The sequence below is a fragment of the Nicotiana sylvestris genome, chromosome 1, assembly GCF_000393655.2.
Source record: "Nicotiana sylvestris chromosome 1, ASM39365v2, whole genome shotgun sequence".
Lineage (NCBI taxonomy): Eukaryota > Viridiplantae > Streptophyta > Magnoliopsida > Solanales > Solanaceae > Nicotiana > Nicotiana sylvestris.
Genome location: NC_091057.1, coordinates 20,774,769 through 20,846,857, shown reverse-complemented (window position 1 = coordinate 20,846,857; position 72,089 = coordinate 20,774,769). Strand labels below are relative to the sequence as shown.

Sequence of the window (72,089 nt, the reverse complement as noted above, 5' to 3'; positions counted from 1 at the left end):
GAGATTTTTTTTGGGCCGGCTGTTGGGTTGGTGTGACTTCTAATCGGTCCTGAGGCTCTTTTATGTTGGCGACAGTGGCTCTTACAAATTTGCCCTTAGGCTTTTAGTTAACTGTTTTGGGCTCAATCTTCGAGTCGGATTTCGACTCGAGCTCATTGACTCTTAAGTTTTCAAAATTTAAGATGGCGTCAGTGGCTCTTATGCATCGGGTCGGTACGACCTTTTATATAGGCTAGAGATAGTGTCTCTTATGCATTGGGTTGGTACGACATTTAATTTTAAGCTGGCGATAGTGGCTCTTATGCATTGGGTCGGTACGACCTCTTATGTAGGCTTTATTTTCCTTCACTAAATACTTTTTGAAGTTTTTGTGTTCGTCGACGCTTTGACGGTTCTATAAGAACCTCGATTGTGAGTCGTTAGGTGGCGGTAATTGAGCACCTCGGAAGGTTTTGCTCGATGGCTGAATTGTTTCGAAGCCTATTGTTTGGAGCTGATATGATCGAACCTCTTTTGCTTATGCCGAAGGGTAGCCTGATTAACTGATTCTTTTCAAAGTATTTTCGAAGTAATTGAAGGCCTGTGATTTTATAGTTACGGTCGCGCATCCCCGAGTCGTGTTAGTTTGGCTAGTACAGCCTTGTGACCGTAGTCATTGTGTTTGGCCGGAGCCTTTCAGTCCCTGAGTGAGTAGTTTCAGCGTCTATATCGAGGGTATGCCTTTTTAGGGGTCTTATAATTTCGGATATATAGCCTTAACTTTAAGATCGGGATTATGCCTTTTGTAAGGTCTTACAAATTTTAACATGCCTTACTTGAGGTCTTACAGATGAGTTACTTGGTATAAGTAAGGTTCATGCCTTGCTTGAGGCCTTACAGATGAGTTACTTGGTATAAGTATGGTTCATGTCTTGCTTGAGGTCTTACAGTTTTGGTGTTGCCTCATAGAGATCTTACACTGTCGACAATGCCTCGTAGAGGTCTTACATTTTCTAGTATTGCCACATGGAGTGCTTTCGGGCTCGAGATTGCCCGCTTGGGGTCTTACGGTCTTGAGTTACTGATTGCTCGAAAGGAAGACAGTCGATGATAGTCCCCGAGATGTCGATAGTTTTTTGGATTCTGGAACCGTTCTTTTTGTAAACTTGGTGCCGCCTCGTTGAGGGATTACAAGTTCAAAGTTTCCGACCCGAACGTCATGGGGCCTCGAGTTTTTGGCGTCAGTCCTCGTGTGTTCCGGAAATTTCTGGCTCTAAAGCCATTTTTTCTTAAAATGGTGTACTTCTTTGAAGCGTAGAGCGTTTTGATGGATGAGAAGATATTCTTTGATTACTTGGCACAAGTATACATGTATTTGCTGTCAGGGGCTCAGATATTCTATGCGGACACGGTTCATTCGACCGTTTGGCCTGATACATCATTTTCCTACTGAGACCCTTTTTGGTTCGTCTTAGCTTCTTCGAGAAGGTGATCTTCTAGGGTGATGCCCCCCAATGCTCGAGGTTGATTGAAGAGAAGCCTTGAATACTTGTGAAATTTTCCTTAGGTAGCATATAGATGTTGTCTCATTAAAAACCTTGCCGGTAAAACCCTTCTTGGGACAAAATCCGACCTAAGGAAAAGAGTACAACGCATGCTTTAAAAACCCAATGTCTTCGATCCCGGGGGTGTTTCGGTGTCTTCCATCGGACACCTCAGCGGTAGTAATGTTTGAGCATTGATATGTTCCAATTGCTTGGAAGTTGTTCGCCTTCCATGGTACCAAGCTTTTAGGACCCTTGGTAATACTTCTCTCCATTTTCCTTTAGCACTTTCCAACTTCTTCTTTAAGTTTTGAATGATGGTCTTATTTGTAGATTCGGCCTGACCGTTGGCACACAGGTGGTAGGGTGTCAATAGGATTCTTTTGATTTTATGATCCTCGAGGAAATGTGTTACTTTGCTTTCGATGAACTGCTTTCCATTATCACATATTATCTCGGAAGGGATTCCGAATCGGCATATGAGGTGGTCCCAAATGAAGTTAATAACTTCTTTTTCTCTTATCGTTTCGAAGGCCTGCGCTTCCACCCATTTTGAGAAGTAGTCGATCATAAATAAAATAAATCTAGCTTTACCTGGTGCCATTGGTAGAGACCCGACAATGTCCATCCCTCATTTAATGAATGGCCATGGCGACAAGACCAAATGCAGTTGTTCATCTAGTTGGTGAATCATCGGGGCAAATCTCTGACATTTGTCGCATTTACGGACGAATTCTTTGGTATCCTTTTCCATGTTGTCCCAATAGTAGCCTACTTAGATCACCTTCAGGACTAAGGAATCGGCACCTGAGTGATTTCCGTAGGTGCCCTCATGGATTTATCAGAGCACATAATCAGTGTCCCCCGATCCTAGACATACTGCTAGGGGCCCATCAAAGGTTCTTCTATACAGTGTTCTGTTTTCAACGAGCGAGAATCTGGCTGCTTTAGTTCGCATGGCCCTCGACTCTTTCGGATTAACGGGTAGTTTCCCACTTTCCAAATAATTGATGTATTTATTTCTCCAATCCCATGTCAGGCTAGTAGAGTTGATCTCGGCATGACCTTCCTCGATCACTGATTTGGATAGCTAAACAACGGCCCCGGGTAGTAGGTCATCTTCTTCGACAGATGATCCCAGATTTGCAAGGGAATCGGCCTTGCTATTCTGCTCTCGAGGTATGTGGACCAGAGTCTATTCCTTGAAGCGGTGCAATATGACTTGAATTTTGTCTAAGTATCTTTGCATCCTGTCTTCTCGAACCTCAAAGCTCTCGTTTACCTGATTTACTACCAGGAAGGAATCACATCTTTCTTTGATGACTTCAGCTCCTAGGCCTTTGGACAATTCCAGACCTGCAATCCTGGCCTCATATTCGGCTTCGTTGTTAGTCAACCTTGTAGTTTTTATAGATTGCCTGATTATACCGCCCATAGGCGGCGTCAAAACTATGCTGAGCCTGAATCCTCTTACGTTCGAGGCGCCATCAGTGGATAGGATCCACACCACGGAAGATGTGCCTGTTTTTAATAAGAGTTCTTTCTCTACTGCGGGCACGAGGGAGGGCAAAAATTTGACCACGAAATCCGCCAGAATTTGGGACTTGATAGCCGTTCGGGGGTGATACTCGATATCATATCCCCGAGTTCGATGGCCCATTTGGCCAATCGGCCCGATAATTCGGGCTTATGCAATATGCTTCGAAGAGGATATGTCGTTAAAACACAAATACGGTGGCATTGAAAGTAATGTTTCAACTTTCGTGATGCGCTTATTAATGCAAGAGCTAATTTTTTTAGGTACGGATACCTGGTTTCAGCATCTTCCAAGGTCCGACTTACATAATAAACAAGGAATTGCATACCTTGATCTTCTCGAACTAGCACACCACTTACCGCTATCTTGGATATGGCCAGGTATAAATACAGTGTTTCATCCTCTTTTGGTGTTTAGAGCAAAGGCAGGCTAGTGATCGAGGCCAACCCTGCACTACTATGGAGTAGCGGGAGAGGCCAAAGCAGCTTTTACCCGAATTAACCCGATATAACCATTGCACGATTCTACTCACTCTATACCTCTCGGTAGTTCGAGTGATTTTGCCAGAATTAACTTTCTCAAAACCAATTGGGTATGCAAATTTGCACAAGTAATCAAGGTTCAAGTCGGGTATTACTATCTCTAGGTTTAACCCTTTAATTGGGGCTATAAATCTCTTGAGTACGCCCCAATTCCTTGTTGGACTAATTTCATGGACTTAGACTCTCTTTCTCAAGAAGAGACAAAGTTTACTAGGCATAAACTAGTGTTTGCAGCCACTAATTCATAATTAAAATCCTAAATTAGCCCAAATATCAAATACCCATAGACAATCAAGCATCAAAATAAAAGACCCATCAATTACTCACACTAAGGTTGAGCTACAACCCTAGCTTATGGGTCTAGGTACTCATAATTAGAGAAGAAAACAAAGAAATAGATGAAGAAAAACCCATAATAATTAATTCCAAAATTAAACTTGAAGATTCAATGTTGAAATCAAGCTAAAATTACTCGATATAGCTAAAAGGAACGAAGTCACGAGCGTAGCTCTCAGTACAAACTATCTAATGACCTAAAAATGATAAAAGAATCTACTTATACTAGCTGAAAATCCTGGACAAAAATACCCCTGCGGGGCTAGTGCGGACCGCACAAAATCGAGTGCAGCCTCACTAAGGCTCTGGGCTTGAATAATCAGCTCTCTGAACTTGGCCAATGCGGACCGCACGAAATCGACTACGGCCGCAGTGGCTTCCATTGTGGTTCGCACAAAAAGGACCGCGGACCGCATTGAGCTTCAATCTCCAAAACACCACCTCTCTGAACCTTGGCTCCGCGGACCACACTAAATCGAGTGTGGCCGCAATGAACCCAATGCGGACCGCACAAAACCCCTTGCAGCCACATTACCTATTGGCCTGAAAAGCACCCTCTCTGAACTTCACTTGTGCGGACTGCACAGAATGGTGTGCGGCCGCATTGGCCTTGTTTGATTGAGCTTTGTCTTGTCTAGGTACTTGTGCAAGTTTCACTCCTTTTTGAGCTGGTTTTTGACATCTTGTCACCTTGTTGATCAAATCTGCAATCAAGCACAACTTGTGCGCCTTTGGGAATATTTTGTACACATTTCTAATCAAAACTTGAGCATGAAGGAGTGTAAAATGCATCATAATTCCTAGTTATCAACTCCCCCAAACTTAAGCTTTTGCTTGTCCTCAAGCAAACAAAATAAGACTCACCCTTTAAGAGAAAATCCAAGAAAATTCAGTTGTCCTAAAGTGACCTCATCTAGCATCAATTAGGACTAACAATTGCCCTCAGTATAAATGAATCATTAACAACATTTACTCTTTTAAACACCATGGATTAAGTGCGACACAAGAGCATCAAGAGTTGACTCAACACATCAAAGAACTATTTCTATTACTTTGGTCATTGTGGAACCCAAACTCACACATCCTCAACTCTCTCTAAGCAAACCTCACCTTTAAGATAGTGGCACTCAGAACGAGGTTAATAGAAATACACTCATCTCTCTCAAGGAAAAGTCGCAAGTCCGGCTCTAAGTATCATATGCTTGCCCTTTATGTGAGTCACCACTAATGTAAGCTTCATTCAACTAGAGATCATATAGAGCTTTTGTGGAGACATAGTGAAGGCTTTTGGTTCCGGGTAGGCAATGTTTGGTCTAAGTAGGTTCCATCTTCCCTTAAGCACTTCTTTTGTTTTATTTTCGCACACATTCACTTGAATTTTTAAGTCATATCACTTCTTTCTAAGGAGTTAGAGAGACACACTGTCACTTTTTCTTGTTCATTTCAAAACTTTTATCCTTTCTCAACTTTCCACAACTTTCATTCTTTGTTTTTCTTGAATCCCTTTATTCATTTCTATATTGAACATTCTTTATGTTTTTTTGCTTTTCTTTCTTTTTCATTGCCTTTCCTTTTCATCATTTTGTGCCTTTTTACCACTTTGTTGCAATCCTCGCCCGTCTCTCCCCCCAAACTTATACTCTTGCCATGTGCTAAGGAAAGATCAGGTGCCAAGAGAGGGTATCTTTTAGAACGGGTAAAGGCTTGTATTATGGTTCTTTGAGGCAAAAAAAGGTCTAAAGCTCAAAAGGGTTGACTAGGGATTTTATAATTGTTAGACTATGGAAGTCTTCAAGCTATAATTTGGATCAAGGAGAGCTTATAATCATATCTCATGTCAAATTTCACTTAGGATTTCGCCTCGACAAACATTCAGGGCAAGTTCTAGACCAATGGCTCGGGACTTGGACTTGCAATGCAAATTTCTCACCACACAAGCTATAGGATCGCTAAAGACACGGAGTCGGGGGCCCACAACAACCTTAGATAAGATTTGAGCACACAATGGTCCCAAAAAACCACTTGATGGTTATCGGCCAACACAAGAGTCTCAAGGTCACAACTTTCACCATCCTATATACAACGATTTGTTTTTGACCATAAGATCAAAGGCAAATGTATTAGGCCCAAGTGAAGCTTTGCTTGAGGCACCCTTACCACTAACTACTAGAAAGCAAAAAGAAAGGAAAAACAGACTCAAACCCTTAAGAAAGTAGTCATGTCATCCATCATCGGGAAGAGCCACCTGGTTCACAGAAATTCCACCTTTGAAAAGAACCGTGGAATTAAGAAAACCAAAGGCTTATTGTAAAAATCCAAAACAAGAAGCTACGAACACAAATAAGAAGCTAAGAAAGAAAAATTGCGGAAAGTAAAATGAATATATACAAGAAGGGTTTGATCAAATATACAATAAGGGGGATAAATATATACCATGTAACATAACTTTTATATACAGATCCAAAGTGAAAAGTACGAAAAATGTAATGAAGTGCTAAAATTATATACATACCAAAGATGAAAAAGGAAAGAAAGAAATAATAAAATTGTCATATATATACAGTCATCCAACATATCAAAGTAGGGCCTACCCCCTTAAATGAAAGCTGGCATTGTCCTCAATGCCAACTAAGCAAAATAAGCACCAAAAATAAAGGGAAAGGGGATACAGAAACTCCCTATGCCCCGTCTGTCTGCATGGGATCCTGAGTGGTCCCTGGGTCCTTTATAAGATCGGGAACCTGAGACTGGCTCCCTACGACCTGTGGCTCTACTGGGACCTGTGCTTGGACCTGGACCGAGGCCTGGGCTAACTCTTGGGGCTAGCTAGAGGAATTTCCATGCGGGTCCTCTAACTGTATGACTGCATCATCTGCATGGGGAATTATCCTCTTCCTCTTGGGAGGCCTCTCCAACTGCACTGGCTGGGGATGGGCTACTGGCACCGGGTCATGTAGCAATAAATAAAGGCAGGTGATCTGCCTTCAACTTGTCAACCTCAACCTGCAACTCCTTCACAGACTCCTTGGAAGCCCGCGTCTTCATCATCTTCTTGGCCTCCCTAGCAAGCTCCGTGAGAGCTCTCCCATGAGAATCCACAACCTATGTAAGCACTTTCTGAGTATCAAGGATTTTCTTCTGGTTATCCAGAATATCCTTAAGGGCATCCTCAGTAGACTGTGGGACCTGTGGAGGTGGAGGTGCCGACTGAGCTGTCATAGTAGAAGATAACACAAACAGCTTGGAAGTAGCTATTTGCATCCAGTTGTTGATGCTAGTGAGGGCCTGGCTCAGACGGTGGGCTGTCAATGGATAGGCAGTGGTAGAGGGAATGTCAGGATCTGTGGAGGTGGATGAACCTGGGGGCAAGTCTACTGAAGTAGAGGGAGGTTGCTGAGTAGTCACCACCATTACTGGCTCTTTAGACTGGCTAGCTGAAGTAGTGGATTTTCCTTTGGAGCCCTTGCCCTTGGGGCTGTCATCACCCTGCAGTTTATACCATGAGAAGGGTGCTTTTGCCTTCACCTTCACATCAAATCCCCATTTCTCCACTTCGAGGTCCTCGAAGTACATTGTCAAGAAGTTGGGGAATAGGTAGGACATTTCACCCTCACTCACAACCTGTGAAATAACCCGGGACATAACATTCCTGACATTGATCGGGTACCCTGCCATGATTGATGCAACTAAGATCGCCCGGTAAAGTGGGAGTAAGTTGTCATGGGTGGTAGGATCTAGTCTGCTGCACACGAATGTCTCCACCCCTTTGCCTCGAAATTCAGTGTCCTCCTCAATATTTTTACCCCCGCAGTCAGCCAATCGGGAGTGGTACTTGGGATTGCCAGGTACTCTGCCAACTACGGACGGGCTTCGTCACCCAATTTCATCTTGTCAAGGTACAGGGACTCATCCTCCTCTATGAAGCCCAAGTAGTCATTGATGGTCTTGCCATGAAACTTCACTTTCAAGTTCCGGACTTTGGTGACCGTGGTACTTTTTTTTATGTGGGCCACGTTGGTGTAGAATTCTTTCACCAAATGCTCATTGGCGTCATCCACTTTCCCGATAAAGTAGTCCCATCCAGCTCTATCATTGAATTTCTTCAACACATTTAGATTGTGAGGCAAAAGATCCTGGGTAATGATTTTTCTCTCCGATATCAACCTCTTCTCTGGTCACCACTCTCTGAACTTGTGGTAGGCAATTTCACTGATGAACTGGTCCTCCCATGCCTTCGGGTTCCTAGTCTGCTCAACCCTGCCAACTTGGGGCTCACCCCCTTGTGCTTTTTCCTCCTCCTTCGATACTGCATCCTCTCCAGATAATGAAGTTGTGGGAGAGGTGGAGTACTCATCTCCATTGCCTTCAAATGAGCCCTTAGACGACTCAAACGATACATGAACTGAAGCTTGGGCAGTGGGGGATGATGGGGGTGTGTATCTCAGTCTGTTTCTCTCCGACCAGTCAGCAATATACTCTAGAACGGAGTCTGATAATGCCTCCCGGGAGGGCTCGTACTCACTCCCCGACTGATTAATAGCCCTATCAGCAGCTCTGATGAGTTTCCTTGTGTTCTTTATGTTTGGACTGGCCTGGGGAGTCAACTTTATCATCTTTTGTTTTCCACCTCAGGAGGACTCCCCTCTACCAGGTTGTTTACCACTCTTGCCTCTTGATTTCACCATTGTCTGCAAACAAATTTAGTCATGCTTGTTAGTATCCACAAGACATTGTAATTCACAGTTGTAAAAGAAATGTTGCAGAAAGTTTTTTAAACTAGTAGGGTGCGGATCACACAAAATGCAGTGCGGCCGCAAAGAGGCCAATGCGGATCGCACAAAATGGCATAGAGGTCCGCACAAAGGTGGGGTTCAGACTACCCACTCTCTGAATAAATGCACCGCGGACCACACAAAATGCCATTGTGGTCCGCATTGAGGCACCGCGGACCGCACAAAATGCAATGCGGCCGCGGTCCTCAATGATCAGGTTTCAGAACTTTTAGCAATGCGGTTCGCACAAAATACCATTGAGGACCGCACAACGGCACCAAGGACCGCACAATTTCCACCGCGGTCCGCACAGAACACCAAGTAGCAACACCAACCTAGGGTTCATGATATTTTGAATTTAAGTCGAATTTTACACCTAATAAAGAGTCCCTAAGTGTTTGCCAAATGTTTTAACTACCTAGTCTAACTTTAAACATGAATTAACTAACCTAAGCTACATTACTAAAAAAGATACGGAAAGGATACAAAGAAGAACAAAGGAAAATAACAAAAAAGTAAAAGAAAATAGCAAAATTAAGTAATTAAGAAGAAGTTAGATTTACCAGATGTGAGAAGTACTGAAGATAAATGAATCTTAGTAGCTAATAACGAGCAAGAAGGGAGATGACCAGTGTATTTTCTTAGTTGTGAGATTAAAGAATTCGAAAAGTTCAAAAGTAGGGCCTCAGGTCCTATTTATATAAAAAGGTCATGGGGCCCATCTTACCTACCCACCGCGGGCCGCACTAAATGGCACCGCGGTCCGCATTGCTCAAAATCATAGGACTCAGACAAGGTAACCACTGCGGTCCACACAAAATGCACTGCGGCTGTCGTGGACCGCACAAAATGCAATGCGGCCATGGTGGTAAACTTCAGAGAACCTCCAGTTTTGCTCATTCATCAGTGCGGTCCGCATTGATTTCTTGCCCCCCGCACTGAGGTCTTTGCGGCTGCACAAAATGGCAGTGCGGTCCGCATTGACAATCCTCAGAGAGTAGTCATTTTCCAACTTTTTCCTTCACTGCATCAGCACAATCTTACAACATCTCACAACTAGTCAGTCCAAAAATAAATCCTATACTACAATGAAAATCAAAGGAAAACAAAAACAAAAACAAAAACACATGGGTTGCCTCCCAAAAAGCGCCTGATTTAACGTTGCGGCACGACACAGGTTACCATCAAATCATTTGAGATGAAGAAGTGTCACCACGTGGCTGTCATCAATTTTTCCCAAGTAGTGCTTGACCCTATGCCCATTCAGTCTGAAAACTTTCCCATTTTTGTTCTTTAAAGCAAGTGCACCAAACGGGGTCACACACACCACTTCAAAAGGTCCACTCCATTTTGACTTAAGCTTTCCCGGAAATAGACGTAACCGAGAGTTGAACAAGAGAACCAAATCACCCACTTTGAACTCCTTGCTACGAGCATATTTATCATGAAGGTACTTCATCTTGTCCTTATACAAGGACGAACTGGAGTAGGCATGGAATCGGAATTCATCAAGCTCATTGAGCTGCTCCACACGAAGATTGGCTGCAACATCCCATTCAAGATTTAGCTTCCTCAAAGCCCACATGGCCTTGTGCTCTAACTCAACCTGTAGATGGAAAGCTTTCCCAAACACCAACTGATACGGAGACATACCAATCAGAGTCTTGTAAGCAGTCCTATAAGCCCATAGAGCGCCATCCAACTTCTTTGACCAATCGGTACTATTTACATTGACCCTCTTTGACAATATACTCTGGATTTCCCTATTTGAGACTTCAACTTGACCACTTACTTGAGGATGATAGGGAGAAGAAACCTTGTGATTGACACCATACTTTGCAAGCAAAGTGTCAAAAACTCTATTGCAAAAATGAGACCCCCCATCACTTATGATTGCACGAGGAGTACCAAACCTTGTAAAAATACTCTTCTTAAGAAATGCAACAACACTTTGAGCCTCATTGTTGGGCAAAGCCACGGCTTCAACCCACTTTAAAACATAGTCCACCGCCACAAGAATGTATCTGTTCCCACACGAGCTAACAAACAGGCCCATAAAATCAATGCTCCATACATCAAAAATATCAACCTCAAGAATGGTATTGAGAGGCATCTCATCTTTCTTCGAAATTCCACCCGCTCTTTGACATTCGTCACACCTCCTCACAAGTTCACTTGCATATTTGTGCAAAGTTGGCCAATAAAACCCACAACTAAGAACTTTGGAAGCCGTCCTCGCCCCACCATGATGGCCATCATAGGGAGAGGAGTGATAAGCCTCCAAGATACTCAATTGCTCTTCCTCCGGGACACACCTTCGGATCACACCATCCGTGCAAATCTTGAACAAGTACGGCTCATCCTAATATAAATCCAAACTATCCCGTTTGATCTTCTTCCTTTGGTTAGAAGAGAGCTCATACGGGATTATACCAGTCACAAGGAAATTAGCAACATCCGTAAACCATGGCATACCATTCACCGACACCGAAATGAGTTATTCGTCGGGAAATGAATCATTGATCTCTAGGCCATCACGAGGCCTCCCCTCCTCCTCCAAGCGGGACAAATGGTCTGCCACTTGGTTTTCACTACCCTTCCGGTCCACAATCTCTAAATCAAACTCTTGAAGTAACAAGATCCATCGCATCAGTCTAGCTTTGGAATCCTTTTTCGTCATCAAGTACCGGAGTGTGGCATGGTCGGTATGGATTATGACCTTGGCACCCATGAGATACGGCCAAAATTTCTCCATTGCGAACAGAATAGCCAAAAGTTCTTTCTCGGTCACCGTGTAGTTCACTTGAGCATCATTCACTATCTTGCTTGTATAGTACACCGGATGAAACAATTTGCTCACTCTTTGACCCAAAACTGCCCCAACCGCAACATCGCTAGCATCACACGTGGGCTCAAAGGGCAAGCTCCAATTAGGTGTTGTAATGATAGGAGTGGTGGTCAACTTATTCTTGAAAAGTTCAAAGGCTTGCATACATTTTTCATCAAACATGAACTTGGCATCTTTTTCTAATAGCTTGCATAAAGGATTCACTCTCTACGAAAAGTCTTTGATAAATCTCCGGTAGAACCCTGCATGCCCAAGAAAACTTCTAACTCCCTTGACAAAGGTAAGGGTAGGAGCCTTGAAATCACATCAATTTTTGCTTTGTCTACCTCAATACCATGCTTTGAAATTTTATGCCCAAGAACTATGCCCTCTTCCACCATAAAGTGGCATTTCTCCCAATTGAGAACAAGATTAGTTTCTTCACAATAGGCCAAAACTCTATCAAGATTCTTCAACCACTCGTCAAATGAATCTCCCACAAAACTAAAGTCGTCCATGAACACCTCCAAATTGTCTTCCACTATATCAATGAAAATGGCCATCATACACCGCTGGAATGTAGCCGGTGCATTACAGAACCCAAAAGGCATCCAAGAAAAGGCAAAGGTGCCATATAGACAAGTGAATATGGTCTTCTCCTGATCTTCCGGAGCAATCAAGATTTGGTTGTACCCAGAATACCCATCCAAGAAATAGTAGAAGGCACGCCCAGCAAGTCGGTCTAACATCTGATCAAGAAAAGGCAAAGGAAAGTGGTCCTTTCGGGTCACTTTATTCAACTTGTGGTAGTCCATGCATACCCTCCAACCGGTGATGGTGCTAGTAGGAATCAACTCATTTTGTGAATTTGTAACCACGGTCATGCCACCCTTCTTCGGTACACATTACACCGGTGAAGTCCAAGAGCTTTCAAAGATGGGGTACACAACCCCGGCATCCAACCACTTGATCACCTCCTTTTTCACAATTTCTTGCATTGCCTCGTTCAACCTCCTTTGATGCTCCAAGGAGAGCTTTGCATCATCTTCCAGAATAATCTTGTGCATACAGAATGCGGGGATTATTCCCCAAATATCATCTCTAAAGTCCATCTAATTGCCTTTTTCCGCTTTTGAAGCACAGCCAATGTGGCATCAACCTGCATGTTAGTAAGCCAAGAGGAAAGAATAACTAGCAAAGTAGAACTAGGGCTTAAGAACTCATACCTGAGGTGTGGAGGCAACAGTTTCAACTCCAACACCGTAGGCTCCTCAATTGAAGGTTTTGTTGGTGGAGTATTCCTATTCTCGAGATCCAAAGAGAGTTTCCTAGGCTCATAAGAGTAATAGCTCATTCCATGTAAAGCATTCATACACTCCTCTCGACCCTCATCATCATTGAGATCAAGATTCAACAATACGACCTCTAAAGGGTCCTCCACATTGATCATTGCACTGGTATCATCAACTATCACTGTCGTACAAGATCCACAAAAGATCACACCATGGAATTGTTGGGATGCTTTATTGACTTGCATACATGAAAGACCACATTTTCATCACCCACCCGGAAGGTGATTTGCCCTACTTCCACATCAACTAAGGCCTTCCCGTATCAAGTAAAGGTCTCCCCAATTTGATAGGAACTTCATAATCCACCTCACAATTCAATATCACAAAGTCGGCTGGCAAAATAAATTTGTCCACTCGGACGAGCACATCATTAATAATACCTAATGGTCTCTTCATCATTCTATCCACCATTTGTAATCTCATGTAAGTCGTCCTCGGTTACCCAATACCCAAAGTCTTGAAAATAGAGTAGGGCATCAAATTAATACTAGCCCCCAAATTACATAGAGCCTTAGCAAACTCCGCACTCCCGATGGTGCAAGGAATGGTGAAAGCACCAGGATCTTCAAACTTCGGGGCCATTGAATGCACTATTGCACTAATTTGGTGAGTCATCTTTATAGTTTTACAATCCATAGACCGCTTCTTTGTCACCAAGTCCTTCATGAATTTAGCATAGCCCGGCATTTATTCAAGAGCCTCCACCAAAGCCACATTAATGGATAAGCTTTTCATTATGTCAATGAACTTTTTAAACTGATTCTTATTTTTCTGCTTCGGAGCCTTGGCTTTAGGCACAACCGGCTCCGGCATGTCTATTATGCATTTCCTAGACGGGTTCACATCATATTGAGTTTCCATCTCGGTATCTTGAATATCAATCCTCGCTTCTTCATTCACATTTTCATCAATCATATTTTCAACTACCAAAGAAACTTCATCTTCTTGCAACTCAACATCATCACTCAAATTTTGTCTTTGCTTGGAGGAATTCACATCACCACCTCGTCCACTCCTTGTAGTTACCACCATAACATGATTGTTCCCACCCTTCGGGTTCACTACCGTATCACTTGGTAGAGCACCCTTAGGGTGAGTATTCAAGGACTGTGAGATTTAGCCTGACTGAACCTCCAAATTCCAAATTGAAGTATTGTGGGAAGACAACTGAGCATCGTAATCCGCACTCTTTTTCATCATTTGTTCGAACATCATTTCAATTCTCCCCATATCATTGCTAGAAGAACTAGGACCTTGAGATGGAAATGGGGGTGGATTGTTCGGTTGTTGGTACATTGGGGGCCTTTGAAAGCCTTGCCCCCGGTTTCCTTGGTTTCCATTGTTCCATCCACCTTGATTGTTGTTACCACCCCAATTGTTGTTGTTACCATTCCAATTTCCTTGATTGTTTTGATTGTTGTTCTGATTACCCCAGTTGTTGTTTTGATTGTTGTTCCCCCAACTACCAATGCCTTGTTGTTGTTGATTGCCCCAATTGCCTTGAGGTTTCCATTATTGTTGGTTGGAAGAATTGCCCCTTTGGCCTTGATAATTATTTACGTATTGCACCTCCTCATTCTGCCCATCAAAACCATCATCTTAAAATCCACCACAATCATTGTCAAATTGCTCTGAATTCCCTTGATTCTGTTAACCTCTTTGTCTTCTTTTATTGACAAGCATGTTAACACCCTTCATGGCATTCACTTGGCAAGGATTTTGAACTTGTTGCAACTGTTCCTTTGCTAGTTAGTTCATTGTAGTTGTCAACTCAACTATAGCTTGCCCATGATCATGTAACTCCTTGTGCAAATGAGTAACCCTGGGGTCACCCTGGAACACGTTGGCTCTACTTTGCCACGCAGAAGAAGTGTCAGTCATCTCGTCAAGAATGTCATAAGCCTCATCATAAGACAACTTTATAAAGTTTCCCCCAGCAAGTTGGTTCACTATGCATTGGTTAGTTGTATTAATACCCCGATACAAGGTTTGTTGGATCATCGCCTCGGTTATATCATTTTTGGGGCATTCCTTCACCATTGTTCTATAGTGCTCCCATATCTCATGAAAAGGTTCCGTGGGCTCTTGCTTGAACACCAAAATCTCATCTCTCAATGCAGCCATATGCCCCGATGAGAAAATTTTGCAATGAACTTATCTTCCAACTCATCCCAAGTAGTGATGGAATGGTTGGGAAGTCGCTCAAGCCAATCCAATGTCTTCCCTCTAAGTGAAAATGGGAAGAGTCTTAACCGAAGAGCATCCTCGGACACATTAGTTGTTTGCTCCCCCAACAAGTATCCACGAACCCCTTGAGATGTTTGTAAGCATTTTGATTCACAACGCTGGTAAAATACCCACGCTACTCCAGCAAAGTCAGCATCACATTGGTTATTTGAAAATTGGATGCCCGGATCCGGGGTGGGACAATTGCACTTGCATAGCCTTGGTTTGCAAGCACTCTCGGAGCCACTCTTGGAGGTGGCAGAGGAGGGTCTAGAATATTGTCATTAACATTAGCATTGGCCTAGCGGCCTCTACGTTGTCCTTGAGGAACAAGAGGCACCTCATCATCTTTAACATCATCTACCTCCTCCCCCGCAATCACATTTCCAAGAGGGTCATTAACATTCGTTGCCATTTTGTACCTGAAGTTGTGACATAAATAAATTAGTAACAAGAAGGAAAGAAGAACAATACAAAAAACCATTTAGATAGATAGCCAAAACCGTTAGCTCCCCGACAACGGCGCCAAAAAGTGATCGAGACCAACCCTGCACTACTATGGAGTAGAGAGAGTGGTCGAAGCATCTTTTACCCGATTAAGGTCGGGATCGAATTCCATAGGGAGCTAGATATTGGAGTCGGGTGTCTATCTAAAGCGGAGTTGTGTATTTTCTCTTAATTGCCCTTCTACACATTTTTGGTTTGATTTATAATTCTAATTTTATAAAACTACAATGCTCTTAAACTAAATAAAGCTAAGGTTAAACTATTGCGAGTTGTTCAAATGATTAAAAGGCATTAGGGTAGCGACTTTGGCCTAGGTGGTCAATTGACAGATTCTTGAGTCTAAAGCTAGATTGTCACATTTGGGGAGTATGATATAACCATTGCACGATTCTACTCACTCTATACCTCTCGGTAGTTCGAGTGATTTTGCCAGAATTAACTTTCTCAAGACCAATTAGGTATGCAAATTTGCACAAGCAATCAAGGTTCAAGTTGGGTATTACTATCTCTAGGTTTAACCCTTTAATTGGGGCTATCAATCTCTTGAGTATGCCCTGATTGCTTGTTGGACTAATTTCATGGACTTAGTGTCACGACCCAAACTGGAGGGCCATGACTAGCACCCGACCATACTTGCCGAGCACCAACATACATTTCATCTAACCTTCATTATTATATTTTAGGGCTGACGAGATCAATATAAATGGTAGACCTGGATCATGGACAACCAGCAATAAAATATGACGGCATGAACATACATAGCAGGGGATGACCAGACAATCAAGAAACTACATATAAGGTATGAGCTACCACGCTACCATGAAAGACTATACAACAAAAACCAGCCGACAAGGCATACCAAACTATACATGAGTCGACACTTGTCTATGAGCCTCTAAATGAACATAAGTGCTGCAACATAGCCGGAACAGGGCCCCGACATACCCATAATGTCTATAACAAAAATGCATACCAAGACCAAGGCAAGTCCGGAGAAGGGATCTCGCCAATCACCGCTGAACTGGACAGCCTACTGTGGTGGGGGAGCTGCACCTGCCTGTCTATCAGGACCTGCAGCACGACATGCAGCGTCCACAAATAAAAGGACGTCAGTACGAATAAAGTACTGAGTATGTAAGGCAGGGAACCATAAATACGATCAGTAATGTAAGCAAGGATAGAGAATATACAACCTGTAACATCTTAGTACCTTTGAGGGCTACTGACATGAAATGCATGATACATATGTATAAATACATAAACCTTTAAAACATTCGCCTCTGTGGGCATCATCATCATCATCATATCGTACCCGGCCATAATAGGCTCGGTAAAAACGTACCCGGCCATCATAAGGCTCGGTAGAATCATACCCAGCCACGTGGAGCTCGGTAAAACCCAACTGATCAGTGGTTGCACAATAGGTGTCGTACCCGGCCAACTATAGCGTGGCTCGGTAGAGTAAAATAGATACATATATATAATGCATGCTCGACTCATGGAATCACATTCTAAACCTTTCGGAGTGACGTAAGGTCGGTATCCTCTGTACACGTTATTAGGACTAACTCTTCACTATGAACCTTATAAGAATCAGGAAGTACCAACAACATTGATAACATAATAATAAGAGAAGCAACATTAACATCAATCGTTCCATAAGAGGGAAAACAATGTAAGTACTGCTAGCTTCTAAGAGTAGAGTATCTTGGAAGCTCGTTCATTACATTATGTACAATCGGAGTCGTGCAAAAGAAGGAAAGGGATAGCCTCACATACCTTGTATATACTGCCCCAATCTCAAGCTATGCAATTGTCAAAACTCCTTAGTCTACAATAAGAGAAACGATACTATCGTTATCATTTAAGCGTCATAACTATTATGTATCGACCACAACCTATTTTACGATGAAACGGACAGCACCTCCCCTATATATATGACTTCACACCATTCAAAACAGTCACCAAACAGCCCAAACAACATCAATAATAAACATATTGAGCCTCCCAAAATAGTCCACGCACAGCCTAATCACTCCATACATACGACGACCACCGTAGTCGTGTCAAACGACCCGGAAATGTTACGAATAACTATCATCCCACAACCCTACATATAAATGGTGTTTCTACACATCCTTCCTCCTCCAAAACTCCAAAAAATAGTAGTAAAATACGCAGCCCAACAGCAACGCAAAACAGTCCACAAAACAATAACATTACTACCAAGCCTCTCGATATATATTTCACAAGTTCTAGCTTCAATGGCTTAGCCGCAACTTGGATAATCTTAAATACATATAGAGTAAGAGGTTACTTACCTTTATACAGAAAGAACAACTCCAATTTGACCTTAAATTTCCATGAAATATCCCTCCAATGCTGCCACAACAACAAAAAAGCGAAACTAGCGATCAATTAGTGTTTTTCGGCACTAGAATCACTTTAGAAGGCTTGAAATCACCTAGGATTGATATTAAGAACATGAGGGAGTATTTACAGAACATAAACCCTTTAAAAAAACCTCCCACACGAGCTGGAACGACACAAAAATGAGCAACAACAAGAAGAACAAGAGACTTACTAGCGCCACGGAATTCCCGACACTTGATTTGTGTTGTTTGCCCTTTTTTTGGGTCTTGAATCTTGAGAGAACCTTGAGAGGATGTTCCTAGGGTTATAAGGTCTGAAAATAGTGAGAAGAAATGACTTAAAATGGGTTGGAGGCATCCTATATAGGTCCAAATATCTTAAACCGCCTTAGTGGACCCCATAGAGAGGTGCTTGGCGCAGTCTCGCGAAAATGCAAATATCTCTCTACTCCGAGATCGTATTGATGAAAGGTTTAATTTGTTGGAAACTAGACTCATAGATCTTTAATTTGGTTGATATATAACCCCCTAATTCCTTGTAAATTAGGAGAAAAGATTAGAAACATTTGACCTAATATTTAAGTAACATTATGAACCTAAGTTGAGACAACTTTTGTCGACTTTTGTTTCATAACTCGTTTGACTTCAAGACTTATGATACAGATATTATATGATTAAAATACCTTAATACATGACATCTTGAGTGTATTAAGCACCGTTATATTTACCTAAAAATATGAGTTACAACATCCTTGATTCATTTAACTTCTAATATTTGTTAATCACCCTTATACACTCTTGTATCACTTAAGACCAATAGGATTGACTTCTTATCATCTCAAAGATAATTCCTTCTTGGATTTATGTTAACTAATATATGGTATGAACTAACACATGTGGATATGGGTTGTAACACTTAGGCTCTCTTTCTCAAGAAGAGCCAAAGTCTACTAGGCATAAACTAGTGTTTGCAACCACTAATTCACAGTTAAATCCTAAATTAGCCCAAATATCAAACACTCATAGACAATCAAACATCAAAACAAAAGACTCATCAATTACTCACACTAGGGTTGAGCCACAACTCTAGCTTATGGGTCTAGCTACTCATAATTAGAGAAGAAAACAAAGAATGGATGAAGAAAACCCATAATAATTAATTGCTAAATTAAACTTGAAGATTCAATGTTGAAATCAAGCTACAATTACTCGAAATATCTAAAAGGAATGAAGTCACGAGCGCAGCTCTCAGTACAAACTATATGATGACCTAAAAATAGGAAAAGAATATATTTATACTAGGCTGAAAATCCTGGACAAAAATACCCCTGCGGGGCTAGTGCGGACCGCACAACATCGAGTGCGGCGACACTAAGGTCTAGGCTTGAATAATCAGCTCTCTGAACTTGGGCAATGCGGACCACACGAAATCGAGTGCGGCCGTGGTGGCTTCCATTGTGGTTCACACAAAAAAGACCGCGGATCGCATTGAGCTTCAACCTCCAAAACACCACCTCTTTGAACCTTGGCTCCGCAGACCACACTAAATCGAGTGTGGCCGCAATAAACCCAATGTGGACCGCACAAAACCCCTTGCAGCCGCATTGCCTGTTGGCTTGAAAAGTACCCTCTCTGAACTTCACTTGTGCAAACCGCACAGAATGGTGTGCGGCCGCATTGGCCCTGTTTGACTGAGCTTTATCTTGTCTTGGTACTTGTTCAAGTTTCACTTATTTTTGAGCTGGTTTTTGACATCTTGTCACCTTTTTGATCAAACCTGCAATAAAGCACAACTTGTGAGCCTTTGGGACTATTTTGTACACATTTCTAATCAAAACTTGAGCATGAAGGAGTGTAAAATGCATCATAATTCCTAGTTATCAACTCCCCCAAATATCGCTTTAACTCCTCCAAGGCGCGTTGGCATTCCGGAGTCCATTCGAAGTTGTTTTTCTTTTTGAGTAAGAAGAAGAAATGATGACTCATGTATGATGACCTCAATATGAATCGGCCCAAGGCTGCTATCCGCCCCGTCAGTCGTTGTACGGCCTTCACATTGTTTACCACTGTGATTTCTTCGATGGCCTTGATTTTGTCGGGGTTGATCTCGATTCCCCCATTTGACACCATGAAGCCTAGGAATTTGCCCGAACCCACTCCGAAGGCACATTTCTCGGGATTGAATTTCATGTTGTAGCTTCTGAGGATGTCGAATGTCTCCTGCAAATGAGTCAAATGGTCCTCTACGCGTAGGGACATAACTAGCGTGTTATCAATATAAACCTCCATGGATTTTCCTATTTGATGTTCGAACATTTTATTAACTAGGCGCTGGTACGTGGCACCCGCGTTTTTCAGCCCAAAGGGCATGACATTGTAACAGTATGTGCCGTACTTTGTGATGAACGAAGTCTTTTTCCTGTCCCCGAGGTTCATCTGAATTTGATTATACCCCGAGTAGGCATCGAGAAAAGTTAGGGTATGATGACCGGCCGTGGCATCGATCAAACGGTCGATGTTAGGCAATGGGAATGAATCCTTGGGGCACGCTTTATTTAAGTCTTTATAATCTATGCACATTCTTAACTTATTTCCTTTTTTGGGAACTATCACCCCATTGGCCAGCCATTCGGGATACTTTATCTCCCTAATAGACCCTATTTTGAGGAGTTTTGTTACCTCGTCCTTGAAGAATGCATTTTTTACTTCAGACTGGGGTCTTCTTTTTTGCTTCACCGATTTGAATCTGGGTTGACACTTAGTCTATGGGTGGTTATTTCCGATGGGATCCCTGTCATATCTAAGTGAGACCAAGTGAAACAATCGATGTTATTAATAAGAAATTGAATGAGTTTTCTCCTCAATTCGGGGGTTAGCCCCGTTACTAGATATACGTTCCGATCTGGGAGATGTTCGACCAGAACAACTTGCTCTAGTTCTTCAATAGTCGACTTTGTTGCGTCCGACTCTTCAGGGGCAATGAAAGTTCGAGGAGCGAGGAAATCTTCTTCTTTATCTTCGGGGGTATGTTTGTATCCCGGCTCTTCCGATGTAGAGTGTATGGAATCTGACGTTTCCTAGTGGACCGCAAACATTTCTTTCGCTACATATTGTTCTCCATATACTGTTTTTATACTGTCCTTTGTTGGAAACTTCATCATCTGATGCAGAGTTGACGGTACTGCCCCCATGTTGTGTATTTACGGCCTCCCAAGCAATGTGTTGTACCTTATGTCACCATTAATGACATGGAATTTGGCGTCCTGAACTGCCTCGGACACATTGACCGGGAGGGTAATCTCCCCCTTCGTAGCTTCGTCGGCCATGTTGAAGCCGTTGAGGACTCGGGAGGTAGGCACGATCTGATCGAGCAGCCCGAGTTGTTCTACTACCTTTGACCTGATCACGTTGGCCGAGCTACTTGGATCCACGAGTACACGTTTAATTTGAACGTTATTCAAGAGAAAAGAAATTATCAGTGCATCGTTATGTGGTTGAGTCAAGGTCTCAAAATCTTCCTCGCTGAACGCAAGGATGTCTTCGGGCATGCGGCCATGAATTAACCCTTTCGTTGCAGTGGACACTTTCACCCGTTTGATCACGGGTCCTTGGGAATGTCGGTCCCCCCGATGATCATATGAATGATGTGCTGAGGTTTTCCCACTCTACTTCCCTTGTCCGTCTTTCTTTCTCCCCGGGTGGGATTTTCCCAATTTTCTTGTTGACTTTCTTGGCGCGTATTCCCGTTAATGGGGGTGCGTCAACGTGTTGGGCATTGTGTGAGACAGTACCCACGGGGATCGGCTTTGGCGTACTCTCAGAGCTTGGTGGTAGTACACTAGTACCTAGAACAGCTACAACGTTCTCTCTATGGTTCTCAAAACCGTTGTTTTCATGTACGTTCGCTGAGTTAGATATTTTAACCTGAAATTAAAGATCCTTGGACAAGAAAAAGTGTGAAAGACAACTTACGTTATGCAGTAAACCAGCAAGAAAACAATCACTATTATTTTTAGTCCCACGGTGGGCGCCAAACTGTTTACGTGATCCTTTCTTGCTAGTTGTTAGGTAGTAGATGCTAAGTATGAGATAAAAAATAAGATAAGAACTTGAAAATTGTGCATTTAGCAAACCGAACGGCTGAGAATCGAAGCCTCGAACTTCGGTATACGGAGCCTCGAGGTCGAGCTCGAGACTGAGCTATGGATAGCCGATGAAGGACTAACAGTATTGAGAGCTTTGATGAAGGCTCTTTATGGTCAATAATGAGCAATAAATGAAGAACAATAAATAGAATACAACAAATGTAAGCAATAAATGTAAGTAGTAAAATTAAGAGAATATGTTTAAGTTAGAGATTAGAGAGAATGTTCTTGTATTGAATGTTGTGAGTGGTATTATGTGTTATCGTATGTGCAAAAAAAGTAAAGGTCCCTTTTATATAAGAGGAGGGAATCCCAACATAGTACATGTGTATTTATTACAAAGTAAAGTAGCTGGTACAGACTGGTACTATTCTTGTAGGTGTTGTCAGTTCGGACCGCGTGCCTAGGGAACTTCTCGTTTATTCATGATAACCATCGACTCGTGCTGCACCGAGGTTGGGTATGAAGGACCCTCGAGGTCGAAACCTCGAACTGCACCCCGGTCCTTCGAGGCCTTTTTGAGGTGAAGCTAAGGAAAGGACATAATGATCGTGAATCGGACTTCCCGATTTCGCCCGTATATAATATTCAACCAAGTCATTAATTTTATTTGATATACTTTGCATTTTGCATGCAACCAATTAGAAGTAGGGGTGTACAAATCGAACCGAAAAATCAAAGACTAGATTTGGTTTGGTATTGAGTAAAAGTACTCGAACCAAACCGACATATAAATATATAATTTTTTATATATACTCTTAAGACTTTATATAGAATTTTGTTTAAAAGATGTCTGGAAATATTTGAGATCCTCTCATGGGATATAATATTTAAATAGAACTATAAAGTGCAATCATTTTTATTTACTTTAAAATAATAAATTGTACCACTTTCTTATTATGTGTTATTGAAATAATGCGTCAATCATATTTTTGTTTTTTCAAATTCATATATCAAGATTTTTTATGTATTTTTTGAATTTGAAGTGGTATTTCGATTATCTAAAATTACATAAAACATATCATTATTTAGTTATCATATTGATTTACCATAATTACAATATCAGGTACAACTTATATATAGTTGAACATTAGTGACTATTGATCAAAATCATCTAGCTAGAGTTTCACTAACCCGAAAGATCTTGATTTTTGTTGTATTAAAACCATTAGCATCTACTTCTGCCATAATGATAAATAAATTTAAGTTATATACAATGAAAAATTTAATAAAAATTTCACAGCGTCGATGTAAGTTAATCTGTTATAACTCAATAGGTAAGTCCTATTTTGAAAAAAACAAAAAATTCGTGCTATATACCATATTGTTAGAAGTGACTTTAAATTAATTGAACCCAATAATATCAATGATGAATAAAAAGTCACCTACGTATGAGAAAGAGATTCAGTATCAAACTAAGAGAAAAATGAAACGAGAAAATCTGAGAAAGATTCTGATAAAGATGTACTGCATAGAGTTCTATATTCCATTCAAAAACTGGACCAATGTAGAATGAAAAATAATAGCTCGTAAAATAAAGGAGTTGTTATGAAATAAAGACTATAAAGTAAAGACAAGTATAGAGAGAAACTGATATATTATTCGAATTCAAACTGATGTACATAATGAACTGAAATCTCTTCTATTTACAGAAGAAAGGAAGCTGCTCTGTAAGCTGCTACTATAAGTTGCTGTGTAAGCTGCTAGTACAAGCTGCAGTGTAAGCTACAATAAGCTGCTGTGTAAGCTGTTGTGTAAGCTGCTGCTGTATCAGATATGGATAATCTCCTACTGAGAGCAATATTTATCCATAACGGAGTACTGAATGGATAAGCTTATTATATCCGGTATGGATAATCTTCTACCGGGGGTAATGTTTATCCATAATCGGGTACTGAAAAGATAAGCTTATTATACCCGGTATGGATAAACTTCTACTGGGGGTAATGTTTATCCATAACCGGGTACCGAAGTGATAAGCTTCTTCAGGAAGCTTATTTCCAATATAGTACTAAATAGATAAACATATTTACGGTGGAGTCTCATATGGATAAGCTTCTTTAGGAAGCTTATTTACAACGGAGTACTAAATGAACATCCATAATATAATATATTTATAACACTCCCCCTTGGATGTTCATTACAAGATAATGTGTCTCATTAAAACCTTACTAGGAAAAACCACGTGGGAAAAAAAATTCTAATGAAGGAAAAAGAGTACACATATTTAGTAGTACGCATTGTTAGGTGCCTCATTAAAAACCTTATAAGGAAAACCCCATGGGAAAAAACCTTAGTAAGGGAAAAAGAGTGCATCGCGTATTTTACTCCCCTGATGAAAACCTTGTTTCAAATATTTGAGTCTCCGCATTCCAATCTTGTATACCATCTTCTCAAAAGTTGAAGTTGGCAAAGATTTAGTGAATAAATCTGCTGGATTATTACTTGAACGGATTTGTTGCACATCAATGTCACCACTTTTCTGAAGATCGTGTGTGTAGAATAATTTTGGTGAAATGTGCTTCGTTCTATCTCCTTTTATAAATCCTCTCTTTAATAGTGCTATGCATGAAACATTGTCTCCGTATAATATTGTGGGTCTTTTATTACATTCCAACCCACATGTTTCTCGAATGAATCACTAATCTCAATCATATGCATTCCCTGCTTGCCGGTTTGAAATCGAACTTTATGGGTATCGGATAAATAACCTGCATTACCAATATGATATGCACCACTTTTGTTAGCATTAGCAAGATAAATAAGTGCACCATCTACACCGAGATAGAGTATTTCAGGACCAAGGAGCTCCTCATCCTCTTCTAGAGGTTGGAACGGATCCTTATTCACTTCAAGTGATTGAATATTCATTGGTGTACTTAATGGGTACACTTTGTCCATGTAAAAGTATTTTTAAGACCCTCTTGGAGCTCTTCCGGAGTTCCAATAAGATTTATGTCACCAACATAAATAGCAAGTGTAACAAATTTTGATGACATTTTCTTTATAAAAATACATGGACAAATAACATAATTTATGTAACTTTCTTTCAGCAAATATTTACTGAGGCGATTATACCACACGCGCACAGATTGCTTTAAACCGTACAAAGATCTTTATAATTTGATCGAGTACATTTCTCAAGACTTTGAATTATATGCTTCGGGCATTTTCAATCCTTCAAGGATCTTCATATAGATTTAGCCAAATAAGTCATATAGGTTAAGACTTGTATCTAAATGGTACGACATCTTCAAGTGTCTGGACTGCTAGTCCGATCCTCACAATCGTTTACAATATTGTGCACTATATTGTATTAAATATATCGTCGACGATCATTTTGTGTCAGTTCCGAAGCGACATAACTTGTGGAGATATCATCACTTTCTTTATTTTTAGGTACTACTTTTTCGGGAGTTTCATGAAATGTTATGTCGTGGGCTCTTCTAGAGCATATTTCCTCCTCATTATGATCATTTTGATCATTAGCTCCTACTATTTTTCAAGGATTGTTACCTTTGGAACCGATTGGTCTACCACGCTTCATGCGTACAGTAAACTCTATCCTTCAGGGACTTTAATTTTAATAGGAGCATTTGCAGCTGAAATATGATATTTAATTTTAGATCAGCAAATGCTTCTGACATTCGACTTGAATTATCTTCTAAGTGAGGATCATGATAATTCGATTCATATAGCATATTTTTCAACTGCTTATTCCATCCCCCAAATGTTAGAAAAACTAACATATATCCCCAATCATCTTTGGGAAACATATCTTTGTGTATTATGGTAGAGAAATTAATCATATACCACGCAACAAAAGATAGTAAAAATATTTGGTTTCTGATCCTAAACCAATTGTGAAGGGAGGACTTATCATATATTGTTGATCTGATGCATACAAGTGCTGCTATATGCAATTTAGAAAATCTTAGACCAACACATGAAGCTTTGTTCTCATAAGCAATGGTTTAGACATTAATAGGAGGTATTCAATGCTAAACCAGCTTGGATATAAACCAGCATTATCAAGATGAACTGTCTTGATTTCATAATCTGAAAATTATGCTCTTAATCGAGAAAAGCAATTCCAAATGCCAAACTGCAGGTTGACAATAATTACACATGTAACCATCTCATATATGCACCTATAAGTGGTTCACATGATAGGTGAACGGGCCCATATTCACCTTTTATATATTTCAGAATCAGGGGTCTTAGTCCCAACTTTAGCTGGTATAATCAATTCATTATGAGAACAAGCAACACATGAGAATTCCTGAAGAATCTTCTAGTTCTTTAGTATATGCTTATCTGAATTCTCAAATAGCTCATTTAAAAATGGCAAATGAAAACTTCAAGTTTATCATGTCATGTGCTATCTCTTAGTAAACTTCTGGTTTACTATGGCATAAACTTTTGCTTTAGTAAACTTCTGGTTTACTGTGATACATGATATAGTACAAATTAAAGAATAAGGCAGGTAACTTCTCACATACATATTATTTTACCCCCTATGATTGTGGAAACATGAAGATTATCAATCTTCCAATCATTTGTAGTCTCAATATGATAGTCATTTGTATTAGTAAACTTCAGGTTTACTACAACATATGTTTTGACCATAATCATATAATATGAATGACATATTTGTATATAAGCTCTTCGAGAGCCTTCATTTATTATCCACAATCTAATATTTATCTGGCACTACTGGTGTCATGTATTCTTTAGGCAAACATTTAGCTCTTCAGGAGTTGTTGATACATTTTGTACTATCAAATATTGCTCAGACACTGCTGGTGTCATGAGAGAAAATCACAATCAAATAAACAATGTAAAACAATTGTTTAAGCACACGAAAACTCCTCTTCATAATATTTTTCCACTTCAGGAGGCAATTTCAATTGTGTTACTTCTTCAGGAGCAAATTTAAAATACGAAATATTGAGTATATATTCTCTCAATTATATTAACTCTTCTGGAGGTGAATTGTAATGTATTCACACCAAGAGCGCGTTCATATTTACTCGACTTATTAGTATTGTCACATTCACTTCAGGGAATGGATTAATATTATCAAAAGTTCCCATCCTTCAGGAAATCGAACATAATTATCTGAATACGCATTAATCACATCAAATTGTGATGCCTCAACTTCTTTTAAAATATTTACTACTTCAGGAGCAAATCGAGGCGTGCATTTAATATAGAGAATATTTATGTAACTTATCTTCAATTGTAACCATAGAAAGCCTAAATTATCACTTCTGGTGATCATAGGCATATACCACTTCTGGTAGTTAACAAAATATAATTACAATAAGATATACGAAATATAACCACTTCTTGTGGTTGTATATTTCTTGCAAACTCTGCTAGAGTTTAGGTTGATCTAATAATGTTATCCATATTCTTCAAAATGACATAAACAAGATATATTATAGTAAACATCATTATCAAATCATAATATTTCTTTATGTACAACAATTACATAACCATACTATCTATTACAAATAACAAGAATTAAAATATTTACATTTCTACAGATTTACCACTGATTACATGACTTGTTTCTCCTTCTGGGAGTGCAAGGTAATCAGTTACATCCAAATGCATGAAGTCTAAATTATCTTCAAAAATAAAATTTGCTTCAGCATTTTTCTCTGTCTTCTTTAGGGAGGCTTGATAAAGCTCAACCAGGTGCTTTGGCGTACGACAGGTACGTGACCAGTGCCCTTTTTCTCCACATCTATAGCATGCATTTTCTGCATTTGGTGCTTGCACCGCTTCATGCTTTTGTTCCTTCCTTTTCCACTGCTGGTGGTGAGGAGTGTTCTTTGGTGCATTATTATTACCATGATTAGAGTTTCTTTCCCGACCACGACCATGACCACGACTGGGGCCACGACCTTTTCCACGTTTAGCCTGGTGGAAGTTCGTCTCATTCACTTCAGGGAATGGACAAGAACTAGTAGGTCGGCTTTCATGATTTTTCATTAATAGCCCATTGTGTTGCTCGGCTATAAGAAGATGTTAGATAAGTTCAGAATACTTTTTAAATCTCATCTCTCGATATTGCTGCTGCAGGAGCATATTCGAGGCATGAAAAGTGGTGAAAGTTTTCTCCAACATATCATGATCAGCAATATTATCACCACATAACTTCAATTGGGAAATAATTCTGAACATAGCAGAATTATACTCACTGATAGATTTAAACCTTAGATGAGTCCAATCATATCGTGCTTGTGGAAGAACGACCATCTTCAGGTGGTCATATCTATATTTCAAATTATTTCACAGTATGACTGGATCTTTAACAGTAAGATATTCCATTTTCAGGCTCTCATCAAGGTGATGGCGTAGGAATATCATTGCTTTGGCACGGTTTTGGTTTGATGCCTGATTTGTGTCTTTGATGGTGTCTGCCAGACCCATCGCATCAAGATGAATTTCAGCATCAAGCACCCAAAACATGTAGCTTTTTCTCGATATATCCAGAGCTACAAATTCAAGTTTAGAAAGATTTGACATTATTTAGGAAAAGAAAGTTCTTACCTCAGATATTCTCAAAATATTTGCTCGAGATGGCAGAGTCTCGTGCTGATAACGTGTTATAAAATAAAGACTATAAAGTAAAGACAAGTATAGAGAGAAACTGATATATTATTCGAATTCAAACTAATGTACATAATGAACTGAAATCTCTTCTATTTATAGAAGAAAGGAAGCTGCTCTGTAAGCTGCTACTACAAGCTGCTGTGTAAGCTGCTACTACAAGCTGCAGTGTAAGCTATTATAAGCTGATGTGTAAGCTGTTACTACAAGCTGCTGTGTAAGCTGCTGCTGTACCAGATATGGATAATCTTCTACTGAGAGCAATATTTATCCATAACGGAGTATTGAATGGATAAGCTTATTATATCCGGTATGGATAATCTTCTACCGGGGGTAATGTTTATCCATAACCGGGTACTGAAAAGATAAGCTTATTATACCCGGTATGGATAAACTTCTACTGGGGGTAATGTTTATCCATAACCGGGTACCGAAGTGATAAGCTTCTTCAGGAAGCTTATTTCCAATATAGTACTAAATAGATAAACATATTTACGGTGGAGTCCCATATGGATAAGCTTCTTCAGGAAGCTATTTACAACGGAGTACTAAATGAACATCCATAATATAATATATTTATAACAGGAGTGAATTTTTAGACCAAGAAGTAGAAAGATCAACTTGCAGCCTTATAAATCAGCTAAGAATTTAACAATATTGGCTGGCTGATTTGATAAATTCTCTTGCTCACACCACCCTTAACAGCAGTGGCGGAGGCATGATTAACACTAAGGGGTCAAAATAAAAGGCCAGCGCAAACTGAACCAATAAAGGGCAGCTCGGTGCACTAAGCTTCAGCTATGCGCAGGATCCGGAGAAGGGACGGATCACAAGGGTCTATCGTACGCAGCCTTATTTGCAATAGGTTGTTTCCACGGCTTGAACCCGTGACCTCCTGGTCATATGACAACAACTTTACCAGTTAAGCCAAGGCTCCCCTTCTGCAAATTGAACCAATGACCTTACAAAGATTTTAAACCCCCTTCCGCCCCTCGACCTTTGGAAAATAGAAACTGTCCAAACATATTGACGGCAGGGGAGACTTGAAATCTCTGGACATATCAGGTAATGAAACAGTAACAAATTGTTTCTGTTTAGGATGATAGATGACAAGTTGATTCATCGACTGTCCATGGAAGAAAATTTCACCATTTTCACTGCACCACAAAAGCTTCATATTACATAAAAACGGTATGCAAATTGTGGGCAAGTTGTAAATTTTCATTAATAATTTCCAACCATCTTGTTCCATAATCCATATGTCCAATCCTTCATTGTAGTATGTGCCACCATATAAACTAAGACAACCTTTTAAACTAGTCAAAACAAATATATCCTTCACACTCACGAATTCTGGCATTGGAAGTTTTTTCACGTCATCTGATTTCACGTCATAGTATATAATTATAGAAGTTCTAATATCTACATAATCGCTGATTGATCCCCAACTCAGAGACCAAAATACACAACCTTCAACGCTAATCCCCCGATAGCAATAACTAATAGCTGATAGAAGTGGACAAGGGAAACTTGTTTTCTTTTCCAACAACCCTTATTCAAAGAGTAGACAACATAAAACAATTTACATATCACAATAACCTTGTAGTCGTCAAGATTAGAATCATTGCACAATCCACAAGCTTTTGGGCATTCGTTGTCCAGGTTCAAATAAGGACATAATTCAAGAACTCGATATTTTGTGGTAGATGGATTCCACAAAACATACTCATTATAGGACTTATGGTCCTTAATAAGTACCAAACCATCACATGAGCACATGATTTCAGCACATTGTTGTAACCTTTTTAGAGGAAATAATTGTCTTTCCATCAAAATTAATTGAGGATTTTCGAGGTCTCTAAAGTTGAAATAACCAGTAGGTCTTTGTACCAATAGCTTTTTGCGGCCTAACGCTTTGGTTTGATGATGGTGAATTTTTGTGAATTCATCGTCACAGATTATAGCATTCCATGCTTTAGAAACAGATTTAAAACGTAACAAAGATTTAACTGGAAGCCTAGTAAGTATGAAAAAGATGGTATCAGTTGGAACATCAATGGATGTTTCACCTTTAATGGCTAGCCTCTTTTGAACTTTCTTCTTTGACATTACGATGTCTGCTATCATACGTGGTAAGTTGTTGTGTGAGGAGGGCTATTTACTGTACCTAAATATTTATAGTTTTTTTGTTTCTTTTCTATTTCTATTTGGAAAAGGAATTATTTTTTCCTAATTATATTTGGAAACGGGGAAATAAATTAGTGCAGATAATCTATATCTTCTATGCTAAATATTGAATGACTAAAACATTGAATGAGTTTTATGCCCTTTAAAATTAAAATATTTATTTCAAAAAAACTAAATACCTATTGGATACAATTGTAACATTAAAACTTACGTCTGTCCAACTTCAATTTGCATGGAATTCTAATAACTAATTAAGTGTCCTACCAATAGTTGAAGTTCCAAAGCTACACTAACCCTATCCTATATAGATAAAAATACTTAGAACCAGGGCGGAGCAAGAGTGCCGGAAACGGGTTTGGCCAAACACAATAACTTTGGTTCAAACCATATATTTATCTTAAGAAATTCATTAAATATGTATAAATTATTGATTAACAACTAAAATCTCGAACCCATAAGCTTGAAATCTTAGCTCTGACTCGGCATAAAACTACCTCCTTCAATTACTAGATAATGCTCCATAGAAGACCGGGATAATTCCAATGCAATAGGCCCTCTTACTGTCATTTCCTATGGCTACTCTTCTGCGAGGCTTTAATCATATCGTTTCCATTTCCTTTCCACGATAAAAAATTCCAGATGAATTTACATTTCCAGGATTAAAACCAAATTATTAGCGTCACAATCACGCAAGAATACTGATACAGAGAGTATGATTACTCACTCGCTACCTCCTTTACAAACACAATCTACACCGACATGTGGATAACAAATTTATATCCAGAGTACAGATATCATACATCTAATGTGTTGTCAGTCGAGCTGTTTAGTCCAGTCAAAAGGCTGCCAATCTCGAATAAAACTAGCAACAGCTTGTCTCTGTGTCTCCACTGATTCACGCTTCCGACGCTGCTGATGCATGTCTTCAGGTGGCAACTTCAACATTCCTCTTACCACATTGAGGCCAAAGCTGCTATTGAACTGTGTTTCATCGTCAATTACATGAACGAACCCCTTGTTTAAGCCGAATTCAACGTGGAAGTATGGAAAATCCTTTGGAATTGAGGACCGCAACCCTTTCACACTTGTATCTATGAGCTTCTTAGCATTGTGTTGACTCCATTCATCTTCTGCTTCATCAATTGCCTACAGTGAATATTTGTTAGGAGCAAGTGTAGAAAAGAACACTAATACAATGACATAGCAACAAATAGGGCATAGAAGAAAGGGAAAGCACAAGTATGAGCGTGAATGGAAGTGTAACCACGAGTATCTCTAGCACGCTATGCCAATCTTCATTCTTAGCGAGAAACAAATCCTAAGCTTGATTCTGAATATCCATAGGGTCTACTATTAAGAGCCAAGAGACAGTTCTATGTTTTCTTTCGCATCGATACATAAGCATTTAGCTAAAAAGAAGAGATGCAATTGTGAGAACATTAGCTTCCACCAAATAAGCCTAGTACATCCTATGACTTGTTAAGAGTAGAAAGACCAAGAAGTGGGACTTACTAGCACTGATCCTAACGACATTTCATATTTCACAGTTTCCGACCACTTTCTAATCATATTGACTAAAAGACAACTGGTAATCTTCAGATGCTTTGTCAAAACCACCTTCATAGCACAATTAGGAAGTCTAGGCAATTTCTAGATCCCAACAGAGAAATCCCAACTCATTCCAAACCAAAACTTGATAGACAGTAGCTAAAATAATAAAATGGCCGACTTATAGGATGGTTTTGCAAACCTTCTTAAAGTACAGAGGTCCCTGCTTCGCAACTTCCTTGGGCATAGGAATGCACTCGATCAAACAATGCCGCTTTTGCCGGGCCAAACCCATCACAGTCTCAAGAAAAATAAGATCCTTCTCCTGCTTTGCAAACATCATTATGAGGCATTTCTTGAAATTCCTAAACTCCTCCCAGACATTATCATCCAAAGATCTTGTAGCTGATTCATGCTGTTCAGAGAGCAAGCAAAGGTCATTATGACAAAAAACAGAGGATTGGGAGCAAAGATAGCGATATAACAAGAATTTTGGCAGCAACAACGTCCTCACATATCTTCCACAACAGAAAACATTTTCTTCTGATGTAAATGATTTCTTGAAATGCAGTAACACGGACAAATAAGAACATGGATCTCCATATTGCTAATACGGCATTCTACCCAAGAAGATAGCACACTAAAGATTATTTCTTCGAAATTCAATTAGTTGTTTAATTATACACAAGAACGAACGAAAAAGATAACCTACAGATATATGACCAGAAAAGGGCTCAAAGTCACCTGCATTGTCAAGATGCAGCAATGACCTGGGACAATCGGCTGCCAAACTGGCAGTGATAAGTAAGTGAAATTTGCAATGGCAACCACCAAGTGCTTTGGTCTTGTTGGATTCTCAAAGCAGAATTGGCATCTCTCTTGCTGAGTCAAAACGCGCCTTGCATGATGAGCTACCTCAAGAGATTTCTGATTCTCCATTCCTACTTTTTTCCGGGACTTTCTCCTCGGCCCATCATCATAATCATACTCATCATCTGCCTGACCGTACGTACTATATTGTTTGTTTTGCACTATCTTCTGAGCAAGATGCACATCAGCATCCTCCATTTTCTTATTTTGCCGAGCAGATAGGCCATGCATCACATATCTAAATAAAGGATAAGAGCCAGTACATTCAGCATGCTGGTAGGCATTGAGATCAAAAAGATAAAAAGAACTATTCATCAAGTCAAGAAAGCCACAACTGACAATTCAGATATAAAATACCTGCTTGTGCTCCCATGAATTGGTGGTCTGCTCGATACATCATTAGCAGTTTGTTTCATTTTCATCTCCTCTGCGTCTTTCTGAAAAAGAAAGTGATACACTATAAGTTGAATACAATCATGGAGCCTACACAGTCCGCTCGAGACTAAGTGTCGTTAAGTCTTATAATAAACCCCCCCTAGTAATTTGCTTAAGAAACGGCAAGCTGCCCAACATGGAGATGCTTTAACAATGTCACTAGTTTCGAGAAAGCGGCAAAGAAAGAAATTTACAGACTGATCTAGCTATCAATTTAGAATAAAAACAATACTAGCTAAGAAAATAAGATCTAGGAAAGATGAATCATTTTTGGCACCTATGACCAATAGATAAAGCAGATGACACATTACAAACTATTGGTGCGTTTTAAAAGGCCAGCAACATCAAATATCAGTGATGTTACTTGAAACACACATGGTCTTGACTGTCAATTTAGAATAAAAACGATACTAGCTAAGAGAACAAGATCTAGGAAAGATGAATCATTTAGGAACCTACGACCAATAGACAAAGCAGATGACCCGTTACAAACTACTGATGCGTTTTAAAAGGCCTGCAACATCAAATATCAGTGATGTTACTTGAAATAAAATGGTCTTGACTAACCGTCGTGCTATTTGAATAATCTACAGAAGAGAATGAATTATTGCTCACCAGAAGTTTTTCTGCTTCATCGTGCATCCCTCTCATGCGAAGCTGCATCACTTTTGCAGCTAATTGATTTGCAGTCAAGGCTGGTTTGATATTTGTTCTATCTTCACTTGTTTTCTCATATATTGGTAAATCTGGTTTTGATTCCGAGACTCCAAACCTTGGATTTGAAGAATCACGAGCACGACTGGGATCACCACTCTTTTCATGCATAAATTCACGCATAAAATTTCCGTCGTTGGAAAATTTATTTACACTAGAAATTGCAGTGGCAATAAGCCCCGGATCAGCATTGGATATATTTTGATTTTTCTCTTTGCGCCATGATAAAGAATTTTTAGGGTTGGGCATTCGCATTTTAGAATGACCAGCGGATGCGTCCTGCAAACACATGTTTATGAGACAAGTAAGACCAATAAAACATAGCACAAAAACAGCCAAATTGTCGTTTCCTCTTAGTAAAGGAAACTACACCATTTTCCTTCTGAATTTAAAAGGATCAAGGCACAGATTCTTAGAAATGAGACTACTGCATAATTGTTTTAAAAAAAAGCCAAAATTAATTTAATAAAAACTTGATATTCAGATGTCACTCCATCAAGAACTAAAATTACAAACGTACAAGCGTAAACTGTAAAGAGAAACCACAGAAATACAAAGCAACTAACTGTCGTCTAATAGTAAATTCACCGGCTCACATCTGACTTTACCTTTCTAGCATAAGTCTGATTTCTTTTGTCTGCAACAGCTTCTTTGTCATCCATTAACCCTCGCCTCCTATCGTTGATAGCATGAAGATGAGCACGGGTAGGTGCAGCTTTACCAGAAGCCACAGAAACAGCAAGCTGACCAAGTGAGCCCCAGCGTTCTGCTGCCACCTGTAACTGTAAAAGTTAGAAAGTGGCCGCAATAGAAGGGCAAGACAAACACTGAAATGCCAACCTCATCAAGCTTCCGTCCTTCACGATCTGCTTGTTCTTGAGCTCGTCTCAAGGCTTTGAGCCTCCAACTTGCACCTCCATCGCCAATAACAGCAGTAGATAGAAGTTGGCTACCACCAGTATTTGTTCCTTCTGAATCATCAGGATAACCACCTCCACCATCCTTCAAATATGGGTTCAGTTCTCTGGGATTTACTTTTATCACCTAAAACAAGAAACATACGGATGTCAGTCTGGTCCAATACATAACAATATCAAGCAGTGCGCCAAGATTACCCTTGCTTCATATCCCCTCAAAGAATTGAATAAGCAGCAGTACAGGGAATAATAAAGATTCAAGACAGTCGCTCACTATGCATTCAAAATAAATCTTGTGATACATTGGAATAAAGACATAAATACAAGGGAAAAGGTTCAGATTATCCTTGTACTTTGCGAAAAAGTCTAGATTTACCCTCCGTTAGAAGTTTGGCTCGATTAAGCCCTTTGTCGTTACACTTTTGGGCTAAATAAACCCCTATTGACTTAACAGACCTTTGTTTAAATTAATAAATCTCTAATCAATCTGATTAACTCCAACTACTACCATGTGGCTTAATTTTAATTTTTAACTTTTATCCCAAATTCTTCATCCCTCCTACCAACATCTTCCTCACTATTACCAAACCCTTTATACCCCTTCCTCCATAGATGGGGTTTTCAGTGGGTCCCTACTTTCACCACTCTTTTCCCGCCATTCCTGCTTCTCTTTACAATCTTCCGTGCTCCTTGAGGTATGCTTCTATTGCTATCAATAACTGTTACTTTAGTTTCTCTATAATTCTATTTTTTGTTGCTCTATGCATATTACATTCTTAAAGCAATAATCTTTTATCTCCTAATGGCAAGAGGACCAGCAAGAAATCTCTTTATCTGTATTTATCCAAGAATAACCTATCCAAGTTCAGATTTTCTCACTTTCCAGTAGCTACCTGCATACCCAATTTAGAGAACCAAAAAAAAATCCAATATTTTCACATTTATGGACACCCAATAAAAACCCCACCTCAAATTTCACCTGTATGGTTTTGATAAATGGAAAAGATTTAATCTTTTTAATTTTTATGGACACCCTTTTCCACAGTGGTGGAAAATGAAGATAATGAATCAGAAATTTTTAATTTGGATGCAGAAGAGAATGAGTGTGAAATGGAACATCAGATTGAATTTTGTTCAAATAGCAAGTCGTGATCCGGTGAGAAAATATAGGGAGCTTAGAAATGCTCCCAGGGGGGGGGGGGGGGGAAACAAACGTAAGTAGCATCAATGGTGGTAGGCTAAAACATGTGCCACTGGGAGTTAATATTAAACTGAGTCAAATGGCTCGGGTTAAATGGATGTGGGTTAAAAAGGCCATCCGTGGGCATTAAGACACAAAATAATCTCAAGCAAATCTGTTAGTCAATAGGGGTATATTTAGCCCAAAAGTGTAACGGCAAGGGCTTAATTGAGCCAAACTTCTAAAGAGTGTAAATCTAGACCTTCTCGCAAAGTACAGGGGTAAATCTGGAGATTTCCCTAATACAATTAACAAACGAATGGAAGAATTGCGGAAGACTGGGAAAAAGCAACTCTAGTATTACAGTTTTTTCAATGTGAACAATATATGACATGTCAACTAACTCTAGCTCTTGCATCCTTAACATAAACATACTGATTAAAGCAAACTACATATAAAACAGAGGGTATGGCTTGGTAAGCAAGCACGCAATATTGTCCCACTATAAGACACGATAAATTGGAAAGAGACTAGTATTCAAAGTCGCACAAAGTTATGACATCAATTAAAAATATACCTCTTCGGCTGGAGCCTCCTCAGCTGAACAGTTGGATGCTGGTTCAGGAATCTTATCCACATTGTCTTTTGGCCGCAGCATCCAATCCAACCCTATTTCTCTTCTCAAAAGTTCATGATCATTACGCGACTTAGATCCACCAGTGCCATTATCTTAAAATTCCACCAAAGAAAAATAACGCAATAAATTACTCCATCAGTTAATCTTGGGGAAAGGGCTATTTAAAATTAAGTGGATAATAACTTAATTTATGCTTACCAAGCAAGTTATCTTCCAGTTCATCATCCTCACTCCGAATATGTCTATCTTTCTTACTTCTCTTCCTTTTTTCACTTTCAGACTCAGATGAAGATCTTCTGTTTCTTTCTTTACTTTTTCCATCCTTGCCTCTTCTCTTCTTACTTGTCTTCCTACTACTGCTCTTTCTCTCATAATCAGAAGAACTCTCACTCCCACTTCCATCTGAATACGAGGACAAATCGTCATCTGAGGCATACCATTTCTTTTTCTTTGACCTCGCTCTTATTTTTTCAAGGTCGTCATCATCTGAACTAGTGGAACGAAATTTTTTCTTTTTCTTTCTCTCCCTTTCCTTCTTATGACCAGATTTCCTCCTCTGTTTTCGAGAATCATCCAAGCTTTCATCCTTTGCCTAACACAAAATTAGTCGGGAGCATCAGAGGCATGTAACTTTCTCATACATGACCAAAGAACCCAAAAAGAAAAAGGTTAAAAAATTATCCACCCAAACAAATAAGAAAACTTTTGTTCACTAATTTCAAGAAAAACATTCATCAACAATCACAAAAAAGAACAGAATTTATCTTGACACCAATACGATTCATGCTACTTCATCATTATGGACTTCTACCGTGTGATGACAAAATGTCAGTAGCCTCACCTTTTCTACTTGCTCGCGTGGTACGAACTTCAATCCCAAAAGCATGCTCTTTGTTTGTCACCTTAACACCAAGTTCCGTAGAATTTTACCTTTTCAAACACTATCCTGGATCGTGAACGCGGGATGCCTTGCACCGTGCTGTTCCTTAAACACTATCCTGGAAATCAAGATCAAAATATAATAAATTAGAGTAGTTGAGCGATTGCAACTTACAAAAGATTATAAGAGTAACTTTTACTAATATATACACAGCAAAACGTTAATGCTAGAGGGGTTACAACCAGAATACAATAACCAGCACACACGGAGGCGGATGCAATGTATTGATATTGGGTTCAGTTGAATCCAGTATTTCTACCGTGAAGCATAATTTATGTGTCAAATTCACTACAATTACAATATGTTGCATGTATGAACCCATAACTTTAAAACTACAATGGGTTCAATGCTAAGAATCTTCAAGTTTGAACCCATAGAACTTAAATCCTAAATTCACCTCTAAGCAAACGTTATGTAATTTGCCAATGAAGGCAATCATGGCACTAGGTTCATAGACAGATTATTTCAATGACAGTAGTGTCAGGGCAAGCTTCTACTCCAAGAACTGAAAACTCACAGAGCACTGTAATGCGTACAAACAGAATTTTGGATTTAATAAATAAACCTTTTGGAGTCAAATACACATGGGAACCGGATTTGAAAAAGCAAATCAACTTGTACGATAAAGAAAAGACCTATGTAAAGAGCAAATTTGAGGCTTAGCATAAATAAAGCATCGCAACCTAATTCAGAACACCAAATTTCATACTACTATGTACGTTAATTAGTTCCTATTTTTCCTAATTAATTCAAAATAGAGATTAAGTTCTTTTAGTGGTGAGAGAAAGAGATGATAAACTAAAGTCGAAAAATTAAAATTTGGAATAAACTGTTTTCACAATTCACAATTTTATTATGCACTTTCAATTTTTCCGCTTAAGAATTGAGTTATCTGAAGGAGATATAGAGGTAAAGAGGAAACTTACCGCTGAATTAAGCCAGAGTGCTGTTGCAGGCGGCGGAGATCGGTGGCGATTCAATTGACTTCGGCGAAGAACAAATCGGCGATCGATTGACGCACGATCGAATGGGGATATGAATTTGTTGGGCCTAAGCAGATTTTGCACCGCTTACTTGGTCCAGATTTTGCACCGCTTACTTGGTCCAGATTTTACTTTGATGGGCTGCTCTTTCGGCCCAATAAATGTTCTCTCAATGCCAATGGACTTTGCTTCCTATATATACCCTCGTAGAAATTACACTAGATAGCCGCTTTAAAGGGCTGCTATTTAGGAATTAGTCAATGTATTTTGAATTTTAATTTTTCAGTTTAATTTTTCTTGAACTGTCTTGAAATTATGATTTTTAGTTTAAGAGCCCGTTTGGCTTAGCTGATTTAGAGTAGCTAATAAGCATTAGGTGTTGAAAAGCACTTTTAAGTGCTGAAGCTGATTTAAAAAATAAGCATTTACATGTTTGGATAAAAGTGCTGAAATTAATAATAACCAGCAAAAGAACTGGGTATACGAAGAGTTTTGTTTTAAAAAGAAGTATTTTAGGGATAGAATAGTAAATATTTTGGTCAAACCTAAAGTGCTTATAAGCTGAAATTTGATAAGTTGGGGGAGACCAACTTATGGTTTTTGGCTTATTTTTGTCTTATAAGCAGTTTTAATTTACCAAACGCGTAGATAAACCAAAAAGTATTTATAAGTCAGTTTGACCAGCTAATAAGCTTAGCCAAACACCCTCTAAATTTTCAGGACAAAATAAGTACTGACTAATCCCTGAATAACAACCCTAAGAATGGTTGTTTGTGCACTTCCCCCTATTTCCTTATGAGTCGTTTGGTACACTTACTAATTTTGTGAGAACTATAATGTAGTATTTTTTTAAGTGATGATTAATAATAAAATAATTATTGTGTTGATTAATAATAATAACAATATTATTGTACATTAATATTTACTTTAAAATTATTATTTTTTTTTAAATACTAGTTTACTCCTCGTCATTGGTACAAGATCTTTATTATAAAAATATTTTTCCATTCACATTGTAAGTGAAATTAGGAGATTATTTCATCTTTATAATATGTTAAGTCAACACGTCATACTTAGGTAATGATAAAAATGTAAAATGAACTGTTGATTAAATATTATTTCGTGCATTGCACGGGGTTGTTTAGCGCGATATACTTCTTCAATATGGTTTGCAAGCTATTGCATTGAAGCAGGATTTACTTAGGTCTTAATTATTTTTATTAAGATTAAGACGTCTGAATCTGAATACATATCTTAATATTAATGTGTATTAAGAATAAAACATTTGAATACACATTTGAATACTAAATAATTAAGACTGTTTGTTCTCTCTACATTTGAATGTGTAAATGTTCTGTTTATTTAAAAATTAATAAGTATAAATTCAAATAAAATAGTACTAATTAATTTACTACTATATTAATAAAAAATTAAAATTATATGGTGGTTGGTGGCGATGATGGCTAGCATGGTGGTCGTGGGTGCCAACTAGGTAGTAGTTGATGGTGATGTTAGTTGATAATGGTGATTATGTGTAGTAGATGGTAGATGACAGTAGTAGTTAACTATGGTATTTGATGGTGGTGGTGACTGATAATAGCGGTGGTTGACAACGGTGATTGGTTATTGTGTTGGTAATCGTGGTTGGCGGTGATGGTTGTAAATGATGGCTAGTGGTAATGACAACTAATATTCATGTTTGACAACGGTACATGGTTGTAGCTAGATGATGGTAATGAGTGGTGATAATCTACAATAGTAGGGGACAACAATAGCAGTGGTGATGAGTGGTAAAAGTATAGGAGTAATAGTGAAATATCGTTCCTACAAAAAGTCTTGAATGTATAATATCTTAGGGTGTGTTTGGTATGACGAAAAATATTTTTCGGAAAATATTTTTTAATTTTTCATTGTTTGGTTGCACAAAATAGTTTGAAAAAATATTTTCCTAGATATCACATTTTTCTGAAATTGGAGGAAAATAACTTCCCTAGAAAAAGTTAGGAAAACATTTTCCAAAAACTCCACATACCCTCACATCTAACCCCAACTCCCTCCCCATTCTCTTCCCTACCCCACCTCTCCCACCCCCTCTCTCCAAACATGTTTTTTTCTTCTTCATATTTCAGTTTTTGTTTTCTTTTCCGTCACCGCCCACTCTGCTAACCCCCTCCTCGATTTTTTTTTTTTTGTATTTTTAATTTTGTGGAATAATACTGGATATGTTGCTGTTATTGTTATTGTTTGTATTTTTAATTTTCTGTAACAAAACTTCTGCAGCATCCCCCACCTTAACCCGCCGCGACATTTTGTTTAAAAAAAAATTCAGTTTTCAATTTACATGCTCGAAATTTTACGAAGTCCAAAGTTATGAGTTCAAAGGTTTATGTATTTGGAAGTTTGTGGGGTTAAAAATTATAGAGTTTACGAGTTCGAAAGTTTATGGAATTTGAGGAAGGTGATGATGGGTAGTGGTAGTTTATAATGGCGGACAATGCCGGCTATGGTTATTGATGGTGATGGGGTGGTTGGTTGTGGTAGTTGAGATGAGTGAGTATATGGTTATGGCTGAGGATGATGGTGGTGAGTGGTAGCAGTGGTGGCGGCTATAGTTGAGGATGGTTGTGGCGGTGGCTATGGTTGAGGATGATGGTGGCGGTGGTGGTAGTAGTTGATAATGGTAGGCGGTGGAGGTATTAAGGCCTCATTTGTTTGCACTTAATGGAGGTCTGAATCTTAATCATTCAGATCTCAGACATTAAGTGTGCATGTTTTTAAAATCTGAATCTTAATTATTCAGATCTTAATCATTAAGTTTGTTTGTTTTTTTTAACTTCACAACTACTTAATGGGTCTGAATTGGTCTGTATGATTAAGATCTATAGTAGAGACTTAATTTCATTAGGATGCTATCACGCATTCATTATTAACTGCCACCACCACCACCACCTCCACCTCCACCACCATCACTACCACCATCATCCTCAATCATAGTCGCTACCATTATCGACCATCACCACCCACTATCCCCACCACTACGACCATCATCATTCTCACCCACAATCAACACTCATCCACCTCAACTACCACAACTGACCACCCCATCACCATCAAAAACTACAGCCGGCATTGACCATCATTATAACCTACCACCACTTGCTCACCACCTTCCTCAGTCTAACTACTACCACCACCCGCAATATTAACTATCACCACCACCATCCTCAATCATAATCGCCACCATTACCAATCACTATTAGCTACTAGCATGAACCACCATCATCAACCAAAACTACCACCAACCACCGCCTCTAGTCGACATTCTCCCGTTAGCCATCACCACCAACAACTATCATATTTTTAAAAGCTATATATTTTATTGATAGAATATTAGATTAGTTAGTATTTCATTTGAATTTTATGTTTATTAATTTTCAAATAAAAATAAATTTTATACATTCAGATGTTAAAAGTCAAATAACCTTAATTATTTAGTATTCAGATCTTAATACACATCTTAATATATTCAGATGTGCATTCAGATTCAGACATTTTAATCTTAATATGCATCTTGATGTTCATATGTGTATTCAGATTCAGACGTCTTAATCTTAAAAAAACAAATGAGGCCTAAGTAATGAATGTGAATGATAGCATCTTAATGAAATTAAGTCTCTGTTATAGATATTAATCATATACACCTATTCAGACCCATTAAGTTGTGAAGTAAAAAAAACAAACAATTAAGATCTAAATAGTTAAAATTCAAATTTTAAAAATAAATATTTTTAATATTTGAGATTTGAATTATTAAGATTCAGATATTTATTAAGTACAACAAATAATGCTTTAATGAATGGAATTTGAATAATGAAGATCCAGACCTTAATTAATGAATCAAATAAGGCCTACGCCCAAAAAAAATCGTTGTGTGGCCAATTACGAGTGCTTCAAGTCTTCAACCGAGTGAATATTGACGGTATCTTTGTCGTTACTTATTCCAAGGCGGAGGATTGTGATCAGTGACAAATACATTAACCTTTTTTTGTCCTGTTATGCGAAAATCCACTTTGATTCTCATAATTTATTACTTAACCAAAAAACCACACGTGACTCCAAAAAGTTGGCCGCTACAGTGCATATATTATGATAATTGATAATTGTGCAGTCAGTACAATCACAGTATCAAGAACTCAAAAAATGATGGCTTTGAGATTCTCTATTTTCATCTTCATTATTTCTCTATGCTTCATCTTTGATTTTCAAGCAATATCAGCTCAAAGAGATGAGGAAGACATAACCATCAAAACAATGGAGGATTTTTCTGGGTACCCAATTCATGAACCTAACTATCCCAATTCCTTATCTTCACTCTCTGTCAACTCTGAAAGTCTACAGAAACAGGTAAATTTAATTAGTAAATCCCAGTATAGTAATTTTTTTTTTGGTTCAGTTTATTGTTCTTGAATTTTGTCATAAAAATTGAATCTTGAGTGACAAGAGCCTATGAAGATGTAATTCTTGTGAACTCTGAATTGGGTTTAAATTTCCTTTTTATTGAAAACAAACTTAAAAAAATAATGAATAATAAATAAATAAAAAAGAAAGAAAAAGAGTAAAATTTTGTTTTGTTTGCTGGAAGCGTTGGTCTAGAAAATATACATAACTTCTAATACTTTTTATTTGTATTTGCATAATATTGGCATGAGATGAGTTTAAATAGAGTAACGTGGTCAGTGAGGATTTATATAGCCGACCACAGACTTGTTTGGCAGTGAGGCATAATTGTTGTTGCGGTAAACTTTGGTAATGATGTTCATGTTACTAAGCATTAAGGAATCGTATAAAGTTCACTTTTTTCCTCGCATATGGAACTGTTAATTGATTATTGGTGAAACATGGGAGGTCATTTCTGTGATATTGTGTTTGAATAAACTGGAGTTTTTTGGAGGATATATTATGCGTTTGGGAAGTCTGATTTTTGTAAGGAAGGCTACTCTAACTTATTTCAATTGGTATCATATTGAGTGCAGTGTTTTTTATAATCTTATCTAATCATAGTTTGTTATTTGTGTCATTCTAGATAGATGAGCTAGCAACTTTCTCGGATTCGCCTGCGCCGTCGGTCACCAGGATCCTGTACAGTGAGAAGGATGTATTAGCAAGGAGGTATATAACCAGCTTATAATAATCTTTTACTTATTTGACATTGCATATAGCCTATATCAGTTGTGCTTTTGCTATGATTAGGAGTTTAGAAACTGTACTGAGCTAAAAGTTGAGCAAATGCGGACTTGAATTTGGAGTAGCAGGTGTCCTCATTTCAGTACCTTCATTGAAGCTCTCTTCCTCTAATTTGAGTAATCACGGAAGAAGAACGGATTAATCAGGTGTATGACTTGGTAACATGCAAAATGTACTTTCTGGACAGTACTCCCGGTTTCTTATATCAATATTCCTTGACAGAAAGAGCATATTCTGTCAAAGAAGTTTGAAATGAAACTGCCACGAAAAGGACTCCTTTTATCCTGATAACTTCAGTTAGAGAACAAAAAATGGAATTGTAGCTTTAGTGAAGGGTAAAGTGAAAGAGTGTTGGGTTTATGCTGATCAACAAATGGTCTATGCTTGTCTACCGAAGAAAAAAGACATTTTTAAGGAAGTAAATGTTACACAGGGGAACCCAAAATGAAGGACAGCTATGTGGACAAGAGAGAGGAATTTCATACAGTAATGAACTGAATAAAAAGGGGTGTCTTTAAGGCAGTGTAGCTGGGTTTCAGTTTGGTGAAATTCTATAGGTTCCTTCTGTGTGTTATGATTGAAGTTCCAATTTGACGCGTGATCAATTTGTTTTGTTTCTGACTTATTCTAGTGAGATTAGATGATTTAACAAGTTTTGAACTATTGTTCTCTTGTAAGATTTCTAGCTTGTTGCCCATAGATCCGTATGGAATGCATATTTCATTGCTGACCAATCTCACAAAAAGCAATATTCGAAGCATTGTTGTTGCTTCTGAGAAAGTAAAAGATAAACACATCTGGATTACTTGTTGCTTACCTTGTCATGCAGGTATATTAAAAATTTGATGGAACTTTCTGGTCTCTCTGTCAGAGAGGATGCCGTCGGGAACATTTTTGGTCGGTGGTAAGTGTGTATCATGATGCTTTTCTCCATTTATCGTAAAGCAGAAGTTGCAAGACACTTGTTTATCTCCGTAATACTCAAATACCGAATGTTGATTTTCTGTTTCCTAGACTCAAACTAGGCGAACTTTAACTAATTTTTGAAATATTTCTATTTCGATTTGATACGAGGAAATACTTTTCATGAGATTTTCTGAATATCTACATTTTAATTTTCCAAAAGTGAAAAATGTCAATTAAACTGGCACAGATTTTTAAAAGTCTGGCTAGCATTGATGTAGGTAATATGATCTATTTAAAAGATGAGTCTGATTTGAACATTTATTTGCACCCATGTCTGCTTGCGTTGGGTCTATGATATGTCAAATATGACTTTCATTTGGTGGTTCTCAGGAATGGCTATGAACCCGAGCTCACTCCTGTTTTAACTGGCTCTCACGTTGATGCTATACCATACTCCGGGAAGTATGATGGCGTGGTTGGTGTTTTGGGTGCAATAGAGGCCATTAATGTGTTAAAGCGGTATGCACAATATCCTGACTGTTCAACTTTAACAACTCCGTCTACCGTCAGACTCATTTAGTTTTAAGAAAATCCAATAATATAGCTTAGATTTTTATTTCTCTAGCAAAAATAAATAAATTTTCATTTGGAAGAATTAAGTTTTCGAAACATAAAATAAACTTCCGTTAAGATGACTTTGGTTTTTGTTTGCATTACAATTCTGGAGTATTAGAAAGTCTAAACTTTGTTAAATGAAAACGTTAACACAAAAATGCAATCCTGTGCTTAATTGAGTTGCTCTTATTTGTTACTCATGATTATGTTTCTTTTTGGAGGGTTGTTGTCAGAATGCTCCTTATTGATTTTTGTTTGATTGGGTTTGTATGCCCTCGTGTAAGGATAACACTCAGCTTTAGTTATGCTTTATGACCAAGATTTACATTAACGGGAAAATAACAGAGGCTTAAGCAAGTGTAAAAGTGTGTCTCATTAACTATCTTTAAGTCATACAATACTGAAACTGAATGAAAAAGGAATGAAAAATCTTTCATTTTGGAAAAAAAATATTATTGAAGTTGTGTTGGTATCAGATTTTGTGATGGTTTTGCTTATTCCTTCATTGAATGCTTCTCAAACATGCGACATATTTATTCAAGTTTAAGCTAACTATGTATGAAGGAATTGGCTAAAGTTTAAAGGATTGTGACCATTTATACTGTAAAAACTCTTTTGCAATTAAAAGAGGGTATTGGCCGAGTCATGGAACTCAGAGAGCTCAACAATTATAGATACACTTTGCATGTGGCTGCTACGTTGTTTGACTGCAGAATTCTGTCCTTTGTTTGCTGATTTAAAATCAAAATTACGCAGGTCGGATTTCAAGCCTAAGAGGTCATTGGATGTGATTATGTTCACTTCAGAAGAGCCCACGAGGTTCGGGATCAGCTGTCTCGGAAGGTTAGGAGCTTGATCGCTTACTCCAGCACCTTAGTGCTTAAGCAAATGAATTCACGGAATCAGTTTCTCTGATGAACGGCATACAATAGTTAGTCAGTTCCATTTGGTTTTTAACTGCTTATATTGCAATATAGGAGTATCTATCTGAGCATGTCCCGTATCCAGTTGAGATTCTGATGGTCATGATATTTGCAGCCGTTTGCTAGCTGGAAGTGTACAACTCGCAGAACTTCTGAAGAAGACTGTTGACGGCCAGAATATTTCCTTTTCTGATGCTGCCAAGTCTGCTGGTTACGAGAATGCTAAGGGGGATTTGTCTGAAGTCTTTCTCAAGAAAGGAAGCTATTCTGCTTTCGTAGAGTTGCACATAGAGCAAGGTCCCATTCTAGAAAAAGAAGGTACGCAGCTTTTAAATGGTTATCCTATTCTTGATGATCCCATTCTAGGACCGATTTTAATGTGTTTCATATCAATAATAAAGCTGGTTTATCTTTCAATTTACAGGTACTTCCATTGGTGTTGTTACTGCAATTGCTGCTCCGGCAAGCATCAAAGTAACATTTGAAGGCAAGGGCGGCCATGCTGGAGCTGCACTGATGCCAGAAAGGTAACTGCATTTTGAAGAGCCAAACTTATTCCGTGATTCCGCATATCTCTCTGCCTGCTGACAACTTCTCTTTCATTTTCTAATTATGAATAAAGATGTGTTTCGTACTTCACAATTATTAAGATGGTTTTCCTGTCTACTTTGTGATAGACAGATAACTACCACCAGTGTCATGTTTTATGCTGTTGCTTTTGCTTGGAATTTCTTAAGAAAGTTTAGAACTTTATTCTATGAGAATTTCTGCTTATGAAGAATCCATTCTGGCAGTTAGTGCATTGACTGTCAAAAATACGTGCTTGCCTTCTTCTTAAGTTATGTGTTTCTCATTACTCTAAGCTTGAAAACTAAAAGAAATTCTAGATTTGACCATTTCCTGTCATATACTTCTTGAAAACCCGTCTTCTTTGTTGTAAGCTCCCTATTGCCTGACTTGCATTGTGACTTCGAGCCGTAAAACATTTTGTCTGATTTTTAATTGATTGCAATAGGGAATATTAGTCATATATATATATTCTTTTCTGGTGCAATGTTACTGGTAATAATGTGTTCCCGTATATGGCTGATTGATCTCCGCAACTAATTTGGAACAGAAACGATGCTGGACTGGCTGCTGCAGAGTTGGCTCTAGCTGTGGAGAAACATGTACTGGAATCAGGATCCATTGACACTGTTGGAACTGTTGGTAAGCCGATTTTTTCGCCTCATACCAGAAGACACCGGTTTAGGGTCAACTACCTTGTGCTCTGATAAATGCTTTAATCTGCAAATCTGAGAATGGAACTCTCAGAGAAATTGGGGATTTATTAAAGTTTGGAACAACTAATTATTGTGAGTAACATTTATGAGTACAATAGGCATGTTGATGAACCTAGACCTTAACTTTGAGTTGTGAAAATAACAGCGCATTATGGTGTCAAATTAGAAGATAGTCAAACCTTCCGCTTCAGTACTATTGTAATCTCTCAATAAGATTTAATGATTTTTTTTTTTAAAGGCATACTGAAGCTGCATCCTGGAGCAATCAACAGCATCCCGAGCATGGCACACCTTGAAATAGGTATACTTCCTGTCAAATTAGTGTATTTTATTCTCCACGAATCAAGTTCTTCTCTAGTTTATCACAAAGAGTAGCATTTCGTGATTTAAATATTCACATAATACTATACATTCTATCCAAATCCTAGTGCATAGTCTCTATTTGCTGTATCTGATAACAAAGTCATGTTCTTTTGGATGAAACAGATACAAGAGACATTGATGAAAGCCGTCGAAATCTTGTAATTGAGAAAATCCATCAGTCAGCTTTAGCCATTGCTAAGAAACGCAAAGTTATACTCTCAGAATTTGAAATAGTGAATCAAGATCCACCTGCCCTTTCAGATGAGTCAATCACTAAGGCGACAGAATTAGCATGTCAACAGCTGAATTTGACTCACAAGAGAATGATTAGTCGAGCCTATCATGACTCCCTGTTTATGGCAAGGTAAGTGATGGGGGAACACCTCCTTATTCGATTTATTTATGCATCTTATCTTCTTAAGTTCATAGGTCCCTTATGCTATCTGACCGAGATTTTCTACAACAACAAACCCAGTGAAATCCCACAAGTGGGGTCTGGGGAGAGTAGTCTGTACGCAAACCTTACCCCTACCTTGAGAAGGTAGAGAGGCCGTTTCCGAGATTTTCTACTAAACGTAATTCTGAAATGCTTGCAGAATATCCCCGATGGGCATGATATTCATTCCTTGTTACAAGGGTATGTCATCTCACTTTCTTTTGCCGCTAGTTGTATTTTCCCATTTTCTCTCTGTTCATTATATCTCTTTCCATTTTCTTTCTGTGTAGTTGATGTTGGTCGTAGTCTCTTCAAGTTAGGTTACCTATATTCCGTTTTAGAACACAAGATATTTGTGACACTAGGGTAACTGTTTCAGACGAATATATGCTGGATGATTATAAAAGAGTTACACAATGTATTAACTATTGCAGTACGAGGATTAGGGACAAAGACGAAGCATCTGCGCAAGTTCTAGCATAGTAATTTCATAGGAGGATTGGATTGATATTTATGCTTTGTTACTTATTGATTTTGCAGGATATAGCCATAAGCCTGAAGAGTTTTCATCTGTTGACGATATCGCGAACGGGGTAAAAGTTCTAGCACTAACTCTTGCCAAGTTATCTCTCTCATAATCCCTTAATTTAGTAAACACTTCCTAATGCTTCAGGGCATCTGTATTTTTACTTCTACAAGTAATTTATAGATAGTGAATTTCCTCCGATGTCTCTACAGCAGTTATTTTACTATATCGATGTTGTTTCTAGATCGATGTTGTTACTGCTTATTGGTACTGCTCCTTTTCATTTTGTCCTTGAGCCGAGGGCATCCGGTAAGGTCTGCGTGCACACTATCCTCACCAGACCCCACTTGTGGGATTATATTGGCTATGTTGTTGTTCTCTCTACAGCAGTTGGCTTTGTTAACAAATCATTTCACTTCATCTGCAGCATACCAATTGCTTCCATTGTTAGTTATGAAGAAAAATAATTTAAAAGCAAGTAATGCTGTGTAGTCAAATTCATAATTTCTGGTGTATTATACAAGATGGAGGATGTGAAAAAACTGAGAAACCTATGTCAATACTACAACAGATGAACTAGTTACAAGAATTACAAATCTTCTCCATAGGTGTAGCGTCAGCGGTGGATGCACAATAGAAGCTACGGGTTCAGGTGAACCCGTTAGCTTTGACTCATACCTTATATATGATGGATTATTATATTCAGCGGAAGCAATCTCAGTATCAAAATCACATGTAATTTAGACAACTAGCATAAACGGGATTTCACGGGTTACCTCTTGAAGCGTGAACATATCTCTTCTACCACGTGAGCCTTCAGTTCCATAACTTCTCAATGGAATCTCCATCACCCGCACAATCGTGATCCTCGAACGTTCCACGGTCTTCTACTGTGTTACCCAAATAATACCCGAAAATAGCAATTTCGTGTGGGCGAAATTTCTAGGAAAACTTGGCTGAAAATTTCAGCCACCATCTACTCATCCCTCTAGGTGGAAAACCTTATGTATTTATAGCACAAGTTTTAAGGGTTAAGACCCTTTTCCAAAACCTGTTGGGTTTTCTTTTCCACCAGAAAAATGATTCCTTTATTTCCTATTATTTAGGCACAGTAGGGACCACAAAATTTAATTAACAAGGCTTCAATTATGGAATTAATTTCTAATTTTCGAAATTAATATCTACCATAATTAATTACGAATTATTCCACTAAAAATCCGTAATTGCACTCCTTATCCAATTTCGAAATTCATCCATTAAATCTTATTTAACTCCCCATATTAAGATTCAGATACTAATCAAGTAAATTAAATTACTGACGATTTAATTTATTGATTATTTCCTTTAGACTTTCGCTTAACTTATTTCATGTGTCGGATACAAAATCCACCGGCCGGGTTTACACATGCAAACTTATAAGCTTTCATAAAGGTATATCATCAATCTCTAAACCGAGACATGGATTCCATCAACTAACTATTACTTCGCCAATGTATATTATTATTATCCAATTTACCAGGCATATTGACCCACGAAAGAATCTCGCCTTTTAATAAATCAAAACAATAATAATACACACAGCTAATAATAATTATATCAAGATTAAGAGTATAAGTACATTTAATGGCTAGAGAGTTTATTTTATTAAGTCAGTATAAAATACTTATCTCTACCTGGTCCGTTCAATACATACAAAATGTACTAGCACAAGAAGTTGGAATTAAACCATTCCCATAATCAAGATTAATTATATTTAATCTTGTGCTACAATCATTCCTGATGGTTTGTCCAATTCCATCCATTAGATTGTGAACTCAAACTTTATACTTATAAGAACCGATGATTTAATCTTCCGTGTATAAGCTAAACTCTATACACTAAATCATCTACTATATAAGCAAAGGACACAGACTATTATATGATCTATTTAAAACTTTATTAAAACTGAATAAACAATTATTTCATAATAAATACTATATCTAAACCAAACTCATGGTTAATAGTATATATCCCAACAATCTCCCACTTAGACTTTTAACCATGATAATTATTAGAATATACTATATCCAAATGCATGGTTAATAGTATATGCCCCAACAATCTCCCACTTAGACTCATAACCATGCATCTACAACTTTCTCAGGCATTCTTTTACATGACTATTAAAAGTCTTCACCAAATAAGGTTTTGTTAAAGAATCTTGCCAAGTTATATCTGATGCAATATTTGTCCAGTAGTACTTTGTCGTAATTATCTAGTTTGGTATTAAACTCTTCAGAGATCCTGTTACCGAAACTATCCCAAGAATGAACACCGAACTATAATTTTCTTTAGCTTTCTCCCACTAAGACGAAGTACCACTAATATTACCTTCGTTACCTCACGACATTGAAATATTAGTGACTTCTTACTATAGTGTTCAATGTTCAAACATCACTCCCACTCGATAAAGGCATATTATGTCTATTAACGTTCTCCCACTACTTAAATGCAATGGAACGTCAATTCTGACGTGTGGGTTTTGATGTTCTTGAACATCTAGTTATTTCTTTGCCCAGTTCCTGTAAAAATAGTTTACTTCTAGGAACATGTTTTATTAAACAGTCCTTATCTAGAAAAATGCATTTGTTTTAACAATTGCCTTATTTTCTTTAGGACAATAAAATAAAGCTTCATTCGTTTTCTTGGATATTCGATAAACATGCACCTCCTTAGTTCCGCACCCGAGGGGGTACCAGGGAGTTTTTTCCAATTAAAGGACAATCGAAACGGGATTGGTTTATTTATTTCAGAGTCGCCACTTGGGAGATTTAGGGTGTCCCAAGTCACCAATTTTAATCCCGAATCGAGGAAAAGAATGACTCTATATTACAGTCTGCGTACCAGAAATCCGGATAAGGAATTCTGTTAACCCGGGAGAAGGTGTTAGGCATTCCCGAGTTCCGTGGTTCTAGCACGGTCGCTCAACTGTTATATTCGGCTTATTTATCTGATTTTTAATACAATTATGAACCATGTGCAAATTTTATCTTTTACCGCTTTATTATCATTATTTTTTAGGAATGTGAACATCGCTTAAAACACGTCTTTGGACTGCGTCACATGAAATGCACCCACAATCCGGAACGCATTTTATTTGATGTTTTGAGATTTGGATTTGGGTCGCATGAAATGCACACCCGAGCTTAAGAAAGTAAATTATTAAACACGCGCCTAAAGAGACTATCGCGTTATTATTTTGGGAAGGCCACGAAATTCACTAAGCGGCCCTCCTGAATTCTAAGTAATTTAAAACAAGTATTTACTGAGGGCCCCGCAATTTGCATTTTTATTTGGCGAGGCTCGTCTCATTCATTATTAAAAAAGGGAATTCGCAACGTCATGGGAATGCATCTTATACCACGTCACAGTCAATGTACCCGTGATTAGAGACACATTTCGATTTCGTTGAGATTTGGATTTGGGTCACATAAATGTGCACCCGAATTTAGGGAGATAACATTATTAAAGGCGCGCCTAAAGCAACTAGCGCATTATTATTTTTGGGTAGGGCCGTGAATTTTGCTAAACGGCCTATCCCGGAATCTAAGTATTTAATACATATACTTTGTGAGGGCTCCGCAATCTGTACATTTTTATTTAGCGAAGCTAGTCTCATTTTTTTTATTTTATTATTATTTATTCTTTATTTTTTATTATATTTTTTTTTATTTTTAAAAAAAGGATGCCATTTTTACGCCTTTAACCATACTAAACCTTATAGCCTATTTACAACTGAAATCTCATAACTCGTTACAAATTTAATAAAAGGAATCTAGCAAAATGAGTGTTTTGGAAGTAATAACAACAAGTAATGCTAGTTTTGTCCGAATGAACTAAGCAAGGGAAAAGACGAACAAATTGACGTTAAACTATGTCATAGAACAACTAACCCTACTAAATTAAATGATATCAAATAAACAAAAATACATAACACCACAAATGAACAAAACGCATATGGTGAAAACATAAGCAGAAAATTATCATACCAATTTCTATATTGCATTTTTGAACTTTTGACATAACATCTCCTTATTTAATGCTTGAGGTTTACTAACCTTTGAACCTCGGCCAACTCAGGACGACAAACACGACCCCGACGGAATTCAAGCCAGACCTCACTGGACGCGGAACAACGACGAAACCTCGGACAAACACCTCGACGAACCAAAGACGACCTCGATGGAAAGCTTGGACCCCAAAACTGTCAACGCCCAAGATTGTTGGTGGCTGCTGTATATTTTTTGACGCAGCAGTTGGTACGTGGATATGAAGCAAAGAGGTCGTTTGGATGTGAGGGAGGAGCAGCTATGGAGGGAGCTGGTGGCGCGAGGCAGCAGCGCAGTCACAGCTACTGTTCGATGGCGAAACCACTGGTTTTTCTGATGGTGTTCACTGGTTGTTTGATTTGTCGACTCGGATGAGGGAGTGAAGGACGGGAGGGACGACGAGAGGGGGAGCTGGACGAAACGGAGCTAGCTAGGAGGAGGAGGAGTGGTCGTGGCTGTGTGAGACGATGAGGGAGTGAAGGACGCTTGGTTCGATTCACTGCTGGGGAGCGAGGGGTCGTTTGGACAGTAGGGTGGTCGTTTGGGTGGTGGTTATGGCGTTTTGAAGGGACGGGCTGTTTGGTCGTTGATGGTGGTAATGGAGGAGTCGCGTTCGGACAGTAGGGTGGTTGCTGTTGGTCGTGGGACGGAGAGGGGATCGTTTGTGGTGGTGTCGGACGGTGGTGATGGGGGAGTTGGTCGGGTGGTCGTGAGGCAGTAGGGAATGGAGTTTTTAGGGTTTTAGGTCTTCTTCCTTTTTTAGGAAGAAGATGAGTGAACAGTAGTATATCCAAAAAATTCCCCAGTCCTCTGCTTTGGCCCTTTGTCCGTGTATTTGTATAGTCTTTGCCCAGAAAAATGAGCCCCACGCGTGGTGGGGTTCGAGGCTTATGTTCCCCACGCGCGGTGGGGTTCCCCATGTGTCCTGGACACGGTTTATTATGGGCTAGGTCCGAAATTAGGCCTAAAACCGGGTAGTTTGAACCCGAATATTATTCTTTTGCCCGGACCCGAGAAATAGGAAAACGTTGCTTAACTAGTCCTATGTAAGCAAAATAACTACCAAAAATAAGACTAGTATTCAAACAAAACTATATATTTTTTAAATATTTTTTCAAGATTTAAAATAGCTACAAAATATTAATAAAACTATTTTTGTAATTTTCGTTTTTTTTAAATATTAAGATAAAATATGAAGTAATATTTTTTTTGTATTTTTCAAAGTTAAAATGACTATAGAATATTAATAAAACTATTTTTTTTGTAATTTTCGTTCTTTAATAAAGACAAAAATATGAAGTAATATTTTTTGTATTTTTCAAAATTATAATGACTGCAAACATTAATAGAACTATATTTTTTTTGTAATTTTCGAATTTATATAAAATACCAAAATAAAGTACAATTTTTGTATTTTTCAAGTTTATGAGAGCTACATAAACTAAAATTTATATATATATTTTTTGTAATTTTTCTTTTGCGAGAAAATAAAGTAAAATTAGTCAAAATAGCTATATTAGTCCTAAATTAAATATTTTAAGCTAAGAACGTAAAAATTCCCGGGGAGGGTCAAAAATCACATGCTTACAGCTGCCCCTCTTTGACTGGAAACACGAAGAGTTTTCCGACAAAGAACGACTAGACGTGTTTTTGACCCGACCATTACTTGGACGGACTACACTGAAGGAAAGGGAGGGAATGTGAACCGAGCCCTGGTATCTGAGCTGCCTACATATCCATGGTTTTACAGGAATCAGGCCACGTGTAGTTCGGATATGAGAGAGATGGTAGAGGGTACCGAGGTGGAGAGCCGATCGAGGTGTCGTTCCGTTGAGGTTCCGGTCCGCGGTCCTGTCATTACAACAAAAATGAAAACTGAAAAAGACTAACTAAGCCTATCAGCTACTAGTTACAAGGATTCCTATCTCTTAAGTCTTCTGAAACTTGGTCTTGAGTCTTGAATGGTGCTTCATACAGACTTTGGATCTGAACCTTGATACTTGCTAGTTGTAGGTGCTAGTTCTTGAGCAGACCACATTTGTTCTCCACTTCCGTATTTTGGGCTCTTCTCTTTCTTCTTTTTTTTCTTCTTTTTTTTGTTTTTTGTTTTTGTTTTTGTGACCAGCTTCTGTTGATCATCCCAGACTATTGATTCGCGTTCTTGAGGCGAGCTTCTAACTTGCATTGAATGCTGGGGATTTCTGTTGTAATCCTTCTGCTTTCCAGTGGGTCACTGCTTGATCTTTGACAGGCGGACTCCTGACTTCTTCGATCTTTGACATACCACAAACTCCGTTCTACAGGCGGGTCCCTGACAATCAAAACAAACAAAACAAACAAAATTTCCTAACCCAGTTTGCACTGGGAAGGTTTGTGAGTCGTTAGCAAAATCGTAGCCCACTGATACTACTGATGCAGTGCTGAGAGTGAACTAAACACTAGATTAGGATGTATTCCCTTGTTATACAGGTGGGCGCCTAACTTCAATGCTTGAAATGTAAGGACTGAAATGTATGCCTCTGTTATTATGGGCGGGCTCCCAATTTCAACACTTGATAGTAAAAACTGAATGTATGCCTCTGTTATTATGGGCGGGCTCCCAACTTCAACACTTGTAATGAAAAAGACTGAAATGTATTCCTCTCGTTATACAGGTGGGCGCCTGGATTTAGGAAAATGACTTTTTTTTCAAAATGTTTTTTTTAGCATCTTAGGAGAAAGATTCGTCGGACTAAGATTTTGATCCTAGGAGAAGGTTCGTCAGACTAGGTCTCTATCTTAGGAGAAAAATTCGTCAGACTAAGATTTTGATCCTAGGAGAAGGTTCATCAGACTAGGTCTTTTCTTTTTGGTATCTTAGGAGAAAGATTCATCAGACTAAGATTTTGATCCTAGGAGAAGGTTCATCAGACTAGGTCTTTTCTTTTTGGTATCTTAGGAGAAAGATTCATCAGACTAAGATTTTGATCCTAGGAGAAGGTTCATCAGACTAGGTCTCTATCTTAGGAGAAAAATTCGTCAGACTAAGATTTTGATCCTAGGAGAAGGTTCATCAGACTAGGTCATTTTTTGTTTTTTGGTTATCTTAGGAGAAAGATTCATCGGACTAAGATTTTGATCCTAGGAGAAGGTTCATCAGACTAGGTCTTTTCTTTTTGGTATCTTAGGAGAAAGATTCATCAGACTAAGATTTTGATCCTAGGAGAAGGTTCGTCAGACTAGGTCTCTATCTTAGGAGAAAAATTCGTCAGACTAAGATTTTGATCCTAGGAGAAGGTTCATCAGACTAGGTCATTTTTTTTTATTTCTTTAACAACCACTTAGGAGGAAATGCATCTCCTATGGGTAAAACATAAACTTAGGAGGAAATGCGTCTCCTATGGGTAAAAACAAACTTAGGAGGAAATGCATCTCCTATGGGTGAAACTTAAACTTAGGAGGAAATGCGTCTCCTATGGGTAAAACTTAAACTTAGGAGGAAATGCGTCTCCTATGGGTGAAACTAAAACAAACCGAGGAGGAAATGCATCTCCTATGGGTAAAACTAAAACAACCTTAGGAGGAAATGCATCTCCTATGGGGTGAAACTAAAACAATCTTAGGAGGAAATGCATCTCCTATGGGTAAAACTCAAACTTAGGAGGAAATGCATCTCCTATGGGTGAAACTAAAAACGAACTTAGGAGGAAATGCATCTCCTACGGGTAGAACTCTAATGATTTCAAACTAGGAAGGACGTCTCCTATTAATGAAACCTTCGCTTTCTTTTTTTTTTGAATTATTTACTTACCTGTGTTGTCCTCCCTCGAAACTGTTGGGGATTATTTAGATGGGGATGACTTTTTACCCTTTTTTCATTATTATCTTTTTATTCTTTTTTTATTATTATTCTTTTTTTTTATTTCCTTTTTTTTGTTTTGTTTTTGCATAGCTTCTTCCTTCAAAGACTACCTCCCTTGATCTACTTACCTGTTGGGGGGTAAAATGTTATCAGCTGGGGGTACCTGACTTCCAGAAAATTTTTCTAAATCGAAGGAAAATTTTCTGCCCCAGTTTGATAATATCCCTTGTGGCATGCGCTTCTGCATCAATGCCATTTCCTTTACCTGTTTCAAATCAAACAAAATTTGTTAGTTTAAAACATGGTGGTTGGCTGTGATACTCCTATTGGGATTGCTTTCCCTTTCTCCTTCATTGCGCTGTGCTCCACGACTTGTTGGGGATGATATTATGTGCTGGGGATAATCCCTTCCTGCTGGGGATATCCCTCTTCTTTTGTGGCATAGCTTGGAAACTGGCATTTCCCCGACCTTTTAGTCTAGTATGGATTTCGCCGAATCATGCTCACTGCTCTCCTTGCTTTGTTCACGGGCCTTGTCTTTGAGGTTTATAACCTTGGTTTTGGCAAGGATATCCCTCTTGACGCTCGTCAATCCTTTTGTCAATTTCCTTTTGCTGGGGATATCTTTATTGACACTGGCCTCGCGCTTGTTCCTTGATGACTATACCATTTGGATGTACTAGTCAGATCTCATCTTGAAAAGCTGATGGCATATTTGAAGTCATTTCATACTTGTTTTGGCCCGACAGACTCTATTGGGGAATTTTTCTATGAAAGGAGAAAGATAAAAGAAACAAAATAAAAGACAAAGGAAACGAATGACTCTTTTATAAAAGAAACTATAAATAAAAATCTATCAAACGCAGATACCGACTCTAATGGCCATGACATGCGTATGTGGCCTATCCTCTACCGTCAATCATCTTTCAAGATCTTCAATTGGCGATTCCCCATCTGATTCTCAATCTTATTCGACTTGTAGTGCCCGAAGGGTTTTCACTATCAAGTCTCTCTCATTTTTGGGTTTTTCTCTCAGCTTTCATCGCCTTATGGTGCCTGTGAAGGTTTTCACCAATAAGACTCTCTCGTTTTATATCTCTCTCTAGCTGGGGATTTGGAGTGTTGCTGGTATGACTCTTTCTGTTGGAGATTAGAGTCCTTTCTGCTGTGAAACAGAATGTTATGTTCGCTGGTAAGACTCTTCATTTGTCTGACTTGGCATTTTTGAAACTGATCAGAAGGTCTTTCTTTGGACCGTAATGTGGGTTTTGGATAGGCTAGAAAGAATGGGTATAAAAGGCTCAAAAATACATTAATTTTGGGTTATTAGTTACAACTTTCGGAATTAGATTTATTTACAACAAATGCAACCTTCGCCCCAGTTTCTTGCTTGGGGATATCTTAATTGTTTTTTTTTTTCATTTTCCAAAACTATGACCGAGCCGTGAAGCGCCTACGTATCCTCTTTGAGGAACCAGGTCAAACGTAGTTCCCAATTCCTCTTTTTCATTTGACTTTTTTTTCTTTTTTTTTTGTTACCATTTTTTTTTCGTTTTGTTGTTTTCTTCCTTTCTCTTTTTTTTTCGTTGTTACTGATTCCGAACGAGGGGTATGAAAGAAAAATAAATAAGGCTCAAAAGGGGTAACGAAGGATAAAGTGTTTAGGTAGCAGAACAAAATGCCTTCGTCATTTCAGTCTTCAAAACATGCCAAGTGCAAACAACACACTTTAAATTTGTAGTCTCTTCTGATGGTGCTGGACTTGACAATTATGTTAAACATTTTATTTTTCCTTTGTCATTTCTAAGCACCGTTGGGCGACACTCTCATTATCATGACCGACCCTCATGCCAATTTGGCGAATCTTGCTTTTAACGGTTTTCTTTGTGCTTAACTTGCCCCAGTTCCACATGACTCGAGCTCTGAATAATCTCAAACCGTCCTTATTTTCTTTAAATGGTCTGATCGCCTTTCCAGGGTTTTATGATTAACTTTAAAGACTAGGCCCAAAGTGTGTGCACATGACATATCCCTAGAATCGGCATTGAACGAAATGATAAAAGGACTAAACAAAAGACGACTGGAACTAACAAAAGACCGGCTTTGTATTAGACTACCGGCGAAATGGTTTGAATAATAAAACAAACAAAACAACCAGAATAAAATCCTAACACAAACTGGACAAAATTTAAACAACCACTATGAAAAAAATGGAAAGATAAAAAAGTTTGACACAGGACAAAATCCGAATTATAACCCTAATAATCCGAACAACAGAAATGACCACAAAATAAACCACCACAAGCTTCTCTCTTGCTGACCAAGGAACGAAGCGTCCTTCCACTTTATCAAAAATTGGCATCTTAGCCACTAAGATTTGTATCAATACTGCCAAGACCATTACCCGCTTCAACATCGTCACCTTCTGTCAACAAGTTCTCGATAGGGTTCGCGTGCTCCATGTCACTGTTATTGATCACAATCCGCCCTTCTTGGATCATTCTTTCTATTTCTCTTTTCAAATCCCGACAGCTTTCAACATTGTGCCCCTGGGCATTGGAATGGTATTCACACCTTTTAGAAGGGTCAAAGCTTCTTGCACGTGGGTCCACACGATTTGGAGGAATAGGTGCAATCATGTCATGATTCTTTAATTTCTCAAATAAGCTTTCATAGGACTCTCCTATTGGTGTAAAATTATCTTTCAACCTTTGTTCCCCTTTATACCACTGGCTTGGCTGTGGGTTATAGGGCACCTGAAAATTTTGTGGAGACTTCTGGAGATTTTGTGATGCTCGTGCTCGCCTCCTGGGGTGTTTTGGTGGCTGGACAACATACTGAGGTGGAGCGACAGAGTATTGAGCGTCCTGAGGTGGATAATACTGCTCAGGGGAGCCATAGAAAATTTGAGGAGGCTGCTCATACCCTCGAGATGTTCTCCTGGGACCTCTTCTAGACCCTGATGTCATCATGATTTCTTCAATCTCCTCATTTGTGCCGCTAAGATTATCTGACTCAACCCGGACAGCCTGAGTTGCGGCCTTAAGAACAGCTTGACTTATAATTTTGCCTGTCTTAAGACCATTCTCTACCATTTCTCCAATTTTGATTGCTTCCGAGAAGGTTTTGCCAACTGCGGACACCATGTTTTGAAAGTAATCTGGCTCTTGCGCTTGAAGGAAGACAGTAATTAGCTCGTGGTCATCCATGGGTGGCTTAACTCGAGCTGCTTGCTCTCTCCATTTTATGGCATATTCCCTGAAACTTTCACTTGGTTTCTTCTGCAGGTTTGAAAGGGACATGCGGTCTGGGGGAATGTCGATGTTGTATTGGAACTGTCTGACAAAGGCCTGTGCCATGTCATCCCAGACATACCAGCGAGACGTGTCTTGATCCATAAACCATTCGGAGGCTACTCCCGTAAGGCTTTCCACAAAATAAGCCATCAACAATTTTTCATTTCTTCCTGCCCCTCTCAGTTGATTGCAATACCTTTTCAGGTGGGCTATGGGATCTCCATGTCCATCGTACTTTTCAAATTTGGGGGTCTTGAAACCAGGCGGCAAGTGGACATCGGGGAACATACATAGATCTTTGAAGGCAACACTCTTTTGGCCTGCTAGCCCTTGTATGTTTTCCAACCATTGTTCTAAGCTTTTCAATCTTTGGGTCATCTCTTCCTGTACCATCTTTCGGGCAGGCTTCTCAGTTTTTGCAGCAAGATCAAACGAGTACGAGTGATACTCAGGAGAGTGGTACTGCTCTTGTTGTGTCGCAAATTGTGACTCATGACGAGGAACCTTCCCACTCTGAGTCTCTGGAGCACTTGTAACAGCTTCGACGTTAGTTGTCATTTTTCTTTGAGGCACAAACCAACCACCTCAACTTTCTTCACAATTCAAAACCAAATATGTTAGAATGGACTCAGTCGGTCCTTATTATTATCAATATATATATATATATTTATTTATTTATTTTTTACCTTTGTTTTTCTTTTTCTTTTTTTTTCTCTTTTTCATCATTTTTTTTCATTTCTTTTTTTTGGCTTTTCTTTTTGTTGTGGTCGAATCTTATGGAGATTGCCTACGTATCATGACCCCGCATGAATCAGACCTTGCGTAGTTCGGACCAATAAAAGATAAACAATAATGAACATTTTTTTTCCAATTTTCATATTGAAACAAACTGGGTTTCAAGGATTTAAAGATGACCCGCAAACTTGAAAATCAAACAACCCGCATGTTCTAATCAAAAGATTGGTAGACTCAAAAACAAAATTCCAGCTCCCTTTCTCTGTTCGACAAATGCAACCAAATGGTTATTTTTTGCAAATGTGGCTCCTTCCAAATTTCACATGAATTTTGAGGCCGGGGAGGATTATTTTGACACTTTACAAACTTGTCCATTCTTTTACGAAAATAACCTTTCGACAACTGAAAGATACTCTAAGGCTATTTCGGCAAGAACGGTTTAAGACGCGGCCGAAGCTGGCTCGGCTTATTATGACAAAATTTGAACGGTATTCACCTGACCGTCGACTCTTTTTTTTCAAATTATAATAAAGACCTGGTGTTGCAAACACGGCCCTTCAGCGCCTCGGGGACGAAGATTTTTAAGGCTGTGTGGGTCCATATCTCAAAATGACCCAAATGTGGTTGTTTATGCCAAGTCAGCCTTCCAGCGCCCCTTTCGGGAACATTCGGCTATTTATGACAAAACAACATCACCTGACTTATTTATAACTCTTTTTATCGTTTTTCAAATTAGAAAAGTCAATATTGCAAACACGACCTTTCAACGTCTCGGGGACGAAGATTTTTAGGCTGTGGGGGTCAACTGGACCAAGTCTTAAAAATGACCCAAAAGTGGCTGTTTATGCAAAGTCAGCCTTCCGGCGTCCCTTTCGGGAACATTCGGCTATGTCTTGATAAAACAGCGTCACCCGAATTCTTTATGACAATTAAAATTTGACAGATTTGTTTTTGCTATATATTTTTTGTAAAAGGGGGAAGTTACATCACTAGACTTATTTACGACAAAATTAAAAATCTTTGACATGTTTTTTTTGTTTTTCATTATTATTTGTTTTTGGCTTTTTAGCAAAAGGGGGGTTGGACCCGATGAGGGTTGCCTACGTATCTCACACCCGGTGAGAATCAAACCCGCGTAGTTCGGGCAAAAGAACTACTTTAAAAGAAGAAATGAAACATTTTTTGATTGATTTTCTTTTTACAAGCAACACTTCTAAGATATATTTTTGAATTTTCATTTGCTCTTTTTTTCTTTATTCTAAAGAAGAAGAAGAAAATATTTTTCGGAATTTTGCTTTTAATAAAAGAAATGTTTCTCAAAATGTTTTTTTTTTGAATTTTGAATTTTCTTTTCAATTTTGAAAAAAAAATCAAAATATTTTCGGATTTGTTTTTTTTATATATATTATATTATTTTTTGAAAACAATTAGAAAGACTTCCTAAAGAAGTCAATAATGGAGAAAATATTTTTGGATTATTTTAATTTTGTCATTTTCACAAACAAATAAATAACACAAATTTTAAAACAAGACTCTTTTTGGCAAGACAAACTATTTTCTTTTCTATTAATGTTTTTTTTTTAAAAAAAAAGGAAAAAAATAAGACAAAACAATGATTATTTTTTCTACTTTTCCTTTGCTTTAATAAAACAAACTAATAAGACATATATTTTTTTTATTTTATATCCTCAAAATTTCGGCAGAGTTTCGACACTACTTGGACATTTGTTTTTTTTTCTAACAATAAGTAGTTATATCTCTACACTGTTATTTTCTCCTATTTTCCACTATTTTCTAATTTGTGGATGATGATGAAAACATACACAATCCTTTTTTATTTCGAATTTTCAATGTTTTTTTTATATATATACATATATATTTTATTTTTTATATTTATTATATTTTCAAAAATGTGGCATGGGGGACATAGGGAATTTCAAGACTTCTTGGATTCCGCAAATGTTCCCCATGTGCTTTTCCCAAAAATGAAGCGTGGGGGACATAGGGAATTCCAAGACTTCTTGGATTCCACAAATGTTCCCTAGGTGCTTTTCCCAAAAATGAAGCGTGGGGGACATAGGGAATTCCAAGGCTCCTTGGATTCCACAAATGTTCCCCATGCTTTGATTAAAATAACACCATGCTGGAAATGACCAAATGACCCATTCGCCCTTGACTAAATACAACATGTAGCACATAGGATGCCAAAAGCTGGTCTATTATTTTCAGGTTGCTTGTCCTAGACGGACCCAACCCCTGTGTTGAGTCCCCTAAGTCAAATGCACATGATGCAAATAAACGTTCCTACTAGGGATCCGGCATGTGGCTTTGTTATACTAAGTTCAGAACCTGGGTGTTTGTTCTAGACCTGGCTTACCCGAGCGGACAGCTCGAGCCGAGGGGGGGCAAGCGTACCGGGAATACAGAAGCTTCACCGGCTTAGCAACTTATCCGAACCTCGTTCTAAATTGGGATTTGACACTATACAGAAAAGAAGTCGTACGAAGTACGCCCTTCTTCATGATTTAGAAGAACTCAGAAAGGATATGGGTTTCGGCACAGTTTATATACAGTTCAAATAATATCAAAGCGGTAAAAGCAGCATTTAACACATTAGGCTCAAACATGTAAAAATCAGATAATAAATAAAGCCAAATAATAACAATTATTTCAAGCTCGAATTCTTAACCCTGAACCAGTGGTTCTGGGTCCTAATCCCCAGCAGAGTCGCCAGAGCTGTCACACCTCCTTTTTCCGCACCCGAGGGGGTACCAGGGAGTTTTTTCCAATTAAAGGACAATCGAAACGGGATTGGTTTATTAATTTCAGAGTCGCCACTTGGGAGATTTAGGGTGTCCCAAGTCACCAATTTTAATCCCGAATCGAGGAAAAAGAATGACTCTATCTTACAGTCTACGTACCAGAAATCCGGATAAGGAATTCTGTTAACCCGGGAGAAGGTGTTAGGCATTCCCGAGTTCCGTGGTTCTAGCACGGTCGCTCAACTGTTATATTCGGCTTATTTATCTGATTTTTAATACAATTATGAACCATGTGCAAATTTTATCTTTTACCGCTTTATTATCATTATTTTTTAGGAATGTGAACATCGCTTAAAACACGTCTTTGGACTGCGTCACATGAAATGCACCCACAATCCGGAACGCATTTTATTTGATGTTTTGAGATTTGGATTTGGGTCGCATGAAATGCACACCCGAGCTTAAGAAAGTAAATTATTAAACACGCGCCTAAAGAGACTATCGCGTTATTATTTTGGGAAGGCCACGAAATTCACTAAGCGGCCCTCCTGAATTCTAAGTAATTTAAAACAAGTATTTACTGAGGGCCCCGCAATTTGCATTTTTATTTGGCGAGACTCGTCTCATTCATTATTAAAAAAGGGAATTCGCAACGTCATGGGAATGCATCTTATACCACGTCACAGTCAATGTACCCGTGATTAGAGACACATTTCGATTTCGTTGAGATTTGGATTTGGGTCACATAAATGTGCACCCGAATTTAGGGAGATAACATTATTAAAGGCGCGCCTAAAGCAACTAGCGCATTATTATTTTTGGGTAGGGCCGTGAATTTTGCTAAACGGCCCGTCCCGGAATCTAAGTATTTAATACATATACTTTGTGAGGGCTCCGCAATCTGTACATTTTTATTTAGCGAAGCTAGTCTCGTTTTTTTATTTATTTATTATTTATTCTTTATTTTTTATTATATATTTTTTTATTTTTAAAAAAAGGATGCCATTTTTACGCCTTTAACCATACTAAACCTTATAGCCTATTTACAACTGAAATCTCATAACTCGTTACAAATTTAATAAAAGGAATCTAGCAAAATGAGTGTTTTGGAAGTAATAACAACAAGTAATGCTAGTTTTGTCCGAATGAACTAAGCAAGGGAAAAGACGAACAAATTAACGTTAAACTGTGTCATAGAACAACTAACCCTACTAAATTAAATGATATCAAATAAACAAAAATACATAACACCACAAATGAACAAAACGCATATGGTGAAAACATAAGCAGAAAATTATCATACCAATTTCTATATTGCATTTTTGAACTTTTGACATAATATCTCCTTATTTAATGCTTGAGGTTTACTAACCTTTGAACCTCGGCCAACTCAGGACGACAAACACGACCCCGATGGAATTCAAGCCAGACCTCACTGGACGCGGAACAACGACGAAACCTCGGACAAACACCTCGACGAACCAAAGACGACCTCGATGGAAAGCTTGGACCCCAAAACTGTCAACGCCCAAGATTGTTGGTGGCTGCTGTATATTTTTTGACGCAGCAGTTGGTACGTGGATATGAAGCAAAGGGGTCGTTTGGATGTGAGGGAGGAGCAGCTATGGAGGGAGCTGGTGGCGCGAGGCAGCAACGCAGTCACAGCTACTGTTCGATGGCGAAACCACTGGTTTTTCCGATGGTGTTCACTGGTTGTTTGATTTGTCGACTCGGATGAGGGAGTGAAGGACGGGAGGGACGACGAGAGGGGGAGCTGGACGAAACGGAGCTAGCTAGGAGGAGGAGGAGTGGTCGTGGCTGTGTGAGACGATGAGGGAGTGAAGGACGCTTGGTTCGATTCACTGCTGGGGAGCGAGGGGTCGTTTGGACAGTAGGGTGGTCGTTTGGGTGGTGGTTATGGCGTTTTGAAGGGACGGGCTGTTTGGTCGTTGATGGTGGTGATGGAGGAGTCGCGTTCGGACAATAGGGTGGTTGCTGTTGGTCGTGGGACGGAGAGGGGATCGTTTGTGGTGGTGTCGGACGGTGGTGATGGGGGAGTTGGTCGGGTGGTCGTGAGGCAGTAGGGAATGGAGTTTTTAGGGTTTTAGGTCTTCTTCCCTTTTTAGGAAGAAGATGAGTGAACAGTAGTATATCCAAAAAATTCCCCAGTCCTCTGCTTTGGCCCTTTGTCCGTGTATTTGATACACAATGCCCAGAAAAATGAGCCCCACGCGTGGTGGGGTTCAAGGTTTGTGTCCCCCACGCGTGGTGGGGTTCCCCATGTGTCCTGGACACGGTTTATTATGGGCTAGGTCCGAAATTAGGCCTAAAACCGGGTAGTTTGAACCCGAATATTATTCTTTTGCCCGGACCCGAGAAATAGGAAAACGTTGCTTAACTAGTCCTATGTAAGCAAAATAACTACCAAAAATAAGACTAGTATTCAAACAAAACTATATATTTTTTAAATATTTTTTCAAGATTTAAAATAGCTACAAAATATTAATAAAACTATTTTTGTAATTTTCGTTTTTTTAAATATTAAGATAAAATATGAAGTAATGTTTTTTTTGTATTTTTCAAAGTTAAAATGACTATAGAATATTAATAAAACTATTTTTTTTGTAATTTTCGTTCTTTAATAAAGACAAAAATATGAAGTAATATTTTTTGTATTTTTCAAAATTATAATCACTACTTAAATGCAATGGAACGTCAATTCTGACGTGTGGGTTTTGATGTTCTTGAACATCTAGTTATTTCTTTGCCCAGTTCCTGTAAAAATAGTTTACTTCTAGGAACATGTTTTATTAAACAGTCCTTATCTAGAAAAATGCATTTGTTTTAACAATTGCCTTATTTTCTTTAGGACAATAAAATAAAGCTTCATTCGTTTTCTTGGATATTCGATAAACATGCACCTATCCATCCTTAGTTCCAACTTACATATCTGCTTTCCCTTTCAGCACATATGCGGGATAATCCTATATCTGAACATGCCACAGACCAAGCTTACATTCAGTCCACAGTTCTATAGATGTCCCAGGTACTAGCTTAGAAGGAACTAAATTCAGAATGTAATTTGAAGTTTCCAGGAAATATTCCAAAAATAAATAAGGCAAATCTGAATAACACGTCATTAGTCTATCCATATCCAAAAGAGACTTATTTCTTCTTTCTACTACACGACTCTATTATGGAGTTTACGGTGTAGTCAATTGAGATGTAATCCCTATTCTGATATGTAACTAAAAAACTCTTTAGAGAGATGCTCGCCACTACAATCAAATTGTAGTAACTTAATATATTTCTTTGGTGCTTCTCTATTTCAAGTCTTAAAAACCTTGAATTACTTAATTCATTAAGACTTACAGTGCATCAAATAAATATATTAATATTTTGAGTAATCATTTATGAACGTCATAAAATACTCAAAATCTATCTCTTACGAGTATGTTCATTTAACCATACAAATCAGAAAGGATTCATTCTAGCTTATCACTAGTTTTATTTCCTTTTAAAGGGAAACATCTTTTAGTCAAATTTCCTTCCAAACAGGATCCACAAGTTGGTAGTGCCTCTACTTTCAATGAACCTTAAGGTCCATACTTGACCAACTTGAAATCCTATCCAGATTAATATGACTTAGATAAAAGTGCACAGATAAGTTTTACTCAATTTTGAAGAACATATTCTCTTATGAGGTAGACTAATATTGTTCTGTTCAGGAGAGACATCAATATATAATAACAAGGTCATGCATTCATGTACCACAAGAGATAAAGTGTTTATTAAGCTCAATAACTCAAGAGTTATTCGAAAAATAAAACAAATATCCATCTCTTATTTTGCCCAGAAACCGGAATTAAATTCCTTCTAACAAAAGTACATATATTGCATCCTTAAAATTAATGCCTTATCACTAAAAGAAAATTTTAACAAGTAATACGACAAATTGCATAAAATTATTGTGGAGTTGAGATAAAAATATTAAATAGATCATAATAAGTCAAAACACTGAATAGTAAAATTCAGACTGCATTTAATATTTATATACATACATGCATCTGGAATAATAAATTTCGATGGGAAAAGAATTATTCATGCAAAGTATATTATATAATGCAAGAATTATACAATCCAAAAATAAATAGAACCAACTCAGATGGAGAGCATACTATTATTTTCAGTCAATTGTATATAACTTTTTAATACAAAAATTTTAAAACACACTACACATATATGTCATGCATCTTGAATAGCAATTTCGATGGGAAAGAACTACTCATGCAACATACATATGCAATGCCAGATTATTCACTCCAATAATTAAAACAGACCCAACTCAGATGGAGAGTATACTGTTAATTTAAGTCAAGTGAACATCATTTTTAATAGCTCTAGTTTCATTGATCCAACATGTATACTCAGATGGAGAGTAAGTACACGATATCAATTACTAGTATTTCACCTAGTGAGCTTACAATAAATTTATCCGATATGGAGGAAGACCTAAAGTCAACGCATAAATTTATTACTCACTTGAAATTAATAGTGGAAGACCATAGAAATATATTTCTATCACCACTTAATCATGATTGTATTGTAGTTACAAAATTGATTCAACCCTTTAAGCTCAGATGGAGAGTTAATACTGGTTATCAATAACTAGTAACTATAGCCAGTGAGTTCATAATAAATTTATCCGATATGGAGGAAGACCTAATGTCAACGCATAAATTTATTATCTCACTATAAATAAAAAATGAAGACCATAGGGGTTTATTCCCATCACCACTTTATCACAACCACGAACTTTTCTCTGAGGATTAAGTTCCATATTAAAAAAAATGCTCAATACCCATTTAAACAGTCTTAAAATACTAAAATTAATATTTCACACTGTATAGTGGTGATTATTGTTGACTGGACTATTTCTGATAAATCTACCAAATTTCATATCAATCAAAAATTGCGACCAAATTTGGAAAATTATCATTTTAAGCATTTTTTTAAGAATTTAAAATATGACCTACATTTTTTTATCATATACCAATTCATGTCAAATCAACATGTGTTATCATGTTCTGGATTAGACATATAAAATGATAGAAAGAATGACTTTTCGTATGTAAATCACATTTTAATCTGTCAAACATCCAAAAAAACTCACCTAAACGATCCCAAATCGTCAAAATACGATGTGATTCACTGCATAGCAGTGAGTTCTTCTTATATGATCGTTTCCAATGATACTACCGAATTTCAGGTCATTCGGAGATCGTGAAATTCATGATCGCCAAAAACTAGACCAAATTCGAATAAATTATTTTTTTGGCGTAGTCAGGATTAAATCCATGTGATTTGCATTCTTGCTATATATCATATCAAGTTAAATCATCATATTTCAGATTTAACACAAATATAGCCGATATATAAAGAATAATTTTTCATATTTATAACAAATTCAATTTAATAAATTGCTTGAAAACCCATCTAAACGACCTCAAAATGCCAAAAAAACAACATGATTCACTGCATAGCAAGGAGTTTTTTTTTCACTAGATCGTTTTCGATGAACCCACCAAGTTTCAGGTTAATCGGAGTCCGTCAAATTCATGACCACTAGCCTGTAACCAAACTCGGAGAATAACCGTTTTAAGTAGTTTCATGAATTAAAATAAATATGATATTGATTTCCATTCTCCTTATAATTACACTATGAGCTGAAGGCATATATTATTTTCTTCCTATTTCTAGGATATATAATATCTCCTTTTGCAATAAATTATCCTTTTATTAAATACATAAGAACCTGAGATATTATATTTTCTCCCGTTCAGTGAAAACCCCAATATCTCTTCTCATGGGTGGAGTTAGTTTCACTAGTACCCAAAGATAAATACTCTTTTTCTAGTTATGAACCTCCACCATTAATGTAGATTTCTCAAGGATAATTTTCACATGGTATATTAAACATATTTCAATGACTCAAATAAATAGACCATTTTGTGGATCCTACTTATTAATCATAATGCTCAATCCATGAATAGATATAATTTCACATGTACAAATTTACTAAGAATTTTTCATGAGTTCAAATAAACAAACCACTTCAGTGGTAACTATTTATTACTCATAAAATTCTCAATTTACAAGTGAATATATATTTAGCTCATAAAATTATTTTATGGTAGACCATAGCTTAAAAGTCATACCAACATTATAAAACTCATACAACATACCGTCATATTTCACTTAATTAGAACCTCCAATCAGAGAACAAAATTCTTCATCGAAAATCCAAACTAGTAATCACGTAGGGCATGAAAATATAAACTTAAATTTGAGAAATTTTTTATGCACAAACATGCCAAACGCTCCAATCATTAGTCATCCAGGATATCAAATAGAGAATTTTACTTTCTTACAAAATAATTATATCATTACACAATATGAATTATACCTTGTAAGACCTAGTCAATAAAATCTTACACCTCTATTATTGAATTTAATACAACAACACGTTTATTTGCTAATAGTCAATGTGTAAAACCTATTATATGACTAGTATTTAATCATGGGGACCATGGGGAGTCATCCCCAACACCATTGAATTAAAAAAGAATTAAAATTATTAAGAAATAATTTCCAGAAAATAGAAAAACGTCCAAAATACAGTCCAAACGACCTCAAAACGCCGAAAAATACCATGATTCACTGCCAAGGCAGTGAGTTTTTCTCACCACGGCGTTTTCGATAGACCCACCAAATATCAGCTCAATCGGAGTCCGTCAAGTTCGCTGACCTCCGAAAATTCCGGCTATTCGGTCAAAAACAAGTTTTGCGTTTTTCTAGGGTTTACCCCAAAAAATTCAGATAATCTCAATCAAATATCAATAAGAAAACATATATCTCATGATTATAAGAATAATCCATAAATTATGCACAGTTAATTCACAAAACAGCAGTGCAGTTTTTCAGAAAACCACATATATATGTAATTCAAAAAATGCACATAAACACCATATTCTTGTTTCATGAAAAACTTAGTTATCTAATTAGATGTGAGTGAGCTCTGATACCAATTGATGGATTATTATATGCAGCGGAAGCAATCCCAGTATCAAAATCACATGTAATTTAGACAACTAGCATAAACGGGATTTCACGGGTTACCTCTTGAAGCGTGAACATATCTCTTCTACCACGTGAGCCTTCAGTTCCATAACTTCTCAATGGAATCTCCATCACCCGCACAATCGTGATCCTCGAACGTTCCACGGTCTTCTACTGTGTTACCCAAATAATACCCGAAAATAGCAATTTCGTGTGGGCGAAATTTCTAGGAAAACTTGGCTGAAAATTTCAGCCACCATCTACTCATCCCTCTAGGTGGAAAACCTTATGTATTTATAGCACAAGTTTTAAGGGTTAAGACCCTTTTCCAAAACCTGTTGGGTTTTCTTTTCCACCAGAAAAATGATTCCTTTATTTCCTATTATTTAGGCACAGTAGGGACCACAAAATTTAATTAACAAGGCTTCAATTATGGAATTAATTTCTAATTTTCGAAATTAATATCTACCATAATTAATTACGAATTATTCCACTAAAAATCCGTAATTGCACTCCTTATCCAATTTCGAAATTCATCCATTAAATCTTATTTAACTCCCCATATTAAGATTCAGATACTAATCAAGTAAATTAAATTACTGACGATTTAATTTATTGATTATTTCCTTTAGACTTTCGCTTAACTTATTTCATGTGTCGGATACAAAATCCACCGGCCGGGTTTACACATGCAAACTTATAAGCTTTCATAAAGGTATATCATCAATCTCTAAACCGAGACATGGATTCCATCACCTAACTATTACTTCGCCAATGT

The 72,089-nt window shown here is 38.1% G+C and overlaps 3 protein-coding genes across 3 annotated transcripts; 1 reads left to right on the top strand and 2 right to left on the bottom strand.

Annotated features, from left to right (window-relative positions):
- Positions 1-15,416: 15,416 nt before the first annotated feature.
- Positions 15,417-30,872, bottom strand: LOC104249924 (putative F-box protein At3g20705). Its single transcript, XM_070174261.1, has 3 exons — positions 30,229-30,872; positions 29,807-29,920; positions 15,417-15,537 (listed from the first exon to the last, which is right to left on the bottom strand). Exons 1-3 carry the CDS (start codon positions 30,870-30,872, stop codon positions 15,417-15,419), a joined length of 879 nt encoding a protein of 292 aa, XP_070030362.1.
- Positions 30,873-31,543: 671 nt separating this feature from the next.
- Positions 31,544-39,343, bottom strand: LOC104249922 (uncharacterized). Its single transcript, XM_009806446.2, has 11 exons — positions 39,118-39,343; positions 38,093-38,249; positions 37,450-37,843; positions 37,192-37,343; positions 35,358-35,561; positions 35,126-35,293; positions 34,419-34,796; positions 33,726-33,805; positions 33,243-33,606; positions 32,701-32,913; positions 31,544-32,096 (listed from the first exon to the last, which is right to left on the bottom strand). Exons 2-11 carry the CDS (start codon positions 38,135-38,137, stop codon positions 31,764-31,766), a joined length of 2,331 nt encoding a protein of 776 aa, XP_009804748.1. The 5' UTR covers positions 38,138-38,249; positions 39,118-39,343; the 3' UTR covers positions 31,544-31,763.
- A 3,816-nt stretch (positions 39,344-43,159) lies between these two features.
- On the top strand, positions 43,160-49,715 carry LOC104249923 (ureidoglycolate hydrolase). Its single transcript, XM_009806447.2, has 12 exons — positions 43,160-43,578; positions 44,258-44,343; positions 45,248-45,322; positions 45,715-45,843; positions 46,696-46,782; positions 46,978-47,180; positions 47,287-47,389; positions 47,980-48,071; positions 48,384-48,446; positions 48,632-48,872; positions 49,105-49,145; positions 49,485-49,715. Exons 1-12 carry the CDS (start codon positions 43,321-43,323, stop codon positions 49,580-49,582), a joined length of 1,476 nt encoding a protein of 491 aa, XP_009804749.1. The 5' UTR covers positions 43,160-43,320; the 3' UTR covers positions 49,583-49,715.
- The last annotated feature ends 22,374 nt before the right edge of the window (positions 49,716-72,089 follow it).

Excerpts from the sequence above, each read along its gene's own strand:
- LOC104249924 (XM_070174261.1), bottom strand. The coding sequence starts at position 30,872 with ATGTCAAAGAAGAAAGTTCAAAAGAGGCTAGCCATTAAAGGTGAAACA. Across the intron at positions 29,921-30,228 it reads GGATTAGCGTTGAAGGTTGT|TGAAAATGGTGAAATTTTCT; the intron begins GTATTTTGGTCT and ends TTTGTGGTGCAG. Across the intron at positions 15,538-29,806 it reads GATATGTCCAGAGATTTCAA|GTACAAAATGGCAACGAATG; the intron begins GTCTCCCCTGCC and ends TCACAACTTCAG.
- LOC104249923 (XM_009806447.2), top strand. The coding sequence starts at position 43,321 with ATGATAATTGATAATTGTGCAGTCAGTACAATCACAGTATCAAGAACT. Across the intron at positions 48,447-48,631 it reads CATGGCACACCTTGAAATAG|ATACAAGAGACATTGATGAA; the intron begins GTATACTTCCTG and ends TGGATGAAACAG. Across the intron at positions 48,873-49,104 it reads GACTCCCTGTTTATGGCAAG|AATATCCCCGATGGGCATGA; the intron begins GTAAGTGATGGG and ends AAATGCTTGCAG.
- LOC104249922 (XM_009806446.2), bottom strand. The coding sequence starts at position 38,137 with ATGCTTTTGGGATTGAAGTTCGTACCACGCGAGCAAGTAGAAAAG. Across the intron at positions 35,562-37,191 it reads AGGAGGCTCCAGCCGAAGAG|GTGATAAAAGTAAATCCCAG; the intron begins GTATATTTTTAA and ends TTCTTGTTTTAG. Across the intron at positions 35,294-35,357 it reads AAGGACGGAAGCTTGATGAG|GTGGCAGCAGAACGCTGGGG; the intron begins GTTGGCATTTCA and ends TTACAGTTACAG.